Genomic DNA, 71,215 nt, shown 5'->3' with positions numbered 1-71,215 from the left:
ACCCAACCTAGCATCCAATTATCCCCTGCCTATTGCGTAGGATCCGCCGCACGACCCCATGGCCGGCAGCCCCAGAGGAGATCGCCAGGCAGACTAGCTGTCTGGCTCCTCGAGCCCGACACCGTTACTCCAGCACCAGACGGGGGCGGTGTTGCACGACGGATCCTTGTCCCCCCTTGGGAGCGGCCGCTCAATATGCCGCTCCCTGTGAGCCCCGGCCATATCCGGGTCTGGCGAGACCGGGATTCGATCCCAGTCCCCGGTGGGCAGCTTGCACTAGAGGCTAATGCTTAGACCGCTGCGCCACCGCGGGGCTAATTATTTGTATATTTTTAAGTACAATGTATTTGTTTATACTGCTGCTGCTGATGATGATGATGTTGATGATAGTTACGAACTCCCAGATCTTATGGCTCTACGTCTAGGGGGTGTAGGGGGAGCCGAAACATAAAGGTGTATGTTGCCACTTATTGTGGGAGGGAAAACGAATAAATGGCACAACACGAAAGAACTAAAGTGCAATTATTTAATACGAAAACGGTGGTGAGGTACAGACTATGAGCGGTACAATGAGGAATTAAACAGACGGGCAGCCCTCTGATTGGAGGATGGGCAGCCCTCTGACTGGACAGGATTGGAGTGATGAATGAGGGAACAGATTGGCCAATGATGACACCTGAATGTAGAATGACAGAGGAGGGTGCCCCGCGGTGGCGTAGCGGTCTAAGCACTAGCCACTAGTGCAAGCTGCCCACCGGGGACTGGGATCGAATCCCGGTCTCGCCAGATCCGGATATGGCCGAGGCACACAGGGAGCGGCATATTGAGCGGCCGCTCCAGAGGGCGGTATAGGACTATTTCCGGACAAGGATCCGTCGCGCAACAGCGCCCCCGGGGTGCCGGAATAACGGTGCAGGGCTCGAGGAGCCAGTCAGCCCTCTGGGGCTGCCGGCCACGGATCCTACGCAATAGGCAGGGGATAATTGGATGCTAGGTTGGGTTCAATTGGATACCAAATTGGGTGAAAAAGGGATAAAATCTGGAGAAAAAAAAAGAAGAAAAAAAAAGAAGAATGACAGAGGAGAACACAGAAGGGAAGGAAACACAACAAGGACACATGTGGACGTAACAATGATGATAATGATGATGATAAGGAGAACCAGCATTCAGGTTGTAAATAAAGCCTGCCCTTGTGTTTTGTCTCATGTCTTCGTTGTTGTGTCTGTTGCTCAGCCCTGGAGTCTGGGATGTCAGGACTGTTCCAGGGGTTATCGTCCCCTGTTGGAATGACACGGCGCACCTTCAGCTACGACGAAAACCTGGATGCCCACATGCAGTCCCCGCCGCCTGACATGAGCTTCAACACCCTATGGAAGGACCCTGTCCTCCCTAAGAGGAAGTTCAGGATCGGAGAGGTGAGGCTCCCTTTGACATCAGAACCGTGCTCCCTATTCTCGTTCCCAGACACTTTGCCCAAATGTGCGAAAGTTCTGGTTGGACCAGCGCATCAAACTTGGCCTTCATTAAGCCAATAGAAAGTGTTGAAAATGGACCGTGCGTAGCCATTAGCTTTACTTCACATCAATCGTCTCCCACAGCATTCACTGTTTGTTTGTTTTATTTGCCATGAAATCAACCTGTCAGTCAAATGTTGGAATTTGGTATGTTTTGCTCTAGGCACAGGGTCAGCCATAGTCAGCGACCCGGGACCAATTAGGGGTTAAGTGCCTTGCTCAAGGGCACATGTAGCTCCCTCCTGAGGCGGGGATCGAACCAGTGACCTTACGATTGCTAGCCGGCCTCTCTAACCTCTAGGCTACCGCCAGCCCCCTTTAATGTACAGTAAAGCCGGTTTTCTGTAACCTAGCCTACTGTTACTCTGCTGTATGTCATGGTGTCATACGTTGTTCATGATCTAATCCATGAATGCTCATGACCAGGAGGGGGACGGTGGGAAGCTGCTGACCCACCATGGAGTTCAGTTTGAGGGAGCAGCTGCCGCCACTGCCGCTGCCAAGCCTCCTGCCCATGTAGTCAAGTCCAAGGCCTCCTCTCTCATGAGCACACTCATGATCAGTAAGTACAACACATTCCAACCTTATTAACATTTCCATACAACATCATGGCGTTCATTTACAGAGCAATTCCAAGGGCATTAAAAAAAATAGCAATAACAGATTCAGAAATGATCAAAACGATTTCCATAACACTTTTATACAACGGTTAGCACATTTATCTATCAACATTTCACAAAAGAAAGACAATACAAACTTTTTATGAATGTATTTTAATGGAACTATGTTTTATTGTAAGTGTATTCATCCAAGGAACAGTTGTTTATCGGTTGCTAAGCAACGGTAATAATGTAACTTCGATAATGGTAATACAGTATATACAAACGCGGAGTAATGTGAAAAGATGTGTCAACATTCCATTTAGCCATGCGTATATCATGGATATTGGCACGGCTGGAACACAAACTGACCAATAGAGACAATGGACCGGATCTATCCGTTGTATAACGTGTGTTACATGGTATACTAACACCCTCCCTCACTTTGAAACCCATCCTTTAGAGCAGACCCAGGAGAGCCTCCAGAGGTTTGAGCACCAGGCTGGGTTGACTGACGCAGGCTACACCCCCCACAAGGGCCTCTCCGCAGAGGACCCCCGCTTCCACCTGCTGGTGGAGGGCCCCCTGCCTGTGAGTATGCAGGAATGGAGACCCCCGGGGGATACAGTAGACTGTTCCCTGTGGCCGTAGATCTAGGATCAGCTTACCTTCCTTGCTTAAATAAGAAGGAGTCATGCAGTAGGAAACATGAATGTACAGTATGCCAGCTATCTAACCGTCATTCACCCATATATGTAAAAACCGTTGCTGGTTAACAATGCAGTTACTCACTATTATTAGGTACCGTTTATTACTCGTGTGTGTGTGTGTGTGTGTGTGTGTGTGTGTGTGTGTGTGTGTGCGCGCGCGCGCGTGTGTGTATGATTAACCTATTTTATCAACCCCATGGCCCACCCCCTTCAGAGACCAATGAGGCTGTTCCAAGTTCATTGAACCTTTTGGGGCCCAAAGTCAAGGTTTGAAGCTGCTATGCAGTGGAATATCGACCCGTGTTCAAGAGGATAATTTGATTTGATTTACAGCAACAAGGAAAAATAAAGAAAAAGATGGTCGTTTTTCTGGTAGGGCACATATTATTAGTGGATAACCACATATCCTTGTGTGAAGGACTTATTAATAACAGTGCTTACTCAATGGATTTTTATTTTGTGAAACGACTATGTTAGATTTGTTTATGAATTGTCATCCACAGAGTAAAACCCTATGGTTATGTGTCTGGTTTGTTGTCAGGGGTCTATGTGCGTCAAAGGTAATATTGACTATAGAATTAGAATGGTAATATTGACTATAGAATTAGAATGGTATTGACTATAGAATTAGAATGGTATTGACTATAGAATTAGAATGGTATTGACTATAGAATTAGAATGGTATTGACACTTTGGTAAACAGATTACGTAATGATGGATGTTCTTGAGTGTTCTGTATGCTATGTTGCCAGGCAACGGCTTTAAATGAGACGAGCCCTCTTCTTTTCCCGAAAGAGCCAATCAACGAGCTTGTAACAAAGGAGATTTTTGGGGCCATATTGTTCGGTCTGTGACACATTAATCCGGGTTTCTTTTTGTCTAACTTGAGAAAAATAACGAACAATGGACAAAATGAAAGAGTGGATCGGACTGGAAAGTCAAAGAAATATTTTCATGAAAAGGTATTTCATCATGTATATTTGTATAATTTGTTTTTCGACAACAACAATATCCTGCTTTGGTCTAGGGAGGCCTTTCTCTGTTTAGCTAGCGAGCTAGCTGGTTTGTTATCGATGTGTTGATTAAGGTAGCCGTGTTCTACGTTTACCAGCGTTGTTAGTCGCGGTAATATTATCAACAAACAATAAACAATTGTGCGGGATCAATAGTCAGTGCTAGAAGACTATCAAACGGCGTGGCGATCTAGCTAAAGCTAGGCGCTGCGTTTCCTGCCAACTCCGGTGCCAACGTCAGCTGTTTCGGTGCTGCGGCCTTTAGCGGAGTTCTGTTGTTTACTGGAGTTGCACTATTTGTTGGAAATTGCCATTAACAATGACCATGTTTACGTTGTGCGTTGAACTATGGTCGACAGAGTGGCACATTGCACATTGGTAGTAAATGATTTACACTACAGCAAGATCGGGGGTGCTAGCTAGCAATACCTGGGCAATATAGAGGCTACGTTGAACAGTGGGTAACCGAACCTCTACCTAACGCACGTCATATTCTATAACTAATCAGCTGGTTTGAATGTCAGACGTGGATTCCACACCACACTGGCTCAGTTCGACCGTGATTTATGTTTGGGGTTCACGTCCAGAGCCAGGGAACTTTAGAGTCAAACGAGACCAAACCCAGGAGACACACAGTCGAGCCATGACTACCACAGAGAGCAGCAGGCTGAACCATCGAGTACTAGAGAGCATGGAGGAACACTCACACACAGGCGTGGGATATTCCCAGATGGAATGGAGAATGAACATAGAGAATGTCTTGCCTAAGATAGTCATTACCAAAATCAACAGAATCCGAAAGGTAAGCTTGGAGCTGAGCGTGATCTTATCTCAATTGCCTGTGGATTAGATTAGATTCGACTTTATTGTCATCGCAGAGTACCACAAGATAACGAAATGCAGTTTAGCACCTAAACATCTAACATCTAGCATCTAACCCGAAGTGCAAATAGTGATATAAACGTGATAGTGTACAGCAGGGGTCGGCAATTAGGTTTGGCCTCGGGCCAAATTTTTTTTGAGCCACTAGATGGCGGGCCCGAACGTTTTTTTTTTTCTTTTTCCTAACACCAGGGGAGCCACCCCTCCTAAATTTCGTTGTTTGGTACCTGTACTGTAGCAATGACAATAAAGACCATTCATTCATTCCATTCATTCATTCATTCATAAGTAATTGATTGTTAAAAAATGTGACACGTTCTAATGCTTTGACTTTTCTTTCGAAAAATGTACACATCGCTAGTCAACTAACACAGCTTGTTTTGTGAGCCTGCTAACAATGTAAAGTAGTGTTGTAGTTAACTAGGTAACAATGTAAAGTAGTGTTCTAGTTAACTAGATAACAATGTAAAGTAGTGTTGTAGTTAACTAGGTAACAATGTAAAGTAGTGTTGTAGTTAACTAGGTAACAATGTAAGGTAGTGTTCTAGTTAACTAGGTAACAATGTAAAGTAGTGTTCTAGTTAACTAGGTAACAATGTAAAGTAGTGTTGTAGTTAACTAGGTAACAATGTAAAGTAGTGTTGTAGTTAACTAGGTAACAATGTAAAGTAGTGTTGTAGTTAACTAGGTAACAATGTAAAGTAGTGTTGTAGTTAACTAGGTAACAATGTAAAGTAGTGTTGTAGTTAACTAGGTAACAATGTAAAGTAGTGTTGTAGCTAACTAGGTAGCAGTCCAATCCATTACGTTGCAGTATTTTGGCTTGACTAGCAAGTTTGTGTTGTGATTCTCAACAACGTTGAAACGTAGTTTCACCCTTTTCCATAGTTTTGAATAATAAATGTGTGGACTGACGATGTAGCGCAGCCTAGCCTATTCTAATAATTATTTAACATACTTTCATTCTGAATGATTCCCCCCTCCTCCCAGACAAGGTCACATTATTATTGGATTGGTTGTTTGCCTGCCGGGTGAAGTTAGCTAAACATTTAACCTGCTAACTAGCAAGAGAAACATCATGTCACTCTCCAAAGGTGTAAAGAGGAAAGTTGACGGTGAAAACAGGGCATTTAAAGAGGAATGGACAGCGAACTATAATGTTCATCCTACCTGGTTTCATCAACGCAAAGCCGTTGTGAGACTCACATCTTCCGTGCTCACAATGTTCCCTTTCTATACATGCGAGTCGTCCTTTTCCTCAATGAATGTGATAAAGACGCACGAGAGGAATCGATTGATGCAAAAAAAAACTTGAGAACTGCCTGCGGATTAAAGTGACGTCCATATAACCAGATATCAAGCAAATACTGACCGATGGGAGATGCCACTTTTCACATTAAGTGAGTACCAAGCCTGTCGTTATTGTATTTAATAACCTAATTGTATTTTTTATATTTTGAATGAATGGCTCATTGTAATTATTATCCCTAATAGCGTGTTTGCTCTGTCGTTTCAGGAGCATAGGCCTATGCACCACCACCCCTCGCATAAGCGGATTACTTTTCTTTCTTTTCTTTTTTTCACCGATTTTGTTGTCAATGTTTTTCAGAATATTAAACTGAATTTGCTTTGTTACTGTTCATATGTGTGTTGCAGTCACATATACGTAAACATTACGTTTGAATTATTTACTGAGCTGGTGTTATTTTTTTCAAACCACACACGGCTATTTCAGCACTACACGTTGTCCACCTACTTATGATTCACTATGAGGGGTTCAGCGTCAGTGCGCTTCGGTGCACCCCGCTGCCTGATTGTCTGTCCCTGTGTCATTCACTCTCAACATGGATAAAAGTACAATAAGCATTATTCAGGTGGAGGTAGATTCTCTATTCGGACATTATAGGCGCTATATGTGGGACTGTCGGTCCGATATTGTAAAAAAAAAAAAGAAAAAAAAAGAAAAAGTGGATTCTCAAAATATTCTGCTGGGCCAAATATTATTGGTGATGGGCCAGCAATGGCCCGCGGGCCGCCTATTGCCGACCCCTGGTGTACAGTATGGTATGTACAGGAGAGGATGGTAGTCAACTATATACAGTTAAGGTAGCTATGTACAGGTACACCAAGATCTACAGATGTAAATACAGGCTATAGAGGCAATATATATATACTATATATATATATGTAAATAGAGACTATATTAAAAAGAGGTAGGCCCTATGTGCAATGTGCAACGGTAGTATTTCTAAACAGCAGCAGTGCAAAGGGTAAATAAATAGGCTGTAGCATGTTGTATTAGAATTGTTAGGTGGGTGGATCTTGTTCAATTGCCTAGTTGCCCCAGACAGTTTGTGATATTAGCCAACTTTTATTGCTGACCTTGTCTGACAGTACAGTCTGGTGCAACCAGGAAAGGTCTTCCATCTATTGTTTTGGCTGTGAGGGAACACTCCATGTCACAGTACCTGGTGTTGTTATATAATAAAACACTTGACATGTAGTGGTCATCTAATATTAGGCTGATAAGAAGGGACACCTGCAGGCCAGACAGCCGTTATAAGGACACTGGTCAGGGCTCAGGTCCAGTGGACTTATCTTGGAGGTCAGCCAGAGAAGTGTCCCTTTGCTTCACCCTTTTACTGTGATCAAGAGCAACAGTACAAAGAGACAATGCCGGGGGTGGGGGGAGGGTTTACATGCTCCATTTAACGCCAGGTGTCACAATCACGACCTGTTTCTGTCAGTGCACGTGTGAGTTGGTGGGTTTGTCTATCCACTAGGGATGGACGGTTTCCAATTATTGAAACCGAAAAACCGTCAGAGAGTAAAACCGCGGTTTTCCGGTTAACCGAAAAATACAGTAAAAAAAAAAAAAAAAAAATTTTTTTTTTTTTTAAAGAGCGCCAATTTCAAATAATTGAGCCCTACTGCTACAATACACTCATGTCGAACACCATTAAAACACCGTAAGCACAGTCGCAACACATTTAGGCTACTTAGTTTCACAAATATAAGTGGAAAGGCAGACTTTTGTAAGCTACACCATACATGAAAACACATGAACACTTAACACACCAGCTCCGCTGATCCAGGGTGCACGCCTGCACGGAAGATCATCTCTTGGAACAGCGTCTTAATTGAATGAACTGCTTTCTCAATATCTTGGTTCTTAGACAAAGTTTCAGCTGCTGCTCAATGTATTTAAATATTTGAATACTGCTCAATAATCACTGAAATATTAGACTTAGAATTATGCAGTGAACATACTTAAAGCTTTTCATAAAAACCACATGCCGCGAGACTGACTCGTCCTGAACTGTCGTAAGTCAATCAACAAAGAATGCCCCATCAAAATAAAAGTGCCCATGGTAGAGCTGTCAAAATAGAGCTTTCAAAATAAATGTACTAATACAGATAGAGATAAATACAGAACTACCTTTGCGTCACTAAGTGACCGCGTATCTTCTGAGACATGCGTTCTGTCATCACTTTCAGTAGCGCCTTCACACACAGTGGCGCTGTGCACAAACACTCTTGATCCGTATAGCTCTTGTTTTATTATATTGTGGTTTAGTAAATACTGCACTTGGAGTTACATTCAATGCATGATTTGTGCTATAGAACATAAATAAAGTTTGATTGATTGATTGATATCAAATCAAATCACATTTTATTTCTATAGCGCATTTCTCACAAAAGTGACCCAATGCGCTTTACAGAGAGCAGCGAAAATGATCTTATTAAATGTAAGCGAGTAATTGTAAAAAACCTTTCCTATCTACCAATAACTGAAAGCAACTATCTTTCCCATAGAGTGATTCGTTACCCTTAAATATAATCCCAATTAGATATTAATCCTCAGTTATTCTTCACAACTGACCAAACCTCTCACTCATTGCGCGGCAGATTCAGACTGTATCATTGTTATTTTCACACACGACAAACATGTGACATGTTCCAGTTTTATTCTTATTCTATTTTATTCTTCTAAAAAAAAAAAAAAAAAAAAAAAAACGGTTTCAGACGGTTTTGATAAAAAACCGTTTCTATTTTTATAAACCCCGGTTTTCGGTTTAACCGAAAAACCGTCCATCCCTACTATCCACCAGTCTCAATAATAAACAACACCTTGCTAAGCCTGACTTGTGTTTACCTCTTTGTCTCTGCAGAAGTTGAGAATGCCAAGCGGGGACTTCAAGGAGGACAAGCTTACGACATCAGCTCAATCCACCCCTTGTGGCACCCCTTCCGTCACCCCCTGTGTCACCCCTTGCGTCACCCCTTGTGCCACCCCGTGCAGCAGTCCCCTCCCCTCCCCATCACTCAACCGCAGGTGAGCACCAAATGCTGAATGGCTGACGCTCATGAACAGGAACTGTTGTTCTGTGTTTACTCAAGCCCCTGGGCCTAGGTCTAAATGGGTAAATGTGGCTGATTGTCAATAAGTAATAAGCATTCATCCATACTGCAGATGCGCCCCACTTATGTTCATATGTTTTATGTTCAAGTTTATAACTTCAGTGTAACGTCTTTTAAGGTGGAGTATAAGTACCAGCCTCTAAGTCTCTACTGTTTGTTGTGTGAATACAGGAGCTGGTTCAACCCGAGTCCTGCACCCTTTCTCACCACCCCGGAACTCAGCAGTCCCAGCCCCATTCCAGATATGGGAGGAAACGAAGGAGGAGGAGGAGGAGGAGGAGGGGAGAGGTGGAGCTTCTTTGGAACACGCCCTGTAGTGCAGAAGTCCTCCACTGACCCGGGGTCAGAAACCAACACAGGTGAGAACAGCCGTTCCCTGGAGAAATCTCACAATTTGATATTGTGAGACTGAGTGAGCTTTGTTTTAAAAAAAGAAAAGTGACCCAGCCACAAATCCCCCCCCCCCCCCCCCCAAAAAAAATCGCCCTAGAACCTTGTCACATGACATCACATGTCATTGTCATGTTCTTCTTCTCTCCCACAATAGGCTTCACACTGCAGTCATACTTTGGCCTTCAGAAGTCCACCACCATGGAGGGCATCAAGACGCAGGTCAACCTCATGGCAGAGGACCCCGCCAACTTCAAATCCCCCAAGATTGAGATCAGCAGCGTAGAGGGCCAGAGAGCTCTCCAACGGCCACACAAACTCAAACCCAGAGACATGAATGTTCTGACGCCCTCTGGCTTCTGATACCCCCCCCAATCCCCACTCCCCCAGCTGGTAGCAGGTCTACTATCCCCCGTCTCCTCTGCCTCCTGGAACTCAGAGACGGAGAAGACGGAGGACGAACTACAGAATGAGCACATGTACCCCACTGATCCTGTTGTCTGACGTGAACCCCCCCCCACCCCAACCACTGACCCTGCATAGACCTTCCCACTGTAGTGCCACTGCCCCTCCATTCCTGGTCCAATTAAAGCACCAAACGGAGCGATTCCATTCAGCACACCTCGAGACGGTCTGCCTTTCTTCTCTTGGTGTATTGCTTTGGGTGCTATGTTATGTAATGCCCTGTTGTTGTTGTTGTTGTTGTTCCCTGGTCAGTGATGGCATCATGAGATTGAAGAGGCTTTCATGTCTCATGGGATCCCCTGCTGTGCATAATTGCTAGGTGGTTGAATTCAGCTTCCCTCTGGATAAAGGCCGATTTAAGCTTCTGCGTCGAATTTACGTGCGTAGCCTGCGTAGACTACGTAAGGGGTCTCACATTTTACACTTCTGCGTAGGTCGCTCTGCAATTACACCGTCACATCGCTAGGTGGCAGTGTGTTTTCTATGCCCCTGTGCTGTGCCTCTTCCGGTTAGGAACTCAACGGAGCTCAAAGCTCAAAGCGGCATAATAGCGATATTTTTGTTGTTATGCTTGTTGTAAATAAAAGTTCTATGATGCATTGAAATGACATTAAACTAAGATAATACGATGGTTATCATAATTTTTCAAATCTTTATTAATAAGTAATTACAGAAAAAGTAAATGACATTTCTGTCATGGCTTCTGCATTTTGGCCGACGAGAGAGTCGGAATCTTGTCGGAATCATGTGCTACCAAGCGGACCAATCACAGAGCTTACTGTTGCGTAGAAACGGACGCGTTCTTAAATTTTTGGAGATGTGCACGTCAACCCTCTCCGTAGGCAACGCAAGGCCACGCGGGCCACGCGTAGCCTACGGCGTCGATTTTACGCAGAAGTTTAAATCGGCCTTAACACCACTGTACAGCACCAGCCATTCACTATGCACTACTCAACCATCTCCTTGTTCACGTTTTAGGATTTATCTTACGCTCTTTATAGTTGGATAGTGTTTTGCTGTGTATGCTTTTATGTTTGTTTGTTTTTTTAAGGCAATGTGGTCTTACTGACATTGTTCCTAAGCTTGCAGCCAGTTTTCTATTGGCGTCTTTGCCTTCAGTTGACTTTTTGTATTTATTTGAAAGAATATCTTAATATTAGTTTTAGTTGAGTTAATCCATGGACGAAAGAGTGCTACTGGTATATTGGAATTAATGTTTTTATTTTTTTATTTCAATAATAACATCCATATTTCACATTGTTTTGCATCAAATGAATATTGCTTAGTATTTAGCAATATCGTAGGATAATTACCTATCCAATGTAATGCTTCAAGAATATATGGGGACAAAAAGGCAAAGGCATAAATAATGTGGTCCTTTGAAATGAGTTTTTTTTTATATACCATTATTTAGATTTTTTGTTCTCAAACTGGTTAAGAATTACAATAATGAATTGCACAAAGGATTCTGCTTTCCCATTGACTTCAGCTGTAAATAAACTTGACACTAATGAAAGCATCCCGGTGTGTGTTGTCTGAGTTCTTTTTTAAGAAACAAACAGCATCTACTTTTTGTTGTTGTCAGACATTGTTCTCAAATGTGGACCCCCAATTGGACCCCCATGTTTAGATGTACCATGTTTATCTTTATAGCATCATTAGGTCAGGGAGTTACACTAGTAATGTACCATGTTTTACAAGTGCATCCTATGACACATGCCTTATCATCTTGGACTATTTAGAAAATGGATGTGTATGGCAAAATTACAATCAATTAATTCCAATGGCCACAAGGTGGCGCACAAACCACTGTGCAACAGTTCCATTATGTCCTGTGTCTCAGCCATGATTTCAACCAGGAATGTACTTTCCAGAGTGAGCAGGTGGAGATCAATCAAAGACCCCATGCCCACAGTCCTGGTCAAGGACTGCCTACCCACCCTCTGCCCCTACATGGTGGACATTATTAATACCTCCCTGCTATCTGGCATAGTCCCCACCAGCTTCAAAACTGCCTCAGTCACAGCAGCCGCCGGCCAATTCCATCAGTACATGTCCAACCATGAGCTCTATGAGCCCCTACAATCTGACTTCAGATCACACCACAGCACGGAAACCGCCCTCATTAAAATCATCAATGATCTCTTCATTGCTGCTGACTCCGGCCGTTTGAGTATCCTTATCCTCCTGGACCTCTCTGCGGCCTTCGACACGGCCATACCATCCTCCTCAACCGCCTCTCCAACCACCTGGCACTTTTCCATTGACCAGACCGGTACGGCTCGGCCGGGAGCGAGCGGGGACAGTAGGAGGAGTTAAGTGTCATAAGAGCACTTCACTTTAATAAGTGCCGCTATACAGCTCAACAGGGGGAAATGCAATAAGAATTATGTCAAAATGCAGCACTATCCTTTTTCAGATATCTACAATTAAGAAGCTTCCTCACGAAACATAGAGAATGGAATAAAGTCTTGGAGCCCACTGAAATCGAAGGGTTCTTGATAAAGCTGCAAAAAGGAAACGAGAATAAGAAAATTATAGGTGACCTTTACCAAAGGTTTCTATCCATGGATTTTAATAATACACTACAGAGGAAAGAAAGATGGGAAACTGAAATGAACACTGACATATCATAGGACATAATGGGAGGAGGACATATGCACTGAAGCACATTTAGTGACCAATTCAAATACATGGAGGGAATTCAAATGGAAAGTGGTTATGAGATTCTTTAGAACTCCAGAAATAGTGGCTAAAATGGGCCCAACAAACTCAAATAAATGTTGGAGAAATTGCAGTACGCAAACACACCCACTTCTGGTCATGCCCCAAATTAAGAACATTTTGGGAAGAGGTGTTTGAGGCCCTTGAAGCAGTATTCCACCAAAAATGTACCAAAGATCCAAAGATGGCACTACTGGGAGTTATACCAGAAGGCATTGATGGAAGGGCACGAATATATCTATTACAAATATTACTAACGGCAGCACCTAAATGCATTACAATTAAGTGGTTAAAACCAGTATGGGAAATCTATCAGATGGAACAAATAACATACACATGAGACTCCAGAAACATCTATTTATTAAAAGATGGAGCCCTGTCATGTCCATATTAATACAGTGAACCCTTCCACACATCTTGACTCATATATTTCTGTATTCTAGACTCACCTCATATCACTACACATAGATATACGGCTGCATTGCATTCACACACACACACACACACACACACACACACACACACACACACACACACACACACACACACACACACACACACACACACACACACACACACACACATACACCCCCCCCCCCCCCCCCCAACCTGACACTACCCCCCCCTACCCTTTTTCTTTCTTTTCAAAATCTTTCAATCCGTCATTGACATCTCAATGTTTTTGTTGATCACCCTTTTTTGCTTTGTGTGTCTTGCTTTGAACCACATTCATGGACCATACGTGTACAGCTAAAATAATGGAGAAAATAGAAGACAAAACACAAGGACTTTTATTCCTTTATAAAATATTTTTTTAGGACTTTTATTCAGATTTCTTTTTTAGGACTTTTATTCTGAAACTTTTTTTTAGGACTTTTATTCTGAAACATATTTTTAAAAATACTTTTATTCTGAAACTTGTTTTTTTAGGACTTTTATTTTGAAACTTTTTTAGGACTTTTATTTGAAACTTTTTCTTTAGGACTTTTATTCAGAAACTTCTTTTTAGGACTTTTATTCTGAAACTTTTTTTTTGACTTTTATTCTGAAACTTTGGTGCACAGCGTGTGTGCACAGCGCCATCTGCTGTGTAAATTAATAAATAGTTTTTTCGTAGATCATCATGTCTCAGGCACAGTTGAAATCAGTTGTCAGGCATGCTATTCTATTTCTAGAGTAGACCATCTAGGCACAAAGGGTTTTAGGAAGCAGCTAGCTGAGTCAATCAAGACTTCAGCGCAGGGATCAAAGCCAGCAGCACAGCAGGCTTGTCGTGCCAGAATTGCTTCTGACATGTTGAAGTGTGTCTCTCGGGTGGTCAATCCATTTAAAACCAGCAATGAGCCTGTCTGCAGGATGCTTGGGGGGGGATAAAGATTGCCTACAACCCAGTGATCAATCTGATGATCCATCAGTGGAGCTGAATGAAGAAAACCTCAACAGCTCTGTGACAATGTTGATCAGCAATATTTTGGCGGAGGTCATGGGGCAAGTCATCATGAAGCTTCAACAGGTCCGCCCTAAAGCATTTGGAGTGGCCACTGCAAAGGCAAGCAAAACTGCCCTGGATGTAGTTACCAATATGCTGGAGGATGTGAAGGACCATGTAATGCAGGGCAACATGTCATATACAACAATAAAAGTAAAAATGTTTTCCAGTCTTGCTGATATTTGGTGATGTTAATATAATAATATATGCCATTTAGCTTGATGCTTTTATCCAAAGCGACTTACATTGCAATGAGTGCATACATTTCAGTATTGTCCCAGCAGGAATCAAACCCACAACCTAAGCGTTGTTAGCACCATGCTCTACCAGCTGAGCCACAGTGGACCAAGTTCTTACCATGTCTGTCTTGGTCTTTCTCACAGTTGTGTTTCTTCAGTGTACCCTGGACATTTAATAGACAGTTGCTCAGTTCACTTTACTTTGCAGACAGATGTGTCCTGTGTAAGGAACAGTGAAGCTGTTTTATTTGTTTGGCTCTATACTCCAACTATACTCTATACTCCATATATACTCTACTACGTATACGCCAGTTTGGATTTGAAATCAAACAACTACAATGAAGTGGAGATTATCTGCTTTTATTTGATGGCATTTGTGTCACAATTTAGAAATGACAACACTTTTTAAATATATAATTAATTTTTAATATATATCACTTTTTACACACTGTGTTCATCAGGTGTGTGTGTGTGTGTGTGTGTGTGTGTGTGTGTGTTTGTGTGTGTGTGTGTGTGTGTGTGTATGTGTGTGTGTGTGTGTGTGTGTGTGTGTGTGTACACTGGTTCGAGAACGATAGATCATTTGTCCTCCTGTATATAAACCCCTCAAAAAAAGTTCGGATTATTATTTTTATTTTGGTTGATTATTCCTCCCCTTTAATAATACCAATTGGTATTGTATTTTATATCGTTGGAAAGCCTGATTAGTCACCTTTACAATGAGGTACAACTTGTAAGGACCATGCATTCGTGGAATGAGCAACACAGCTACACGTGTGGGTAGCGGCCCAAAAATATTTGCCAAAATCCCCTATATTCTTCTGTTGGTATTCACTCTCGTTTTGAGTTGCTTGGTGGATTGGATGATTGCACTCTCCCACAGTAATAAGGAAAAAACAACACATATTGGCCATTTTTACACTTTATTAATTTTACACTGTCAGGGACCTCAGTAGCGTGTGGAAGATCCATACGCAGTCACAACAGCTTGGCACCTCCTCATGCAGGTCACCAGCCTGGTCACACACTGCTGTGGGACGGCATCCCATTTCTCAACTAGGATTTGCCGCAAGTCAGCCAACATGGTTGCGTTGGTCACTCTGGCACGTACAGCACCCAAGCTGATCCCACAAGTGTTCAATTGGGTTGAGGTCTGGACTCACGGCAGGCCATTCCACCCTCTCCACTCCCAAATACTGGAGGTGCTCTGTGATGATCCTGGCTCTGTGGGGGCGAGCGTTGTCCTCCTGGAGGATGGAGTTAGGTCCCATATTCTGTAGATATGGGATCGCCACTGGCTCCAGAATATAATTCCTGTCAATTAGGTGCCATTCAGGTGCCATTCACACACCTGTGACTGGCATACACCTGCCAGCACTTGAAGCTCAAAACGAGAGTGAATACCAACAGAAGAATATTGCAGGGGATTTTGGCAAAAAAATTTGGGCCGCTACCCACACGTTTAGCTGTGTTCCTCATTCCACGAATGCATGATCCTTACAAGTTGTACCTCGTTGTAAAGGTGACTAATCAGGCTTTCCAACGCTATAAAATACAATACCAATTGGTATTATTGAGGGGTTTATATACAACTATGACTCCTCTTTATGTATTATGGAAGGGATTGATGGATCATTTGTGACTACATTGCCTTCTTGTGGTTCAATAGCAAATACTGATATTTTCCAGGAAAAATAGACAAGAACAATGGTGCAGCAAGTAGTTTTTCAACCAGTAACACCAAATGGCCACAACTATATTTTCCTGCACATTGTTTATCTGTCAAAATAGTTGAGTTAGAGCATGGACTAGTTAGAGCAGGGACTTGGATAGAGGGAAGGAGGCTATGCCAGTTGCACAGTACACTTCCTAAGAATCTAAGGCCTATCGATCAATACTGTTTATTTTTTTACCCCTGCTTTATCTTAGTTGTACTGTTGTGATTCTCTGTCATCATTACCTTAAATTAGATGACCAGAAGTGGATTTTCCCTGTAGTCAATTTCAGTTTGTTTGAGAAGACTTCAGCTGGGGAGATGTGGGGTAATGACTATAAAGCCAATGCAAAACCTTATTGGACGAATGTTATATAGAGTCTAAGGTTCATGAAGATAACCCTAAAGCTTACATAACAGTCATGTTGGATTAGCAAAGAGAGACATGTATGAAAATACCAGTGATACAATACTACGTGTCCAACTGCAACTGTAGGCTACTTCTGAAAGTAATTCAAGTGTCTCTTGGGTAAAAATGGGTAAGAAGACAGAAATCGATTTCCTTTTGTTGATCTGTATGATGGCAGTGATTGTACACTCTTCCGGAGCAGCGTATTGGACGGCATACATGAAACATTTCACACACGACAACGGCACAGATTACAACAACGAGACCAGCCGCTTCTACGAGAGCGGTGTCTACGGACAGGACTCCCCTCTCGATGGGGCCTCGGGACGGGTCCAGCTGCCCACGAAGGACCTCCGTGGCTGCGGCCCCCACCCGGTCTTCAACGTCACCCAGCGACCCTGGGTTGCTCTGATTAAGAGAGGGAAATGTACGTTCAGTGAGAAAATCAATGCTGCCAAAAGACAGGGGGCATCAGGGGTGGTGATCTACAACGTAGGCGGCAGTGGTGACTGGGCAGGCAGCATGGACCATGAAGGTAAGACATTGGAAATCTGGGTCATCAACAAGATCCTAGTAAAACAACTGACATGGATAGCTGATTTGCACTGTAACTGTATGTGACTGTAAGTTGTGCCTATAGGGAAACCTGAGAATAATGGATAGTCCTTCCTCATTCATTTCATTATAACTTTGTTCCATGGTCTATTTAACCCTTCAGTTACTTGCACAATATCCTGAAAATATGAGCCTTTTCTATTACCACAGCTGAGGCTAGATATTTCCTTTTTTTTCTTCTTTTATTTAAAAGGGACAATGGACAGTCATTGACTCTCCCATTAGCTGGGTAGCTACATTACATCAGCAGCCCCTGGGCAGGTAAATCCACTGGGGAAATACGGCCTCAGATGTTATAAGCCATTTAAAACAGAATTACAGGACATAGTAAAATCACATAAAACAGAACTACAGGAAATAATAACATTACACTTTACACTCAAGAAAACATTACATCATAAACAAATCATAATAAATTAAAAAGTTTGGGTCTATGTGGTCAGTGGTCACATGATTGGTTATCTATCAGCCATCATTTTTACATTTTTACATTTTTATTTGAAGCCTGTCAGAGTGGAACATTGTTTGATAGAGCTGGGTATTAAGTTCCAGAAATGTACAGCGCTGATGGAAAAAAAAATATTTAGGCAGATATTTATGTTAATGTTAAGAGTGTTCTCATCCTATGAGCCTGCTGTCTCACAGATGCCAAGGGCATTGTGGCCATCTCGATGGGCAACAACAAGGCCATGCTTGTGGTCAACCTGATCCAGCGTGGCAAGGCAGTTGAGATGACCATCAAGAAGGGCAAGTACTACGGTCAGTGGATAGAGGGCCCTCTGCTCTACGTCATGGCCACTATGTTCGTAGTGGTGACGGCGGGCGCTAGCTGCTACTACCTCCTCACAGCGACCTTCTTCCTTCTGCGCCAGCATTTGCAGAATGAAAGAGAAGTAAGTGCCCTAAAACGGATTTAAGGATTTAAGTACTGATATTCCAATATTAACTTATATGAAGACTGAATTAAATCATACTATTGTACGCTCACCGAACACTTTATTTGGAACACCTGTACACCTTCTCATTCATTCAGGTGGTTTGATGGTGTGGGGCCTGTTAAACCAATCAATCGTTGCTTGAATGAACAGCCTATTTGAGTATGTTGCTGACCATGTGCATCCCTTGATGGCCTCAATGTACCCATCTTCTAATGGCTACTTCCAGCATGATAATGCACCATGTCACAAAGCAAGAGTCGTCTCAAACTGGTTTATGATCAGAATCATGGTGTGTCAGGGCCTTTCTGACACACCAGCCGCTGTAGATGTCCTGGATGGAGGGAAGCACACAACCGCTGATCTTCTCGGCTGTCCGCACTACCCTTTGCAGCGCTTTGGGGTTTAGGGTAGTGCAATTCCCGTACCAGGCAGTGATACAACCTGTCAGGATGCTTTCGGTTGTGTCTTTGAAGAAGGCCCCCAGTATCTTAGGCCCTAAACATGACAATGAGTTCCGTGTTCTTCAGTGGCCTTCCCAGTCACCGGATCTGAATCCAATAGAACAACTTTGGGATGTGGTAGAACGGCAGATTCACAGCTTAAAAGTGCACCTGAAGAATCTGTAGGAATTGCGTGATGCAATCATGTCATCATGGACCAGAATCTCAAAGGAGTGTTTTGAGAGCAAAGGGAGGCCCTACCCAGTATTAGTATAGTGTTCCTAATAACGTGTTCAGTGAGTGTATATGGATATGTTATGTAAGAACTTATACAATCTCCTCTTTCTCATCAGAGACAACACAAAAAAAAGGCCATCAGCAATCTAAAGGTTCGCAAATTGAAGAAAGGCGACAAGGTACAGTACTGTCTTATTTCATCATCAAGAGAGCAGAGCTACTGTAGCCTGGGTGCCAGTATATACAGTATATATATACTGTATATATATATATATATATATATATATATATATATATATATATATATATATATATATATATGTCATTCTCTTGTGACATAACTATGTGGAACTTTAACCTGGGCTCCAGATTGTTGATGTTAGTTATTTCGCAAGAGAATGACCTATATATATATATATCATATTATGATAATATGCCTACTATCACTTTTTATCACTCTTTATTCCTACAACCCTGCACAGATAACAGGAATGCTCTAGAACAACATGTCTATGTGTGATGTTTCAGGAGACAGGCTCAGATGCTGACGCCTGTGCTATCTGTATCGATCTGTACAAGCCCGGTGATCAGGTGACCACTTTGATATGCAGGTAACTAGATATCAGCCCTTGAACATCACACAGCTTAGTGCTTTGCTCTTGACCTTGAGTCTTCTCCTGTTCCCTTCCCAGTGTGGAAGTGTACTATTATGTCATAATGTTTATTGTATAATTCTTATATTGCCTATAACATAAAAGAATATTACCCTCTCAAGTTAGTTTCTCCTGACAGATTTTTACAGCTTTCAGCAACACGACAGTTGTTGTCTTTACCATATAGTCGGGCAAAACAAGCAGCTATTTGGCTAAAAAGCCGAAACAGATTGGCGGTGGAACCTAGGCAACTTCCTCATTGAAGTCCTTCCTTTCTCTCCCTCTCTCTAGCCATCTCTTCCACAGGCACTGTATTGAGCCGTGGCTGCTGGAAAACAGAACCTGCCCCATGTGTAAACAGGACATCCTGGAGCGCCCTGGGGTCAAGGTGAGACACCTTACAAGGACCACGTGTTCATCCATTTCAATGAAGACAAGAATGGATATTATTTTCCTTGTTTTAGGGCTCAGCTTTCTCTTTTGTCTTACTAGTTGCATCCCAACTCCATTCACATTCCCTGCCTCCATGTTTTCTCTATCAGCAGGAGGAGGATTTCCACTCCCCCGCGTCACCACCAGATGGCAGCAGTGCTGTCACGGAGAGACATGATGTCCACGAGTTGCCCTCATCAGATGCAGCAGGTAAAAGGACCGTATTACCAAAGACAAAGCATTCTCAACATAAGTTGTGAGAAAGGGCGTTAGAATAGAGAATCAGTATTCAGACAGGAGCTCCGTCTCAAAGGTACCTGCAAACAACACATCCCTGCTGTATGATGACTGATCATACCTTTCCTTGTAATGTGAGTGTGATATACTGTATGTCTTGTCACATGTGTTCTGTATAGTGACTCAGGTCACTGCTGTTTATACTGACTAATGCTGTTGATATTGTTGATGGCCCTGTGTTTCCTGCTCAGATGTCCATCAGGAGCTGAGTGACCTGGAGAGAGGTCTTGAGCCAATGAAGATCCCAGAGAGAGAAACACCAATGCTCCGCAGCTATGACAACCAAGCCTTCCAGGGAGACTCGCAGGTCCAGGGCAATACAGCACAGGACCAATCAGATGATAACCAGATACAGATAGTCATACACCCAACATCTCACTCCTGTTCCATTAGCGTGGAATATACAGCCCACACCTGATGTCATATCGTGTTGCAGATTTAGACTTTTTAAATCACTCTGGCTATCTGAAGTTCTCCTATTTAAAGCATGAATGCTATTTATTGTTTATAACATGGCTGGACTGAAATAAAAAAGTTACATTTACTTTATAATATATAGTAATATTTATTTACTGAATAACAACATGTGTGGTTGACATCACACTGAATATCTTTTCTGAAGAGATTTATTTTTATTTATTTTTTCTAAAAATCGAATTAGCCCTTTCCGAATTAGTGAAATGGGCACACGATTGTCTAGGTTGATTGCACGTTTCTATTTCATTTATATCACTGTTCAAAACATTATACAGATTCTATGTACTGTCTGTCAGCAGTTCTGTCAAATAAATAATAATATTTGTAATATAATAATTGCTGTGAGTGATCACAGATTCCTCATTCATTCCATAAAGTTCCAGGTATTTCTGCATTGACTGAAACACTCCATGAGGATTACAAAAATAAACCTCCTGTAAACCACATGGATTCCTTCCCCTGGGTGCCACCCCACTATGCTATGGATGTGGAGAAGTTGTGGTATGTGAAGTAGTCAAGCATCAGAGGGCATATGCATAACATGTTTATTTCTGGTCAAGCACTCACATCTGTAACATGTTTCAATGTTTAAATGTAAACTCATTTCTGCTACCTATGCAGATTCCTTCTAGCCCTAGTTATAGTACAGTTCATCTCTGCACCTGGTAATAGAAAGGTGCAGGACATGCATTTATTTGGCAACTCTACAGGCCATAACAATTTAGCCTGAGCCTTACCCTGGATGAATTACTAGCATGTGACTGGTTGTCCAGTGTGTTGTAAGGCACAGTTTAGCACACCCCAAGTCAATGCAGAGGGAACCGCAAAAGGGTTAAGGAAGTTAAATTTAACTATTTGGGCTATCTGGTTTCAGGTCAGGAATACTCAGTGTACGACATACATCTTTGCAAGATATTCTGTTACATAAAAACAAAAAACATCCCTAGTGGACAATTCATTGGATGATTTTGTGTATTATGTATTTTCCTTTCCTTCATCTTTAGTAGTTGTAGTTGATATTCCTTTAATTAATACCTTTAATTAATGTCAAGTATGTTTAACTCAATGTGCATCCAGGGTTATTCTCTGAATTGTAGAAAAAAATTAAAGATGGAATTGCAAGAAATGTTCAGTGACACATGTAAGATCCTCTATTGGTGTATCTTATACTGGACCTCAGTCTTATTACATAATCGAAGTGATTTGAAATACATAATGAATGCTCCATGAATGCTCTGTCTAATCAAATAAATATCAACACAAAAAACAAAATATCAATACACACAAACATACAAAATATATATATTTTAAAAACATACACAAAAAGATTGCCATTGCTTGAAAAAAAAGCATCCGAAAGTACCATAATAACTTTACTGTCATTATTTAACATTTACTTATTAAAAGTAAAATACATCCACTTGACACAGGATGTCAAAGTATGAAATGCACAGGAAATGTCCCCTTCATTTGTTCTTCTATTTGGTGGATAATGTCCTTATGTCTCAAAAGGGACAAGGAGGATACTAAAACATAACTAAGATCAGGGATATCATCAGGAAACCATATCATTCACAAATCACAAATAGTATTTTACAACAGTACAGGTATTTGTGTCGCCTACAAATGAAAATCCCATACATGTTTTAATGACTCAAACTTCAACCAGGGGAGGGGGGGGGGGTTACGGTTGGGCTACGGTCGGACACATCTGAATGCCTCAGAGCAACCTAAGACTCCTAAGAGCAACTTAAGACCCCTAGGAGGAACACATCCCTTCTCCTCAGATCTTCAGATCGTCTATTCTGGTCTTGTTGTTGCTGTGTTTGGCGTGACGGCCGGCCCTGGCCTGGCTTGGCGACCCGGGGGCCGATTCTGCTGCCTTCTTCCCTTTCGGATCACATTCCTGTGGCTTGCTGCTGCTGCTCCTCTCCACCGCCATGTTGTCCTTGTTCTGCTTGTAGGCCGCCTTGCTGTGGTAGGGATGGTAGGAGGACTCTGCGTCGTCTGTGGGATTGTACCCGGGCACGGGCGGGTATGTCGCCTGGCCCTGGTGATGCTCGCTGAAGTAGTCTTCGTAGCTGGGCGCGTACGGCACGGCCGCCTCGCTAGGCTCCTTGGAGACGGTCTCCGAGGAGAGCTGCTCCCTCCTGTACTTGATGCCTTGGCGACACTTGGTGAAGCCCAGGTGGTATACCTCTATGAGGTTGAGGAGCAGGGAGAGGCTGGACACTCCTAACATGAAGATGATAAAGATGGTCTTCTCCGTGGGACGGGAGATGTAGCAGTTCACCGTGTTAGGGCACGGGGACCGGTCGCATGTATACATGGGCTTCAACTCAAAGCCGTACAGGAAGTACTGAGCGAGAATGAAGCCCACCTCAAACAGGGTCTTGAAGATGATATTAAAGACGTAGGTGCGTAGGAGCTCCCCCTGCAGGTGGACGCGGCCCCTGTCGTCCCTCAACGGGGCCTTCTTGAATTTCGCCTCCACGATGAGTGGTTGTTTATCGCCGTGCTGAGCCGAGTCCTTCTCCCTTTGTTTATGCTTCTCTTCCATACGTACCAGGTGGAGGATATGCCCCAGGTAGATCAGCGTGGGCGTGGACACGAAGATGATCTGCAGCACCCAGAAGCGGACGTGCGAGATGGGGAAGGTGATGTCATAGCAGACGTTCTCACAACCAGGCTGCTTGGTGTCGCAGGTGAAGCCTGACTGCTCATCGCCCCACACCTTCTCTGCGGCGGCGCTCAAGACCAGGATGCGGAAGATGAAGAGGACAGTGAGCCAGACCTTGCCGACCACAGTGGAGTGCTCCTGGGCTTTCTCCAACAACTTCCCCAGCAGGTTCCAGTCTCCCATGCCAGCGCAAGATCAGACCTGTGGCTGTGAGGAGAGTGGGACAGTTAAAACAGTTCAGTAGCTTTTGTCTACAGTGCTTCAGTCGTATGTCTCGAGGCCTGGTATATAGTATAACGTTAATATCCACATACAATTATTTGATTAAAAATAAAAATGTATTAAGTTAAAACAGCACAGTGCATTGAACATTTTGATGATTTCATGTGTGAATGTTGTAATTGTATCTATCCTTCCACGTAAACTACGAAAAAAACTAAAATACATAGCTGACTGGTGTGAAAACAGATGAGTCAGACAACTACTTCCAAATTAGCCTCTTACCCAGGAGAGGTATGATCATATGAGTATCGAGAGTTATGATCATATGCGTATCCAGAGAACCACGCTGCTGTCTGTGTGTGCCTTCACACCTCCCAAATGGCTGGACTGACTGAGCAGGGACCGTGAACCCCTCCACATGGACACATCCAGGATTATATTTACTTTAGGAGGGTATATATTTTGGTATGTGTGGACAGCAGGATGGCAGGTTCGTTCAAGTCACTGACAGTAAATTGAGTGGCCTTCATACCAGAAGCCAGTAATGTGATCCACATAGGAGGTGAGGTAATACACTGGACTGACGCGGTGGAAGTGGGAAGTAGAAGAACTCAAATGATGACAGGATGTTAAGCCTGTCTAACACATTGTATTGTAATGTGTGTATCACATGACTTGTCGTATGCTTGTACTGTAACGAGTCATGGACAGAATATAGGATGTACTGTACGTGTACAATAGGATGTTGAAATATGACTGAAATCTGGCTGTACTCTGAAATACAGTGATCACAAAAAGACAGTACCGTAACAAAAAGGTTATGTCTGTAAGTCTATAACCTTAGGTAGTTGTGAATTTCAAAATCTTACAAACTGGATGAGTCTTATAATGGTTCTTTGTGTAAACTCTTTAAAGACAAACAACAAATATTTGTGTGAATAAACACCATTGATGCTGCTGTTGTGGTTGCCTTGGCAAAATGCTAGCCACCTGAACTTTTAACTTTAGCTTGGGAACTAAGCCATCTTCCTCCGTCTATATACAAATACTCTGAAATCCAAACAGGAAGACACAGACACGTATTAAAGGGGGAACCCACCTTGTCAGCTTACACATCCCCAGTAGCGGAGCTCTCCGTGTCTCTGTGGGTTCATGTGGTCTCTCTGTAACAGGCCTCAGTAGGAGGCCACTCTCTGGGCCCCCTGCAATGCCCTTGAATGGACAGGAAAAGTGGACTACTGCTGGCCACAACACTGTTCCACACTACCGAACACTCGGACTCCGTCCTCTGTCTTCCGTCGCGGCTTATCCGGGGGCCTTGGGTCTTCTTCGTCTGCCACAACGATCCTGACCTGCAGGACACACTGCAAGCAAGAGCGGCTCCCCTCCCTCCACCCACCCACCCAGGGTTAAATTTGGCCCAGGGCACACTCTCTAATGTAAACTTGTAAAGCCTCACAACTCGCTTGTTACAGTGAGTGATGGGGCAGCTGGCCAATAAGGTCTTCTACTAAGTCTGTCTGGCCACAAGTGCTAGTCTAAATATAGTGTGAGGGTCTCTCCTATCGCGGGGGGGCATGACTTGGAGAAGAACAGCCATTTGGGTCCTGAAGCAACCAATGGCAGGGGTAGAACAGAGAGAGCCCAATGAAGAGGAACAGACAGCAACAAGAAGATCTGGTGTCCATGTTTGTAAGCATACAGTACATTCTACATACAAACACTCTATGAGCATATATAATTACCAAGCTTCCCCATTCCGGGACATCACACTTCATTCTCTTCCTATAAACACAATACAGTTATACATCTGAAATAAATTACATAATATCTACAGTATGAATTCACATCTTAATAGAATGTGATGTTATTGTTGTCAAAACCCATGAGACATTAAATCATAAGTTAATCAGTCAAATGATTATGAATTTTATTTCTTAATATACAATAATATACATATATACACTTCTGTCTCAGTTTCAGATTTGAACTGGATTGTTTATCTAGATACGAATTAATACTCAAACTTCACACATCTACATAGCCCATTTATAGAACTTCAGACAAGTGAACAGGTTAAATTCAAAGCAGCATGTCTTGTAATATTACAAGTTAACCTATCTAGCCATAATTACACCTACACATAGGATTATATTCTCACTGGCAAACAGCTGGGAACTAGACAGGGACAGAGGAGGTGACAGATGAATCACCTGATGACAGATACAGTACAAAACAAACCTTCCTGCAGACACTGTGACCATTCAGCACCATTCAAAACCACAGGCACCTCAAACAGACTCTTCATCCTTGATATATACAATAAAGTATGGATAGATTAATACATTAATTGCAGATAGGCTATCAAACACTGTGGCTTATTTACTATGGATATCATAACGTTAGGTGTAACAAAAGTCTATTTTAAGGGGAAAGTAAAGTTTGATTTGAAATAATAAAAACAACTAAAAAGTTAAACAGGTAAAATTGCAATGACAACGCAATCAAGCAATCGGTGGTTATTAGTAAGCAATGCTCATTCAGTTGGCAACGCCCAAGCAGACAAGTCAGCCTGTAGAAAGGATCCGAATGAATTCTTTCTAATCGTGCCTATTCATAGGTTGCCCGTCACGTGACATCTCTAACAATGCCACCATTTTTGTGACTGAAATAGGCCACAGAGAAATCCAGAATCATGAAAGGTTCACACAGAGTACATTAAAATCCCCATAAACAGAACCTCAAGACGCCTTTGATCTAATTTAAATACGAAGACAAAGAAATACTATCAGCGACCACGTTTAGTGATGGAGGAACAATCTTGTTAAGAACTAAAAAGGATTGCATCCATCCACTATCAAACATCTTGCGTTGTGTCTTTGTTAAAATGACAGGTTGTTTTTGTAGTGAAGGATTTTTTTTGCAAAAACAGTCATGATGCTTAAGAGAGTGCTTGATATTTAACATTTACAGATCTTCTCTTGGTTAACAGTTATTCTATATGGACTTTTATCAGTATGCCATGTAAGGACTTAAAGAACATGACGCGGCTAACCTCCTGATAGTATTGTAAACAACGTGGTAACATCCCTCTTTCGTTGTGTATCATTAAAGCTATTTTACAGTTTTGTTCAATATGTTGAGCAATCCATCCACACTGTAGGAATAATTTCCATGCTGTCAATGTACAGTATTCCACAATCCGGCAACTCAATAAGCTCCAATACAATGGCTTTCTCACAGTGCATGTACATATGCCATGAAAGCCATTTGCACAAACGTTCCTTTATCTTCTCCGCTTTGCACCGGTTCCTGCCTCCATCAGTCAATGTTGTGAAACAAAATGGTGACCTTTTCGAGCACCATAACAAGGTCCTCCCTCCCATCCAGCATTTCAGAGTCTGTAACTCTCTGTTTCCTGCACTTGTTCTCCACACCTTTAGACATGCTCACATATAAGTAATGCCTAGCACCAATCAGTAGAATGAGTTAATCGATGAATGAGTAAATGAATGAAAGTTATGAGGTACCGTATGATGACCTATGCTCTGGCTAAGCTGGCTACGGCTCATTAGTTTGAAGCTTATGGGAGGACAATGTCTCAAAAAGCAGAACACCGGCTCTCTCCCTTCTCTGCAGGGTTCTTTCTGGTCACAGTGAATTTGGACTTGAGAGGATGGTCTGCGATAAGCTGATTGATCTCATTCTGCTTATACGAGGACACTTTCTGAGTAAACCAGGCCACTTTGGACTCTTCATCCGGCCCGTGAAAGCACCTCAGGCAGGCTCGGCCTATGAGGTACGCCACCTCAGCCAGGTTGAGCACGACACACACCCCGGACACTGACAGCATGAAGACGGTGAAGATCGTCTTCTCTGTGGGTCGTGAGACGAAGCAGTCCACTGTGTTGGGGCATGGGTACGAGTCACACTTCACCAGACGCACCATCTTGAAGTCTGGGTAGAGTATGTAGAATATGTACAAGAAAGCCACCTCGAAGACGATTCTTACAATAACACTGATCATATATGTCCACCAAAGAGCTCCGATGACCTTGAACTTCTTATTCTTGAGCTGTTCCAGCTCCTTTGGACTGGCTCGTCCAGCCTTCTTGAGAAGCTTCTTGTCAATGTGGCGTCGATGGGCCACATGCATGGCCACCAGCAGAGCTGGAGTGGAGACCAGGATGAGCTGTAGAGCCCACAGGCGGATGTGGGAGATGGGGAAGAACTGGTCGTAGCAGACGCTGTTGCAACCAGGTTGCTGGGTGTTGCAAGTGAAGCCCGACTTCTCGTCTCCCCACACACTCTCGGCAGCCACCACAAGCACCAGGATGCGGAAGATGAAGATGACAGAGAGCCAAATGCGACCAATGCCGGTGGAATGCCTGTTTACACCGCTGATCACGGCATAAAAGGATCCCCAGTTCATTTTCGCTTCCAGGTCTGGGGAGGTAAAGGTTCAAAGTTAAGCTGACATACTGTACACGAAACACTCATTTGAGGAATATGGGATATAAGTGCACAGAGTATTGATTCAATGGTTTCAAAGTTTTAATTCTGAGCCAACTGCTAATAAAGGCAGTTCAAGCCAACCCGCACAACGGAAACATTTTTGAGGATGCTGAGACAGCATAAAGAGCGCTGGTGCTATTCAGGTGCTTGTCCAAGTTATGCTTCAATAAATCTATAATACCAGCTATATTGATGTCAAAAACCAAAATCACAATATAATTCAACTGATAATTAAACAAATCAAAACAATAAAAAAAGATGTCCTTGCCATGGAATCATTCCCTAGGTGGTTTAGCAGGCTCAGCCGGCGGTGTACGCGGCATAAGCAGCACCAGGTCCGAAAACGACCACCTTCAGGTATAGCCTGGACATCGAGTTGGGTCGGTCAGGTAGCGAAGCCAAACAAGAGCTGCCCAATCACTCGTCTGTCGCTTAAGAGCCTGGGCGATGGCCTAACACCACGCACCGTCACACGACGCAAAAACACCGAAGCCAATGGCGAAACGTTAACCGAGCCACGTGACATATTTACCACATATTAATACAACACTCCCAAACTGACCTTCAGTTCAGTAACAGACGGACAAACAGACCCAGCATGCAAACCCATATCCTCCAAGCAACAGCCAGGACATCCATTTAATTAGAAGCATTACTACTGACTTGACTGTTCATCAGAAAGACTGCAGATTTGAAATCAACCAAGATAAAGTCATTGTTCTGAACAGCAGTTTCATGCCAATACTTGCCCTTTCTGTATAGAGCTATTCACAAAGAAATGAGGAACACCGTTCTGAATTTTACCATAACACCATAATCACAAAGCATAATGAGAGATAATTCATGTTTACCTTCAGCTGAGGTGGTACACAAAATGTGTACATAAATGGGTGAATATTAATTCAAATATAGTGTTTTTTTTATCAAATCAACTACTGGGTTTGAGAACACCATGCGTTTGGAAAATGCTAATCATTCCTCCGCCACTAGCCACTACCCTGCACCGTAGCAGTCATATGCTCTTATATAAACTATTTACATACAATGGGATCCTTTATTGGGCTCCAACAAGACTCTTTAGAATTCAGATCAAACGCCTCGACTTCCGCCTACCCCAAGCAAAAGAAAGAATCTGTGTGGACACAAAAGCAGCCACATTATTTATTGTGCTTGGCGAGGCAGGCAGGAAAGTGAAGGGTGCTTTTGACCTGAACCACTGGTCAAAGAGAGGAGCAGCGAGTCAGTTACTGTACTGTAGATGTTTGTAGAATCATTCAAGAAATACAGTATTTGCTGAACAATTTAGACAAATACTGTAAATGGTACTAATCTAAACTAAATCATACTGGCCAATCAACAGTGAAGTCTTTGTATTCAAAATATGGTACTTTTCTAATGATTCCCCCTCTAATGATTTGCTTTTCAAAGATCAGAAGGGACCTGCTTTCTTTATTACTTTGGTCAACAGTCCAGTTGAAACATCCAGTAGGCATCTTATAATGTAACGGTTATAAGAACAAAGTCATTTGGGGGAATAGGGGCCCTAGTAGTCGTCGTCCAGATGTAGTAAAACACCACAGGGCTGCTTTTGACCTCCAAAGTATGTTGTCTCACAGGAGAAATCATACACATTCTGAACACATTCTGAACATGATGGACGGACACAAGCACTTTCCCTCAGACCTGCATGACCACACAAGAGTCGGCTGCCGTCACGGGTCCTCCCAGTACTGTCAGCTTGCCTTTCAGAGTTTATTCAGCTCAAACTCCCACATCTGATTGGGAGACAAACACAAAGATTTACAGTATGGAAACGCAACTGGAACTGCTTGGAAAACAATACAGCCGTTTGTGGTGTGTGTTAACAGATGGCCTAATGCAGTTAACTGTATTGTGACTGTTTCCGCGTCAGTTTTGACAAAGCAGTGGGAGGAGTTGGGTGGTCTGGTCATTCTTTGAATGAAATGAATCATTGGTATTCTCCCATTGCAGTACTCTACTAATACAGTACAACAATCAGGAGAGTCCAAGTTTGATGCTTTTTCAGCAATACTGCTATTGAAATGCATAACATTTGTTCTCCAAATTGGGTCAATATACAGTAGGCTACTGTATGTTCATTTGAAAACCGAAAAACTTAAATATTATTAAGAGTGTGATAGGTCATATGTGTGAATAACTATTACTAGATATACAATGACAAGAAAATAATACCAATGCAATTTAAATGGCTAGCTGTTTATCAACCATCAATTGTGAAAAGCATCCACAAGACAGAGAAAATGAAGAACTTTCTGCTATTGTAAACTCAGTAGGAATAAAAGTACTGGAAATCATGCCACAACAATTTATGCAGGCCAGCTACAACAATGTACACCCACAGCTACAACACAGGCCAGCTACAACAATGTACACCCAGTCACCCACAGCTACAGCAAAATATAACCTCAACCAACCCAGAGTAGTCTTCTGAAGTTGGCAATGTCACTATAATTTAACTATTTCATTGCTTTAAATAACAAGAAATCATACTCACTGTTTAACATGCAAATCATTCCAGACCATTCCAGGCAGGAGCAATAATTCAGCCTGCTTGGCTGTTCACTCACAGTTTACCAGACTAATAATGGGAACATAAAGACTAGGTTGGGAAAAAAACGAATGTTAATGTTAGGTATGTATGACATTGACACCATCCATTCATGAACAGAACCCCCCGCCCAAAACACAAACAAACCAAGAAACAACTAGATAAAATAAATATTCCCAAAAAAGATTAACTTCGCACACGGAGACCACACCGCTTCTGGATGCACTATTGGAGTATTCTAACAGAGTGTGTCTCCCCAAACCAATCAACAGATGGGAAAGACTTGAGAAATATCGCTTGGAGCTTAGCATCTCAAATGGGACCAGTTTCTACTTGAGACAGAGGGTAAAACACGCATTCGTGGACACTTGCATGCAGCTGCATGCAGTCAGTGTGTAGTAGGCCTGTAACATGTCTAATGGCGATTATTTGACGTGATCGCGTTTTCTTCTGAACCGCATCAAAGCATTATTTTAATTTGTATTATTGTTATGTTTCATTTTATATTCATGGTCCTACTTTTGTTTGCATAAATCAAACACGTTTCCAATGGCTGCATGCGCCCTGTAGTGAGACAGGACAGTAACTCTCCTATCAGAGGACCCCCCCCGGCCGCGCGCATTGATTTACAGTTGATGTACATCAAGTCGGCTTTCGAGCGGTAAAAGTCCACACCGGCCTCGGCAGACAGACAGTAGCCTACACGGTAGAGAGATGGAGCTTGTTGCTAAACATAACACGACTGCACCGGTATGGGATCATTTTGGATTCAAGCCAAACCAGAGGGGAGAACTTGCAAATTTGGAAGAGCCGGTTTGCTGGGATCTGTAAGAAAACAGTCGCTGTCAAAAATGCAAACACAACCAATTTAAAACAACACCTCAGAAGTCACCATCCCACCCAGTTTGCAGTCATAAACAAATCGCTGCAGTGGCTGGTTCCTCCCGGCAACTGGGTCTTGGTGAGTCATTAAGCCGACGGACGAAATAGCGAGACAGTTCTAAATGGTGCACGCTCACAGACAAAGTGACGTGTTACATCGCAAAAGAGATGCGGCCATTCAATACAGTGGAGAATCCCGCATCTAAGGTCATGCTGTACTCTTTTGATGGCCAATACTAGTTGCCTAGCTAAACTTACAGTACCAGTCAAAAGTTTGTCCCATTCAATCTCCAATACCTTTTATGATAATAAAGATTTACTTCATAGGATGCTGTGTTATTACATCTGGGTCACATAACATTGAAACAATTAAATGGTAAATGGACTGACTTATTCCAAAGAGCTTTACAATAGCCTCTCATGCACCCATTCACAATGGCGCCAAGCTACCATGCTTGGCGCCATTGCTGTGAATCCCAAATTGCTCCCAATGAGCGGGCTGGCAAGGAATGTTGGAATTGTTACAGGCCCATCAGTGTGGATGAAATGATTGAATAGAATGGGAGAGCGTTATGAGAACAAGCTTCCCACTGCTGTCAGAACTGCAGAATCACTCCCCATCTTTCGCCGGAGACTGAAGACCCATCTCTTCAGGCTTCACCTTAACTGTCCCTCCTGAGACATCTACGGTTAGACACCCCTGTACTGTTTCTCCTGTGTAATAATAATAATAACAAATAAAATAAAAATCCTTCTTCCAGCACAACGACTGCCAATGACCTCTGGCCTGAGCATAGATTACTTTTTCCTGCTATGACTGGTGGATAGATGATTAGCTAAATACCAAAAAGATTGATTGTTAATTAATTTTACAACGTTCGCATGACGTTGCTGGTGTGGTTTCCGTGTAAATTATTAATTGACAAACATTTAAACCAAAATGTCATTGATAAGAATGGAGTGGAATTGAATCCTAATCATTGCTTCCTTGTAAAACATTATACACAAGACTACACAATAGTTTTTTTATTTTGGGTATAGCATGTAATGAGATACTTCTCCCAGACAGACTCCCGTTTTCTGGTTCATTCCTGGGCACTACCTGAAGGGAGGATCAAATGAGTGTTCTAGTTTCTTTTATTAAAGTTAAAGAAGTTACATTTATTAAACATTTACAGGAAAACAAAACCACCAATATTTTTTTATCTACAGATGAACACTAACATGCAATCACAGTGATTCCGAAAACAACTACCTCATTGCTCCGATCTTTCCTCTCTCCAAGAACAGCTCGACCATGACTTTGTCTGCCTGTGGGTACAGCCTGGCATAAAGAGTCCTGTTGTCCACCATGTCTCTGAACCAACCTACTGCTCCCTGGGACCAGTCCTTACCGTCCACCGGAGTCACCTGGGGGGGGGGGGGGGGAGATCATGCCGGCATTGTGATACCATTATTGAATTATCAACCCTCTTCAAAGAAAACTGTACCCTTCCCCCCGTGTGACTAATCATACGGAAATATGCTGAACGTATCCGGATTAGTCTCATTGAGATAAAAAAAACAACTAATCTTTGTCCAAGAGACCCTTGAGAAAACACATTAACCGTTGACTTCATTTATGGTTACAGTTTTGAAAAGGTTGGGGCATAGCTTACAGTATGACAGGTACAGCAACAACAACAACAACATGTTCTGCCACTACAGAGCTACTCACTTTGACCAGAGAGACCTGTATGGCCTGGAGAGGAAGGGTGGTCATCTCTGTGCTGAGCTCCTTGACATTCCAGAGAGATACAGGCAATGTCTCCATAGTCCAGCCTCCTCACCTCCACCACAATGTTAGCCACGCTATCACTACTGTCAGAGGTGTTGTTGTCTTAGCGATAAGAGAGAAACATATCCTTCATACATTTTATTTGAGCAGAGGGGAAGTAGAGAGTTTCAGTAGGTATAATAACATAAGCATTACAGCTGTTTTAAGAGGCCTACAATGTACAATCATTCTCAATGTCCAGGGCTATTGTCAATGCTAATCATTATGATATACTACCATCTAGTGGGTACAATTAGTGGGAGCATTGTTGAATGTAAAAACAAACAAAATATTTTTTGTAAAAAAAAAAATCACCTCCACTCATCCCACATATCTTGACCACTTGGGCACGGCAGCATTGCTTTTGTTTGGGAAACCAGCTCATCACGAGGGTCCCAATGTGAGCTATGCTCTTCAGCATAATAAATCCTTCCTTTCCAGCTTCTATATGAGACAATCAACCACATTCTGAAAGGAGCCACTGGGGGAGACAAATGTATTTGTTTGGTAATCATGTAATCTATGACTTACTCTGTGATGAGTGCCTGCGGCTGCGGGTTGGAGTCTGCATTCTGGATGTAGAAGTTCCCAGGACTGGTCATGTGGGTCACCACTACTGGCATTCCTTCAAACTTCCGGATCTGGAACACCGGAATACTAACATGCATGTTTGATAGATGTAATGAAGATGTCCCCAGCATTCCATAGCTCAGTCTTGGTGGCAATCATACAGCTGTAGATTAGGGAACCTTGACTTGCTTTAACTTCAAGACAGGGGATTGATTATCCATTTCTGTGAACAGCTCCTTCTTTAAACGATGTGTCGGTGCACAACTCTGATCCTTGGTTGCATCTTCATCTTTGTTTTCGTGGTGTTGAGTGCTACTGTCGGGGCAGAACTGCTGGTGTACTGTATGTAGTTTCTCCTCTCAAACAAGGTGACCTCCTTGACACAACCCTTCTTACCATTTTCTCTGAGGAACTGTGAGCTGAGAGGAGGTTTGCTTTCGGTGTAGCACTTGTATATCACTTCCAAGTTCTGGACTCAGAGAGAGTGGAGACATTGGTGTTTTCCTGGGGATAGGGTTACTTATCACTTTTTGAGCCAGATTTTCTGTGTTGTTTTGTTGAGGCTTCACCACTGTATTTTGCTATGTTTTCTCCTCACAAATAACATGATTTGCTTCCTTGTTCTTGGTCATATCCTGACAGGATGAGCTGGGTGCCTCCAAGACTGTATTTTGGCTGGATTAGATGTTGCAGATGAAAACATCATTTTGGAAAACGTCATCTTGTGAGGTAACCAAAAGCTTCAGTTGATGAAGGGACAGCGTTGATCCAACCATCTGCACTGCTTTTGTTATGGATCCAGTCATAGGAACATTCTGTAATATGGGCCCACATTTCAGAACATCTGATGTCATGACACTTTCCTCTCTGGACAGTTCTGGCTGAATTGTGGGTTTTGTGGCCTCTGCAGGGTTTCTGACACAGTTATGTGGATCTGCAAATACTATTGAGGAAAGAGAAAAGCATTCACCATATACAATGGAATGCCATCATGCACAAGTTAATACACTTGGCTACACACACACACACACACACAAAACAAACGCTCTTACCAGTCATTAGGTTTGTTGCATTTTGCCTCTACGGCTCTCAGAATGATGTCACAATCCTGTACGTTGGCACCTCCACATTTGCCTGCAGTACAGAAGAAAAAGTAACAGGTAGAAAAGCCAATGCATGACAGATGACAGTTTGTGTGCACCATAAAGTTACGTTTTGCTAATATACCTAGTTGGTTATAACAGACACTCATTAGGTAGCCAACTAGGCAAGCCATTTCTGTTAGGCAACCATTCCTGGTGCATACATTGAACAGATAGCTTTTTGCTAACGATCCAACTGCTGCAGCTACTGGCTAGCCCACCAGATTGCCATGCTTGCAAAAATATTATGTGACGCTTTTGGGAGCGTTTTTTTTTTTTAGCCCTAACCTACCCTTTCAGAGAGTTCCCGAAGCTGTCTTTCCAGTGTGTTCCTGGCATTCTCCAAGAGGATCAAACTTGTTTCTGTCTTCTTACTATCATGCAAGTCGGTTTTGTTATCATTCAAAGCTGGGGAAACAAACGTCTAAATTATTGTACTCCTTGCACAGGTTGCAGTTCCTGATCTCTACAATGCAGACACATAAAGTCACTACTGATTTAGGCTACATGTAGTTTGCTGTTACTACCACGCCTAAAACAAGTGTAACACTGCTGTTACTGATGAAAAAGAGATTGGATAAGTCTACTGGTGCAGTAAGCCACTGTTAAACATTTTATGTTTGTTCCTTTCTATAAACATATGGACAACTGTTTCAACATGTATTTCCATGCTGTGACTGATGTTCATCAGTTCTATTGCACAGATAGGTTTTGACTTTCGTAGGCAAGAAAATGAAGGTTCTGCCTCACAGCTTCCGACAGGAAGAGCAGAGCCAACACAGCCTCAACAGAGTGCAGATACTTGGAAAGATGTGTTTGTCAGTATGCTCAAGGCGTTCTGTCAGGTTTAGTGAGGCCACAGACTTTTCTGGCTCTCTGGCCCTCCAGGAGTGCTGCCATTCTTTTCACTTCAGCTCTCAGTGAGGAGGCATTTGGCATGTCTAGCTCCCAGAACATCAATCCTTCCACAACATGTTGGACACTACATGACTCTGTAATCGCTCCAGGAAGGAGGGAAAATATTCCTCCACCTTTTCTGTTTTCTCGGGGTTTAAGTGATTTTGGAATTCCATGGACAGGTGGTCGCAAAAAAGAATTGCCACATACCGGTAATATAAGTAATATTCCCTCAGAGACGTGCTTGGGGCATTGGCTCTGTTCAGCTGCATGCCTGCGTTGGCAACCCTCGGGGTTGAGATAGGTGTGCCTAGATGTGTCACCAAAAGATTTGAGTCTTCAAACCACACACCATACTCCTCATCTGTAAGTTTGTTACACATTTGTTTATCATAGTTTCTAATTACCTTCTTTCTGGGCTTCTTTGTAATACCAAACGCCATTTGCCTTTGTGAAGGTGCAGAACGATCCATTTGTCTTTTTCTGCCGCCATGCTCACAACGTAGCCTTCGGTTTCGAACTGCTTAATGCTAATCTAGCGTTCAAAATTGTGCAGTTTACGGCCCTATTATTTTAGCGAGTTAGGGAAGCTTATATCTACGTCTATTTCTCTGAATGTTCAGTTGCTCAGTTTCTTTTTTCTGCCCAAAAAAGGGAGGGTCCGGACCCCCTGGATCCGCCATTGGGATGAAAGAACACAAGTACGGCCTGGGGTGGTCCAGTGGTCTAGCACCGCAGTCTACAGTGCACACATAATATGACCATGCATATGACCGGCATGGGTTAGAATCTGGCCCATGCCCTGCCCTGCTGACATGCCCTCTCTCCCTTCTTCACCTTACTTTCTTGTCTGTCTTCACTGTGTCTGTGTATAAAATGAAAAATAAGAGTGGGACTGCCCCACTCAGAAAAAAAACTGTGATTCTGCGCCAGAACCCAGGTGTCACACACTCAGTTGTGGTGACCAGTGCTGGGGTATTCATCAACAATATGACACACATATTTGATATAAGCTATACTTTTTATTTGCTAGTGGCAAGACATACCATGTTACATGAAAAAAAACTGTGGAACTATGGTGACTCGTGTGTATCAACGAACACTTTTATTATTGTATTATTTCTGTGATTTGATGAATGCATACACTACATATATATTGAATAGCTTTGCACCCATAAGTAACACGATACCATCATTGTACATGTGTAACAGAGCTCTTCACACTATAAAAGAGGATCCTTTGCAACATATTACAATGCTCCTCACAAATACAATTAATGTTATCGATACTGTAATCATAAACAGAATGATAATTACTACTTGCCCAAGGCTCAGTTCTGTTGTCTTTGCATTAAGATCAAATAAACAGTGCATTGAAGGGTTTTGCAAAAAGTCTGTCAAAAGAGTACCACCGTTGACACTCGTGGTACACTCAGCTCTCTTAAGGTCTGGAACTTTACTAGCTTCCTTAAGGATCTTCAGCCAGCTGGTGTTACAGCAGTTGAAAGAGTTGCCACTGATGTACAAGACATCAAGATCTACAGACAAATGATCAAGCAAATAATCATCTAAAGACACAAAACCATTATTTCTAATATCAAGATCCCTCAAAGAAGAACAGCTGATGAAGTCATGGAGGACATTCAGATTGTTATTGGACACATTCAATTGATTCAATGCAGTCAAACAAAGCAAGGACAAGTCTGAGTTAGTCATGTTATTGCCACTGATGCTCAGTGACTGTAGACTGGTTTGCAAGCCCTCTAGAGCACCTGTTTCCATGACCATATCTACATTTCCTGCCAAGTTAAGATAGACTAAAGGGGTTTGCTCAAATGTGTTAGCATGCAGCATTGTTATGCCATTTTCTTGGAGGTCTAGATGTCTCAGGGTCTTTATTTGCCTGAAGGAAACACAGGGGGTGTTCGGACTTATATTTTGTTGAACTGTTTCAGATGGCCCCATTTGAGGATCCAGGATAGCACAAGGCCTCACCGAATTATCCTGGAGGTTTAATGTCTCTATTTTCGGAAGGGCCTTAAGAAAGACAGGGGACAAATGTTGAATGTCATTGTTTTGCAGGTTAAAGAAGCGGAGTGAGAGAAATAAAGGTTGGGGATGGATTTGACCCTCCTTTGTGGCATTATAGCTGATATCCAGCAGGCAGTTTTTACTGAAATTCAGGGTTTCTAAGGATGTCAGATCGCTCAATGTTTCCAATGGGAATGACCTGAAGTGATTACTACTCAAATCCATATAGACCAATGGCATCAGCCTCCAGTTTGAGTATATGTTATTATTTTCTATCGCATTATCCTCCTCACTTGTTATGTCTTTGTATAGAGAGTTGGCCTCTGCTATCATGGTGTCAGGGTCTGTATTTAAGGCACCTAACATGTTGTTTTGTAAGTGGAAGTATTTCAAACTGTTGGTCTTAGGAACCATTGGGAAATAAAGCAGATTATTGTAGCTCAGATCTAAGATTTCAAGCTTGTACAACTTTCCATCCTCATGGGTGACAAAGAACTCTATCGAATTTCGGCTCAAATTCAAAACTTTCACTTGATGAAGTTTAAAATCACAAATATAGACTAGATTATTTCTGGCCAAGTTCAATGTTTCAAGTTTTTTCAAGGGTTCAAATGTCCCCTGTTCTATATCTGTTATCAGATTGTTCTCGATGTGAATGGTTCTCAAGCTGTCGGTCCCTGTGAACAGCTTTGATGTAAGTTTAGTCAGACCGTTGCCTGTAAGTTCAAGATGTTCAAGAGAGGATTTGATGCGAAGGTAGAGTCCCACTGCATCATCATTCAAGCCGTTCAGGGACATGTCCAAACTCTTCAGGCCGTGGAGGGACTGGAGGGCTCTACTGTTACTATCAACGTTGTTGTTCAATGTGTTTCTTGCCAGATTCAATTCTTGAAGTTGGGCCATGTTTTTGAAAGCCCCTTCAGAGATGAGATCCAGCTGGTTGTAGCTCAGGTCCAGCCTCTGCAGGTATGGCAGACCCAGCGTGTTTACATGTCTGATGAAATTATTGGACAAATTAAGTCCTTTTAACCTCGGGTCCAGTCCCACTGGAACAGACGAGAGGTTCTGGTTACACCATGATTGCTCCTTGAAATGATACAATTTGAAATGAGAAAAACGTGTGGGAATATGAGCAAAATAAATATTAAAATTAAATAAATAATACAGTGTATTAACATATGCACATACTGTATAGAATGTTAATATATGAAAAACAAACATGGCAGTTGTTTCTTTTTATGTCTACTGTGCATGCACCATTATATCAGCCAATACACACACCTGACCTTTCTACAATATACATATCAAAGGTGATGATCTTCATATCTTTAGCAGTACTTTATTGTTCGAAATGACATTATTTTCTCATGCGATCCTACCTTTTGGTCCTGATATTGCATTCCAGTGACAGTGTAGAGGCTGCTGGATGACCACAGGAGTAGGAGTGAGTTGATGAATGTCTGTCCGATCATTCTCCTGCTGTTGATGTGACAACGCTACATGACTCTGCATCACAGCTCACATGCATGCACATCCATTTATATCTGGCTTTCATAAAAAAAAAAAAGAGGAGAGGAAAAAAGCCTGTGGACACCAGATACGCTTTGTTGACTCTTTATTCACTCAGCAAACACATTAGTCATGACAAGCCATTTCAATAAATAGATAAATATCTTAAAGAGCGCAGAGCAGGAACATTTAATCGTGTTGCTTTGAAGGGGCAATCTGGGATAGGTACATCCATTTTTGGACTTTTAAATTCATGGTATACAGTATAGTCTTTGACTGTTGAAGAATCACTTATAAATACTTCATGAGCTTCGTTCAACTGTCTTACCCATTATGATGCAAACTACTGTATACGCTTGTTTTACTCCATTGTTTATAAACAATGTAATTGCAAACAAACACTATAGCTTCAACACATTAAAAACAATTAAAACAATAATTCTGATCTCATGGATGGTCAGTCCTCGCAGCCATAGCTCCTTCTATGACCTTGAGAGTAGTTATATTTCCCCAGGCCCATCCGTCTGTTTACCAAGAAATGTGGCAGGGAGCCCGCTTTGTAATTGTTTGAATCTCAGATTCCCAGATTGACCCTTTCATATGCTCATATTTTTATTGTAGCTATAAAATGACCTTTTACAAGATAAAGACAGGAAATTCAATAAAACGATAACCAAAATACATATGGGAATGAGTTATTTCAAATATGCAGAATCTGAAATGTATTATCATTAGAATTACCATGTGTCATGTTAGATTCAGGGATATTATGTCAACTGGAAAATACATCTCCTCCAAGCTAGGTAAATGTATCCCTTGTTTGTTCCTGCTATAGACCTGGGAAAGCGGAAGCCTTTCTAGAATAGAAAGGAAGAACAAATAAACACAGTGTGTAGGCAGGGGAAGCCCTTAGAAAGGTATAAACAGACACACGGAAATAGCATGTGATGAAAGAATGTGGCACAGCAAACAAACAAAAACAGGGAGACAAGGACGTGCATAGTACCTGCACACAATAGTGACAAGTGATTCATTATTTCATGTTACAGATAAGAACATTACTAACAGTATACACTCAAAGTTGAAGGAAAGTATGGAAGGATGAATGGCACATTACAGAAGTTGGGAAGCTGTTATAATTTCTAAGGGTTATTCAGCCACTCTTAAATGAGAACATTGGGTGCTATTATTATGCCTGGGTCCGTTGTTACAATATTTCAGTTAGCCACAATGCCTTATCTTACAATTGGATGACATTCACCAATAGAAATGTCTTTCCTGCTGTCACTATCAGTGTCCCCCAGTGAACAGAGTCCACAGGGCATCAGCCTCCCACATCCTGCTGATAAACATGCTTGTCTTTTGGATGTAAAGAACATTTTACTCCCATTCACTGACAGTTTCAGACAGGGGAAAAAATCCTATACAAGATGAGACAGCTCATATTGACAGCATTCCTGTGTAAGATATTTACAATACAGATAAATAACATGTAATATACAGTAATAAATCCAGTAACAATCAAACAGATTGGACATGACAATTGACATCTATGTTTGCTTCAGGCTGAATCAACATTGAACAATAGGGTCTTCCCCTTCTCCTCATTGCATCAATTCAGCTGTATTATACCAAAAAATGTGGAGTCTGCATGCATAGAGATCTGAGCCTGGGGTCGATGTGGAATCACCAGCTCTAACTCATCCTGCTGGTCCAGATTCACTAGGCCTTTAACAAGAGAGATATGGATATCAGTCAAACACAGCAGCAAGGAGATATAACAAACCAAACATTCTTACAGTTCTGTAATTAAAGCTATTGAGTATAGTCAACGTAGGTAGAGTAGGTAGACTTAGGTAGAACATATTTATGCCTTGTTGGAAATTGGGAACACACTTGGGATAAACAGCAGCATATGCAGGTGAAGGGCAATTATTCTAGCATAATTACACTACGCAGTGTAAGAAGTGTAGCTTATTGGGGGCTCACCTGCAGCGTAGCAGGTGTTGGCACTGTTATTCTGGGGCATCTCCTGCAGGCAGCGAAGGAGTTCTGTGGGTCTTTGCTTTGTCCCTGACATACTGGACCCCTTACTTCTGACTATATATCCCATAATGGTGCCCGGGCTTTTGAACCAAACCTGGGAATTGTTGAAATATATACAGTAATATGTATCATCGACAATATTTGTAGCAAAAACTAAACATTAGGTGTATTGTTGTTCAAGAAAAGATCACTTGTATGGTAGACGGTACCTGGCCAAAAACTACGTAATAGCCATCCTGGTGGACAATGATTTTGTTTCCTTTTGATGAGATGGCCTCCCCTTGGCATAAAGCAATGGTCCAAGGAATGATGGTCACATTACCTTGGGGGAAAAAACAATAACTAATGGATTATGAAAGTTACAATCAGAAGTCATAGTCAAATGAGTGAAGTAGTACCTCTTCCAAATGGCTGTTCTGCAGGGTTGGCTGATAGTTGCAGAAATGACGGTTGAGCTAATGATAAAAACAACAACATACAATACAAGCTTATGAAACATTTCTGAGGATTTGACACATGCTGCCCAATTTTACATTTTGTTTTGAATGTACCCCTCACTATTTTCTTTAACTCATACCCACTTCTACAGCTTTCCTGTTCTCGTTTCATTCTTTGAAAGGAGGAGTTCAGTGAACCCTTCGTTTGCATGTGCCGCAAGTTTGGTGTAATTGGCCGTGGTTCCTGAATGAAAACAGTGTAGTCAAAACAAATTGGCTCTCATTATGATACAGTACCATGCTAAGAGCTCAAGACAATGATGTAAATGTTAAACAGCATAACCACTTACATACCTTCCATGCTTTGCAGGGCCCAGTAAACACCCCATCATTGTATTGCTGTGAATATGGCTGGTTTAACTGGAGGAAAAAGTCTCCTTTAAGTTTCTTTATATCATCCTTTAGGAGACTGACTTTATATACCAGGAAAAAGCTGAGACATACAGCCAATGCTGATGCCAATAATACAACACTGGTCAGCATTGTAAGGCTTGCCGTTCTGAATGCGCAGGGTGGAGTCACACTTCAGTTACCCAGGAACTCGGATATGTTCAGTTTCAAAATTAGTTTGTAAATGAGGAACTATCTTTGACACAGTCCCCAGCTCTCTGGGCTGCAGCTCATTTTGAAGATGGAACTCATTTAGATTGTGTTATAAGATTGCGGATGATTTTACATAACATTGTGAAACCTCCCTCACATAACTACTCACAGCAGCACGCGATCAATTTGAATACGGACAATGGCTTCATTCAAAAGAACATAATTTGTTCCCGCCAGTCTCTGTGAGACTGTGCCAATGTAGTCAGATATAAAAGGAGGACTTATAACCTTTTAAATCAATACCACAGGTCGAAAAAAAAACATGCCAACAGAAGACTAATGCTTTTAGACAGAAAAACAACTTTATTTCATCAATCAAAAATCCCTGTACAAAAAGTATATCCCATTTTATATACATATGTACAGTACAGTGATTTATAAACATGAATATCATTTTTCAATGAGAATCCATTCACACGGTAACTAAGAACTGTGAATAATAACATCAGCATTGTAACAAAAAATAGTACTTTGTTATTCTGCAGGGGTGCTGTAGTGCAAATGTGTGCAAATACATAGGTATAAACAGTATGTCAGCGCAGTGTCCTTCCAGGTTATAAAAGAGGTGTTTATGTTCCAGAGTAGATGAACAATGCTATGCATAGATATGACATTTTAATGCCAAGAACAGGAGATTTAGACCCATTTTGTATTGACCTAATATGTCCAACATTGACATAAAAAGACGTGTCAACAGACTCAAACAGCCTTCATCTATTGTCACCATTTCTCTCATGACCACAGATCTGGGACGTCAGGAGAGATGAGCGCAAGCCACCGACCTGCCTCCTCCATGTTACTCTCTCCCGTTAGTCCGGTCTTAGTAGCTCCGAGCAGGTGAACGACATGTGAAGTCAAAAAGGCCATGAAGTCTAGACTGATCTGACTGGACAGGTAAAAGCATTTATAGTAGAGACCTTGTTCAGATCCATAACATTTCCTAACATATTGACGTATTGGGGGAAGGACGTCTTTTCTTCTATTCTATCTTCTATATTTCAAACAGGGCCCTGAGACACATCCATTGTTGTGGGGCCCAGGGGCGGGATAAGGGTCAGACACTGATCTCAGGTCAGTTTTTTGCATCACATCTTATGGCGTGTTAAGTACATGGGGTGGGTAAGCTGATCCTAAATCTTGGCCTATTGACACCTCCTACGTGCACTGAGGGCCAGGTTGGTGGTGTGGTAGTACTCAGTGGTGGCCAGAAGGTGGAGCCTCTCCCAGTCTCACACTACCCAGGAACGTGGTGTGGTTTGTCATGCTGATGAGCGTGTCCTCATACACCATGCGTATGAAGATCCTCTGGCCCGCACGCAGTAGGCTCACTCCCGCTGTGTAGCAGGTGTTGAACTTGCGCTGGCCTGTCTCGATGCTACAAGTGCACCGCAGGAACGGACTGGAGTCCACCATCACCTCATAGCTGGCAATGTCTGTGAAGTTGAGGTAGTACACCTGTTCAGAAGGGAGAACAAGAGCAGCAGTTAGATACATACATTTTTTTCATGGTTGACATGAAAAGTTGAAAAGCTCTCACATGTGAGTAAGAGAGAAAAGGGAAAAGGGACAGGGTGGAAAAGAGCTTGTTTCTCAAACATCGTTACAATGGTTTACGACTTGGCAAAACATGCAGGGCTTTGTAGTGAATATGTCAAACAGAACTAGAGCTTCTAAGGTCAGGCGCTTTAGAATTATGAGTAAGGTCAGGGACTAGAGTATAACAGAGTTAGGTCAGGGACTAGAGTATAACATAGTTAGGTCAGGGACTAGAGTATAACAGAGTTAGGTCAGTGACTAGAGTATAACAGAGTTAGGTCAGGGACTAGAGTATAACAGAGTAAGGTCAGGGACTAGAGTATAAGAGTTAGGTCAGGGACTAGAGTATAAGAGAGTTAGGTCAGGGACTAGAGTATAACAGAGTTAGGTCAGGGACTAGAGTTTAACAGAGTTAGGTCAGGGACTAGAGTTTAACAGAGTTAGGTCAGGGACTAGAGTATAACAGGGTTAGGTCAGGGACTAGAGTATAACAGGGTTAGGTCAGGGACTAGAGTATAACAGGGTTAGGTCAGGGACTAGAGTATAACAGGGTTAGGTCAGGGACTAGAGTATAACAGAGTTAGGTCAGGGACTAGAGTATAACAGAGTACGGTCAGGGACTAGAGTTTAACAGAGTTAGGTCAGGGACTAGAGTATAACAGAGTTAGGTCAGGGACTAGAGTATAACAGGGTTAGGTTAGGGACTAGAGTATAACAGAGTTAGGTCAGGGACTAGAGTATAACAGAGTTAGGTCAGGGACTAGAGTATAACAGAGTTAGGTCAGGGACTAGAGTATAACAGAGTTAGGTCAGGGACTATAGTTTAACAGAGTTAGGTCAGGGACTAGAGTATAACAGAGTTAGGTCAGGGACTAGAGTAAAACAGAGTTAGGTCAGGGACTAGAGTTTAACAGAGTTAGGTCAGGGACTAGAGTATAACAGAGTACGGTCAGGGACTAGAGTATAACAGAGTTAGGTCAGGGACTAGAGTATAACAGAGTTAGGTCAGGGACTAGAGTTTAACAGAGTTAGGTCAGGGACTAGAGTTTAACAGAGTTAGGTCAGGGACTAGAGTTTAACAGAGTTAGGTCAGGGACTAGAGTTTAACAGAGTTAGGTCAGGGACTAGAGTTTAACAGAGTTAGGTCAGGGACTAGAGTTTAACAGAGTTAGGTCAGGGACTAGAGTTTAACAGAGTTAGGTCAGGGACTAGAGTTTAACAGAGTTAGGTCAGGGACTAGAGTATAACAGAGTTAGGTCAGGGACTAGAGTATAACAGAGTTAGGTCAGGGACTAGAGTATAACAGAGTTAGGTCAGGGACTAGAGTTTAACAGAGCTAGGTCAGGGACTAGAGTTTAACAGAGTTAGGTCAGGGACTAGAGTTTAACAGAGTTAGGTCAGGGACTAGAGTTTAACAGAGTTAGGTCAGGGACTAGAGTTTAACAGAGTTAGGTCAGGGACTAGAGTTTAACAGAGTTAGGTCAGGGACTAGAGTATAACAGAGTTAGGTCAGGGACTAGAGTTTAACAGAGTTAGGTCAGGGACTAGAGTTTAACAGAGTTAGGTCAGGGACTAGAGTTTAACAGAGTTAGGTCAGGGACTAGAGTTTAACAGAGTTAGGTCAGGGACTAGAGTTTAACAGAGTTAGGTCAGGGACTAGAGTATAACAGGGTTAGGTCAGGGACTAGAGTATAACAGGGTTAGGTCAGGGACTAGAGTATAACAGAGTTAGGTCAGGGACTAGAGTTTAACAGAGTTAGGTCAGGGACTAGAGTATAACAGAGTTAGGTCAGGGACTAGAGTATAAGAGAGTTAGGTCAGGGACTAGAGTATAACAGAGTTAGGTCAGGGACTAGAGTATAACAGAGTTAGGTCAGGGACTAGAGTATAATAGAGTTAGGTCAGGGACTAGAGTTTAACAGAGTTAGGTCAGGGACTAGAGTATAACCGAGTTAGGTCAGGGACGAGACTATAACAGAGTTAGGTCAGGGACTAGAGTATAACAGAGTTAGGTCAGGGACTAGAGTTTAACAGAGTTAAGTCAGGGACTAGAGTTTAACAGAGTTAGGTCAGGGACTAGAGTTTAACAGAGTACGGTCAGGGACTAGAGTATAACAGAGTTAGGTCAGGGACTAGAGTTTAACAGAGTTAGGTCAGGGACTAGAGTATAACAGAGTTAGGTCAGGGACTAGAGTTTAACAGAGTTAGGTCAGGGACTAGAGTTTAACAGAGTTAGGTCAGGGACTAGAGTATAAGAGTTAGGTCAGGGACTAGAGTATAACAGAGTTAGGTCAGGGACTAGAGTATAACAGAGTACGGTCAGGGACTAGAGTTTAACAGAGTTAGGTCAGGGACTAGAGTATAACAGAGTTAAGTCAGGGACTAGAGTATAACAGAGTTAGGTCAGGGACTAGAGTTTAACAGAGTTAGGTCAGGGACTAGAGTATAAGAGTTAGGTCAGGGACTAGAGTATAACAGAGTTAGGTCAGGGACTAGAGTATAACAGAGTTAGGTCAGGGACTAGAGTATAACAGAGTTAGGTCAGGGACTAGAGTATAACAGAGTTAGGTCAGGGACTAGAGTATAACAGAGTTAGGTCAGGGACTAGAGTATAACAGAGTTAGGTCAGGGACTAGAGTTTAACAGAGTTAGGTCAGGGACTAGAGTATAAGAGTTAGGTCAGGGACTAGAGTATAAGAGTTAGGTCAGGGACTAGAGTATAACAGAGTTAGGTCAGGGACTAGAGTTTAACAGAGTTAGGTCAGGGACTAGAGTATAACAGAGTTAGGTCAGGGACTAGAGTATAACAAAGTTAGGTCAGGGACTAGAGTATAACAGAGTTAGGTCAGGGACTAGAGTTTAACAGAGTTAGGTCAGGGACTAGAGTTTAACAGAGTTAGGTCAGGGACTAGAGTATAACAGAGTTAGGTCAGGGACTAGAGTTTAACAGAGTTAGGTCAGGGACTAGAGTATAAGAGTTAGGTCAGGGACTAGAGTATAACAGAGTTAGGTCAGGGACTAGAGTATAACAGAGTTAGGTCAGGGACTAGAGTTTAACAGAGTTAGGTCAGGGACTAGAGTATAACAGAGTTAGGTCAGGGACTAGAGTATAAGAGTTAGGTCAGGGACTAGAGTATAACAGGGTTAGGTCAGGGACTTGAGTATAAGAGTTAGGTCAGGGACTAGAGTTTAGCAAAGTTAGGTCAGGGACTAGAGTATAAGAGTTAGGTCAGGGACTAGAGTATAACAGGGTTAGGTCAGGGACTTGAGTATAAGAGTTAGGTCAGGGACTAGAGTATAACAGAGTTAGGTCAGGGACTAGAGTATAAGAGAGTTAGGTCAGGGACTAGAGTATAAGAGTTAGGTCAGGGACTAGAGTATAACAGAGTTAGGTCAGGGACTAGAGTATAACAGAGTTAGGTCAGGGACTAGAGTATAACAGAGTTAGGTCAGGGACTAGAGTTTAACAGAGTTAGGTCAGGGACTAGAGTATAACAGGGTTAGGTCAGGGACTAGAGTATAAGAGTTAGGTCAGGGACTAGAGTATAACAGAGTTAGGTCAGGGACTAGAGTATAACAGAGTTAGGTCAGGGACTAGAGTATAACAGGGTTAGGTCAGGGACTAGAGTATAAGAGTTAGGTCAGGGACTAGAGTATAACAGAGTTAGGTCAGGGACTAGAGTATAACAGAGTTAGGTCAGGGACTAGAGTTTAACAGAGTTAGGTCAGGGACTAGAGTATAACAGAGTTAGGTCAGGGACTAGAGTATAACAGAGTTAGGTCAGGGACTAGAGTTTAACAGAGTTAGGTCAGGGACTAGAGTATAAGAGTTAGGTCAGGGACTAGAGTATAAGAGTTAGGTCAGGGACTAGAGTATAACAGAGTTAGGTCAGGGACTAGAGTATAACAGAGTTAGGTCAGGGACTAGAGTATAACATAGTTAGGTCAGGGACTCGAGTTTAACAGAGTTAGGTCAGGGACTAGAGTATGACAGAGTTAGGACTAGAGTATAACAGTTAGGTCAGGGACTAGAGTATAACAGAGTTAGGTCAGGGACTAGAGTATAACAGAGTTAGGTCAGGGACTTGAGTATAAGAGAGTTAGGTCAGGGACTAGAGTTTAACAGAGTTAGGTCAGGGACTAGAGTATAAGAGTTAGGTCAGGGACTAGAGTATAACAGAGTTAGGTCAGGGACTAGAGTATAACAGAGTTAGGTCAGGGACTTGAGTATAAGAGTTAGGTCAGGGACTAGAGTTTAGCAAAGTTAGGTCATAGACTAGAGTATAACAGAGTTAGGTCAGGGACTAGAGTATAAGAGTTAGGTCAGGGACTAGAGTATAACAGAGTTAGGTCAGGGACTAGAGTATAACAGAGTTAGGTCAGGGACTAGAGTATAACAGAGTTAGGTCAGGGACTAGAGTTTAACAGAGTTAGGTCAGGGACTAGAGTATAACAGAGTTAGGTCAGGGACTAGAGTTTAACAGAGTTAGGTCAGGGACTAGAGTTTAACAGAGTTAGGTCAGGGACTAGAGTATAAGAGTTAGGTCAGGGACTAGAGTATAAGAGTTAGGTCAGGGACTAGAGTATAACAGAGTTAGGTCAGGGACTTGAGTATAAGAGTTAGGTCAGGGACTAGAGTTTAGCAAAGTTAGGTCAGGGACTAGAGTATAACAGAGTCAGGGACTAGAGTATAAGAGTTAGGTCAGGGACTAGAGTATAACAGAGTTAGGTCAGGGACTAGAGTATAAGAGTTAGGTCAGGGACTAGAGTATAACAGAGTTAGGTCAGGGACTAGAGTATAACAGAGTTAGGTCAGGGACTAGAGTATAACATAGTTAGGTCAGGGACTCGAGTTTAACAGAGTTAGGTCAGGGACTAGAGTATAACAGAGTTAGGTCAGGGACTAGAGTATAACAGAGTTAGGACTAGAGTATAACAGTTAGGTCAGGGACTAGAGTATAACAGAGTTAGGTCAGGGACTAGAGTATAACAGAGTTAGGTCAGGGACTTGAGTATAAGAGAGTTAGGTCAGGGACTAGAGTTTAACAGAGTTAGGTCAGGGACTAGAGTATAAGAGTTAGGTCAGGGACTAGAGTATAACAGAGTTAGGTCAGGGACTAGAGTATAACAGAGTTAGGTCAGGGACTTGAGTATAAGAGTTAGGTCAGGGACTAGAGTTTAGCAAAGTTAGGTCATAGACTAGAGTATAACAGAGTTAGGTCAGGGACTAGAGTATAAGAGTTAGGTCAGGGACTAGAGTATAACAGAGTTAGGTCAGGGACTAGAGTATAACAGAGTTAGGTCAGGGACTAGAGTATAACATAGTTAGGTCAGGGACTAGAGTTTAACAGAGTTAGGTCAGGGACTAGAGTATAACAGAGTTAGGTCAGGGACTAGAGTTTAACAGAGTTAGGTCAGGGACTAGAGTTTAACAGAGTTAGGTCAGGGACTAGAGTTTAACAGAGTTAGGTCAGGGACTAGAGTTTAACAGAGTTAGGTCAGGGACTAGAGTTTAACAGAGTTAGGTCAGGGACTAGAGTATAACAGAGTTAGGTCAGGGACTAGAGTATAACAGAGTTAGGTCAGGGACTAGAGTATAACAGAGTTAGGTCAGGGACTAGAGTATAACAGAGTTAGGTCAGGGACTAGAGTATAACAGAGTTAGGTCAGGGACTAGAGTATAACAGAGTTAGGACTAGAGTATAACAGTTAGGTCAGGGACTAGAGTATAACAGAGTTAGGTCAGGGACTAGAGTATAACAGAGTTAGGTCAGGGACTTGAGTATAAGAGAGTTAGGTCAGGGACTAGAGTTTAACAGAGTTAGGTCAGGGACTAGAGTATAAGAGTTAGGTCAGGGACTAGAGTATAACAGAGTTAGGTCAGGGACTAGAGTATAACAGAGTTAGGTCAGGGACTTGAGTATAAGAGTTAGGTCAGGGACTAGAGTTTAGCAAAGTTAGGTCATAGACTAGAGTATAACAGAGTTAGGTCAGGGACTAGAGTATAAGAGTTAGGTCAGGGACTAGAGTATAACAGAGTTAGGTCAGGGACTAGAGTATAACAGAGTTAGGTCAGGGACTAGAGTATAACATAGTTAGGTCAGGGACTAGAGTTTAACAGAGTTAGGTCAGGGACTAGAGTATAACAGAGTTAGGTCAGGGACTAGAGTTTAACAGAGTTAGGTCAGGGACTAGAGTTTAACAGAGTTAGGTCAGGGACCAGAGTTTAACAGAGTTAGGTCAGGGACTAGAGTTTAACAGAGTTAGGTCAGGGACTAGAGTTTAACAGAGTTAGGTCAGGGACTAGAGTATAACAGAGTTAGGTCAGGGACTAGAGTATAACAGAGTTAGGTCAGGGACTAGAGTATAACAGAGTTAGGTCAGGGACTAGAGTATAACAGAGTTAGGTCAGGGACTAGAGTATAACAGAGTTAGGTCAGGGACTAGAGTATAACAGAGTTAGGTCAGGGACTAGAGTATAACAGAGTTAGGTCAGGGACTAGAGTATAACAGAGTTAGGTCAGGGACCATACTCACTTCTACCTGACTATAGATGAAGTAGATGCCGTCCACCAGGACCTCCAGCTCCCCAGAGCGGGAGTGCATCCTAAACACCCGGTGGTGGATGGACACCATTTTCCAGTTCCTCAAGACGCCCTCCGACAGATCTACAACATGACAGAAAGGCCAGTAAGTCCACACAATGACAGTGACACCCAAGGTCTATAGCTCTGTATGTCGGCTATAATAAGCCTGGCTAGTGAGGCTAGCCATGCATCGGATAGAACAACGGCAGAGCCATTGTAACGGGCCAAATCTCGGCCCAAGCCTGTGGCATTCAGGCCCGGCCCTACCCTACCCGACGAGCTAAGCATTTACCGAGCCGTACCCGGGCCAGAAGCCTATTGATTTTTTACATTATTGATTTTTACGTCGGAAACGCTACGTGTGTCTGCTTCAAAGAGCCCAGCCCGAACTCTATCTATACCAAATAAAATCGTCCCGAGCCCGGCCCCAATCTGTTCATGGCATCGGGCCCCGTCGGGCTTGCAGACCTCTAATCATTAACCCTGAACAGGTTGCCTGTCTGTTCAGCGTGCCAAGTAAAGAGGCAACACTTACCTTCCCTCACTTGAATTGTTGTTTCCTGTCCTTGCAAATGTACCACAGCAGGCTGAAAAACACACAGAGGGGTACACAGTATCTACAATTAATGTTTTTGGATCCCATTACACCTCCAACCGTGAATGTTGTTTGTACAAGAACTGCTTTATGTATGTGGGTAACCCTGTTCTGAGCTGTGATGTCGTGTACCTGGAATTCTACTCTTCTTTTGGTTTTATCCACAACTCCTGAAAGAGAGCAAGAGACACATATGATCAAGTCCTGGCCGGCTACAAAGCTGAAGAACAAAGGAGACATGAAAACCCAAACAAAGCAGACAATGGCATAGTTTAGAGATGCATCACAGCCATCCCACACAATGTTTGACATTATGTTGCAACATTGCTAAATGTGAGAGCCTCATGTCCAACAACTTAAACCACCTGTTCTCAACTGCGGTGTGAAGGAGAGTTCGACGATGGGATCTTTTGGAAACAATGTACTGTAGTGTGTTCCCAGCACAGGGCCGAATCCTCAACAGTGAAATCCGTCCGTATAACTTAAAACTCTCATGCAAATCTCCCATGGGTTCTGAAGGCTTTTTAGACTAAGAAGCCAGGTACACATTACACCATCGGTCCCATCTACTTTCGTTAAATCACACAGTATCTCTGGAGAGGTAGTAGTAGTGTGGCCAGGAGATTTTTAAAAGCCATGTTAACGCGTGCTGGCTTGATGAGCCGAGTGGTATACCTGCTGGTCCTTGCAGGCCGGGAGTTCCTTGCGGGCCGGTGGGCCCAGGGGGTCCGGCTGGGCCCACAGCATTGCTCCCAGGAATGCCGGGGATCCCAGGAATACCCGGAGGCCCCTGAGGCCCCGGAGCACCGGGGGGGCCTGCGGGGCCCTGCGTGCCGGGAGACCTCTTCCTACCTGGAGAGGGAAAACATGACCAAGATGGTTGGCACTCAAAATAGGAAAGGGACTCTGAAGTGATCATCTTTTCTCATTGGATTTTCAGCTGGGGGAAAAACAGGGACAGACATCTCGGCTGTAGGCCTACATCTTTCCTTAGCGTGCCCTAGAGGATGAAAAACATAGAAATGTGCCATGGTCTGATGAGGACTTGGACAACAAAGCCAAAACATGTCAGGGAATATGGCCACATAAAAATGAAAATGTTTTGACTTTCCTAAAACAATTTGGAGAGCCGCGCCTTCCTCATCATCCGTTTTTTGGACTATGAGAGTGCAAAGGGTAGAAATATGTTCTTTGGAAAGATCTTGACTTAAGAGTCGTAAATCAAATTGATGCCGGGGAGTCCGAGTGGTAATACATGAAAAGGAATTAGTTGTACAAATGATATCACCTTTTTTTCTTTCTTTCCTTCTTCCAGTTGATGCTGAAAGAAACAAAAACAAAGTGTGATTAAGACTGAAGCAATCTTGGCGAGCATTTCATAATAGGGTCTACTATCTAATTTAGTGGAGGCTCATTGAATACGATAATGTAACAAATCAAAATGGACAGAAAACTAGGTGATCAGTGAAGGTACGTCAGTCTGCAGTATCTTCCAGTGTAGCAATTTGTAAGTGTGGTTTCACCTCCTCTGTATGAACAAGTGCCTTAAGCATTCACAGGCAGTGGAACTGGAGAAGATCATTAGAGAGATACTTTATCCTGCCAAAATCCTTTCTTTTGAATTAGGCCCAGATGGGGAATGTAGATGAAAGTGTATGTTTGTCTGTGTGTATGCACATGTGTGTCTGTGTCTGTATGCAAGAGAGTGCGCGCGCGCGTGTGTGTGTGTGTGTATACATGCTAGTGCGGTATCGTGGTCATTGCTTGTAAGACGAGCTAACCACACATACACACACACACACAGACACACACAGACACACACACACGTGTGCATACAGCTGAGGAATCCCTTTCAAACAGCCGTCTCGCTATTCCTGTGTTTACCATGTCATTACAACTACAAAGGCCATTTAACCTTAAAACCTCACAGTTTGAGTCCCCCTCAGACATGTGGCCAGTTATTCTCCTCTGGCTAAATGACTGGATGCATCCGCATGGATTTCTCTTAACGAGCAGCCCTATCTGGAATCTGGTGCCCGTTAGGACTGCGAGCATCTGACACACACACACACACACACACACACACACACACACACACGCACGCGCACACACACACACATACACAGGCGCACACACAGGCAGACACACACACAGGCGCACACACACACAGGCGCGCACACACATACACACACACAGATCTGAGGCTGAGATTACAAAAACCTTTGTCTGTGTTTTCAGAGCAGAGAGGAGAGGGGACCTGGGAATGATTAGTGTTTAGAGGCTCAGGGATTTTTACTGATTTATGTAGTACTCAAAGGTGAGTTTTTTTCTTCTGATTTAAACACAATCACTAAACTTCCCGAGAGTATTGTGTGTCACGCCACAGACGTCGGAATGTCTTGTGATCAAGCTGCACTTGTTGCACTCAGACATGGAACTTCAAAGACGCCACTTTTATTTGCATAGCGCACACTCAAAACAAAACTACAAACGCAAATTCAAGCATATTGACCATGTGGCGTTCTGCTGAAGATATTGATTGCAATAAATCAGTGAAATGAATGAAATCCTTCGTGGCTTAGGCTAGATCTCATGGCTGATTGTAGACTGTATTGCCACCTGGTAGTTAGCTAAAAATGACTGGATGTGGATGACTATTACTTTGGATACCTAGGCTACATATTCTGATTGCTTAAGGATTAACAGAGTTCAGTAACAGAGTTCTACCATGAGTTCTACAACTGAGCAGGCCCAAAACTCCTCAGGTATCAGTTTAGGAACTCCGAAATAATTGTAGAGACAGCAGAATCGAACACAAGCTATGCTGTCTGTTTCAAATTGGTGAAATCCTCCCTAACCCTTGTTTTCCTTGTTTGCCATCCAAGTAATAATCAATCCCACTCCGTTAAATCCTTGAGTCTATAAACTCTGGAACATTAGCCCTATGTGGTGGGGCTGCTTTGTTAAATAAGCAGTAAAAACACAATTCTACAAAATGTGAGAAAACCATTAACAAACTGTTAGGAGAAACAGTAAATATTTAAGTGCTTTAAAGCCACCATAAGGCTGTCATTACACAGTGTATCAAATCCCCATTCAATGGAGATTCAGGCAGCACAATTGAGCCGAGGAAACTCCATTCGGGTGGAGCTGTTCCTCAAAAGCTGGAGCATTTGAGGAACAGAAGGACCAGAACCTACACAACAAAGGGCGTTGCAGAGAATCAGAACCGAGGAAGGACAATGTTTGAACAAGAACACTGCCGCCCCTGGTCGTACGAAGGCGGTTGAGCTGATGCCCATACATACCAGAGTCTGCTTGCTTACTTGGACTCCTTTTCCCCCGCTGAGTGATGCTCCTGCTGTCTTCTATGGCGTGGGAATCAGTATGTCTATGTGGTAACATCACCTGTTGAAAGATTGAGGTATTAGGCTAGCGACGGTAACCACTGTATAAAACATACACCACAATTCACAAAACAACAAAACACAAAAGTGGACCAAGGTCACAAAAGTGGATAACATGAACAAACAAACAAACAAAATACCTTTAACATTACCCTCATATGTAACACAAAGAAACACCTTTGGTGGAAAAGAAAGAAAGTAGGGACATATGTTACAAGTGCCCTCTTTCTATTCTTGTGTGTCTACACAAAGACAACTTGGGCTACAAGCAGCTGCCAGCCAACACGCACATTTGAGGACAACTTCGGCCATTGTCTGGGCCACGGCTGCTGTAACCCATCCTGTAACTCAAGTCACTTTTGTCTGCGTCCTCACCGTTTGAGACAGTCACCTGGGCACGGCTGCTCTGTAATTCACCTTTTCATACAAAGGCAGGACATGAATTGTGGCTAATTTGAGAGCAATACCCCATTCATCGGGCGCTGGTTTCAGCCCTATTCAGAAGTGGCAGGAGTAACTGAATAAACGGACAGGAAGAAAGGTTCTCATGTAGCTCACTCCCTGAGCTCATCTCTGAAAACAGGACAGATGAAGCTACATCAGACGATGGTTATTTTTCCCATGGGTGACTGCGGGGACAAACCGCATGCGTTTATGTGACTTTTTTTTGCAGCCCCTCAGTTCTTTGACAACCTACATTAATTTTAATTAATTTTGCCATTTAGCAGACGCTTTTAATCCAAAGCGATTTACAATTACGAATTACAGGGACATTCCCCCTGGAGTAACTGAAGGCTAAGTGCCTTACTCAAGGGCACACTAGTAGTGGTGAGGTTTCAGGCGGGATTTGAACTCGCAACCTTCCGATCACAAGTCCAACTCACTATCCACTAGACTAGACCACCACTACCCCCCTACATTCACTTGAACTACGGGATATGACCTATGACCTGTAGCTAGCATTCCGTGAGCGGAACACTCCACTGGTACTCTCCTCAGGATTAAGAGTTCCATCTCAATAATCAGAGTTCCATCTTTCATTGTGGCATACCATTTGGGAATATGAACACATCTTTGGAGGGCTCCCAGGATGAGACAGATAGAGACAGAAATCCAGAAATCCAGTTACACAAGAAGACCACCCAAAGGCTCCTCTTTGTCGAGCCTCGTAATCTAAAAGATCGTTCTCAGGCAAGACTTTGGAGTGTCAGGATAAATGATAGCGTGAAGTGCAGACATAAGACATATGGCAAAATAGACAAATATGACTTGTTATTGGGCATCTGCAAGGAATTTGTGTGACTGACATCGCTTGAGCAATAGCCTGTCTTTGGCATGTGTCAATACGATATTGCTTGACAATAAATCATCAATGGTGGTATCTTGTTGCCCTTATATTTAAATACTATAAATCATTAAGTAGCCACAAAGAAACTGACTAACCCCAACCCTATTACAATGACATGGGCTACATGATATAGCCTAGCTCATAGAAGTACAATGACCTTTCTATGCGCCTTACTTTGGTTTCAGGCAGGCAAGCCCGCAGACCCAATGAGGAACCATCGAAAGTCAGACCGGAAACTTTTATGTTTTGGGTCTTTCCTCTACCTCGACTCAGATGTGGAACCCCACAGAGAGGGATGAGCTGTATCATGTCGAACACCCTAGGCAGTGTCAGGCAAGCTGAAAACAGTTAAGGTCCATATCCCTGACCAGCCGCCAACCAGTTCTGACCTCATAAGCATGGGAATTCCAGCCTGATGGAGAACTATGTGCTTGACTGGTTCGTTGGCACACAGGCCTCCAGATGGTCCTGCAAGCCACAGCGTTCGCTGTTCATTTGGTGTGCAGGTGTCTCCACATCGCGGCCCCAGCTGTTGGCATATAGGGGGCTTTCACCCCTCAAAGGATTCTGGGTGCACACACAGACATATGGCTTTACACTTTCGTCTGTTGATACAGCCAAACACGATTCCAACAGCCAATTTTCAGAGCCCATGATTGAGCGATGTCATAAAAGAAAAACTAAAACCTAAGAACTTCTGATAGGCTACAGCAAAACTGGGCAGTGGTCAGAAATGCATGACAATGGATAAACACACTCGAACGTGGGAAGGATCAAGTATTTATCCTCTTCCATGGTCACCTCTGGTTTAGGTTCTCCTCATGTGCTTCATACCCCTCAGCTCTTTACTGCCTTCATTCCCTACAAAGGCACGCAGAGTTACTGTAAATCTTCATAGGATGTCAACGTGTTGGTATGTATGCCAAGTGCCAACTAGCGGAACAACCTTTCATTTCTAGCAAATGGCTAGAAGAAAAAAAAAAGCTATTAATTAGCGGCCTTTTAAATCTTCAAAGCTAAAGTGTCTCAAAGCTAACAAGTGTGGCCGCTCCATCCAAATGCCACATGCTCCTGTTTCTCCAACTATGTAAACTGTGGGATGTGTAATCAGGGTTGTTTAACGCAGGCATCTGGATGGGACAGCATCGCAGGCCTGTTAAATATTTACAGCTGGGCCACAGTTTTTCACCTCACGGAGCATCACCATCTGGGCTAGCCTAAATACCAGGCCCATTTCACAGAGGGTTTTACTGGAAAAATACCCCCCCCCCCCCCCCCCCCCACCAAAAAAGGTAAAGAAGGTACACAAAAGAATAGGATCACAAAGCACAGGGACATCAGTTACCTGATGATTCAGAGCTATGGACAAGGTATGTAACTGGAGATTGAACTCTGTTTTGAAGGGCTATGGGTATTCACATAGGCTAGGCCTAAATATGATCTTAATTTCAACACACTTACATTTGCGCCCATGGCCACTTAACATTGATTAAAAAAAAACTAAACTAACTAAAGAAACTAAAAACACATTTATAATCCCGGACTGAACAAGGTGCGTAGAAATCATGATAATGCCAACATGCAAAGAATTGCATTCAATATTCAGGCCTAAATCACTTGGAATAGGTGACTATTTGAAAACGAAGTATGACGGCAGTGCAAAAGTTAGGAGTTAGGGGTTCCTTGCATTTCTGAATTAGGTGACTGACAACAGCTCATAAATGTCTCAGACTCTCAATGAACATTCTAGCACCCCCTTGGAGAGCAGAAAAGCCACAAATAAAGTGTGACGGGAACAGATTTGGCTTTAAACCTTTGGCTTTAAACCTGCTGGCAATTTGGCACGCTCTTTACACCTGCTACGTCATGTTCACCCCCTCTTTCTGTGCATCAAGCAAACTGTGTGTGAAGCCTGTCAGACAGCGCTGGTTTCACGAACGCAGATTAAGACTAATCCTAGACTAAAATCTATGGAGATTTTCCATTGCAAGAATTATAAATCATCCTGGTATAGTCTTAAACCTTGTCTGTGAAACCGGCCGATAATCTGTGATTTGTAGACAGAATCCTGACTTTTAGCCAACACATTTGCCACCACTTCTAATGTTACATCCACAACACTGCATAAATGAATGTGCCAAGGCCTGCCACCTCATCCTACAAAGAAGAGTAGCCTTCATGAGCATCGCACAATAAACTGCCCCCTCCTTTTTTTTTTCTTACATATTTCATTGCCTTTACATACTGTATTTTATTGTAATGCCAATGGTATTTGTTATGTAATAGTTCAAGTGTAATAGTACTTGAATGTACGTTTTTAATTTGTATTGCTATGAATTGTATTGTGACTCACAACTCCATGTGAGTAGTCCTCAACTTTTTAATGCACATTTTGTTGCTGTTCTTTATACCATACCTGTTTGTTGAGGAGTGACACATAAATAAAGATATATCTATCTATCTATCTATCTATCTATCTATCTATCTATCTATCTATCTATCTATCTATCTATCCATGTCACCCACTATCGTACCCATTGATTTTTGAGTTGGGACTAGATTGAACTTCATTCCCCTAGTTATTCTAGTGTTGCCTCCTCAATGAGATTGTATGACCAGCAAACCAATGTTGAATGTTTAGGGTCAGTTTTGTTTTTGACCTAGTATGATACTGGTCATACTGGGTCCCTTTGTCACCCGATTCTAAGATCTCGCCTTAATTCCAAGGGGTGTTTATATATTTGACAAAAAATGACAGGTGTCCAACTCTTTCGTTGTCGGGCTTCATGGACCAGTTTCACAGACAAGGCTTAAGCCTAGTTCAGGATTAGAGCACACTTGTTTTGCCATGGAAAATCTCCATTGAGGATGATTTTTAGTCTAGGATTAGTCTAGTCTTAATCTGCATCCATGAAAGCAGCCCAATGTGAGGTGATGAGAAGCCAGCCTGGTGTATTAATGTCCTCAGCAGAGACCTCCCCTGATAAACGTCACGAGCATCATCCACATGGCACTGTGTGAATGGTCAGTGTGCAAGAGGTCACTTTACAACATATTAAAACTGTATTTCAAAGCAATAATAACTGCCATGACTAGCCACTTTTGGGTTCAAAACCTGTAAGACAGACAGTGCTAATATGGGATTTACTGAGTCTAGAACAGAAACTAAATAAATGTGCATAACATAAGATTAAGCCTAAAAAAAACCTGGTTGCTATGGTTTCCGTGCTTGGCTGTTTTGTATTGTTTACCTCGGGACCTTCTGCGCGGCCGCCGGTGTCCCCCCACTGGGAGCCGGGAGAGAACGTCGGGTCGTTCAGATCGGTTCCACCGAGGGTCAACAACATTGCGTCCCTTTTCTGATGGGAAATCTCCCGTTTCACTTCAGAGCGGAGGTCCAGGTAGCAGACGAGTGTTATCACATGCAGAGAGAGAGACAACAGAAAGAACCCCAGGAACACCGTACTGCCACTGCTGCTGCCGCTGTTGGTGCACTTCTTGTTACACGTGCATGGAGGTGGCCGGGGCATCACTTTGTCCGGAATATCGTCAGTCGAACCATCGCATGCCATTATCTGATAGAAAGCCAGACAGTTGCATTTATCTCGGCATAATCAGGTCCTGTGTCGCATTTGGTCCACGGTTATTCATTAAGCTAGAGCTGTATGCCAACATCAGAACAACGGGACAGGTCGGCGCTACACTTAGCGCATCGTAGCAGCAATAAAAAATCCGGGGTCTGAAGAAACGCCCCTGACGTCTCTGATTGGTTCCCGCTTACAACCCTGACTCCCCCCACCTGTTGGCAGAAAGCACTTATAGACACTGTTCTACGATCAGTTTGGCATTTCCCGCAAAAAAGGGGACATTACAATTGGGCTTGGAAAGCTGATGTTAGACCTGTGCCGTCCTGTGCCACATTTGGAGGGTCGATATGCTTTTATTCCGGTGTTCACGGGACACAAACACATTCGGTCAGCACATTCCAATGTTAAAATATCGCTTGAGCCGAAAAACTAAACAAAAACATTTTCAAAATTAGAGATGGTTTGTTGAAAAAAAAATCACTGTTGTTTACACAAATGTAAGTTAAACAACGTTATCTAGTTTGCGTTATGATATACCGCTGTAAGTGTATTAAGATAAATTGAAATGATCATTGAACAGCAGAATCAAACACCAGATTGAGGTTGAGGATAAATAACTTTATTCGGTGAAAATTATGTACAAACATGTACAGTATTTTAGCGACACCTGCTGGACATAGGCTTTTCTACAACTGATGCAGGGAATGGTAGCAAAACAAGAGATTATAGACTAGGTTTTGGTCAGATTTTGATTGATTCATTATTAGCTCGATAGATCGATAGATAGATAAAAACGCTATTAGATAACAACAGCTATTCGGAAACAGCTAGCTGGAAAAAAAACGTTCACTTCAACAGTAACGGTGTAAACAGGGCAGTATAAAGCCTTCATATTATTAGACTTTTCAGCCTCTTTATCAAACCTAAAGGCCTCAAATAGAAAAGCCTCCAAAAATAACAACATTGTCAAATGGTTTGACAATGAATGTAAAAAACCTCAGAAAGAAATTAAGGAACCTTCAAACCAAAAGCATAGAGACCCAGATAACCAGAACACGTCTTCACTATGGTGAAACATTAAATGGGTATACAAATACAGTAAAGAAAAAAAGGGACCAACATGTTAGAAACCAGCTACATGCTGTTGAGGAATTCATAAAAACAGCAAAAACACATATAAGATAAACTACAAAGTTTAAAGTCAATCATAAAAGACAACCCGCTAGACTCCCCAATTACACTAAAAGAAGTACAGGACAAAATAAAATCACTTGAAACCAAGAAGCCTGTGGTATTGACGGCATCCTAAATGAAATGATCAAATTCAATAAATGTCAAATTCCAATTGGCTATATTAAAACTCTTCATCATTGTCTATAGCTCCTGGATCTTCCCCGATATTTGGAACCAAGGACTGATAACGCCGCTCCACAAAAGTGGAGGTAAGAGTCAAAATGGACCCAAATAACTACCTGTGTCAACAGCAACCTTGGGAAATCCTCTGTATGATCATCAACCACAGACACCTACATTTCTTCACTGAAAACAATGCTCTCAGCAAATCCCAAATTGGCTTTTTCCCAAAGTATCATACAACAGACCATATTTGCATCCTCAGCACCCTAATTGACAACCAAATAAAGAAAAACAAAAGTGAACTATTCGCCTGTTTCATTGATTTAAAAAAAGGTGATGGCCTTGTGTTGTCTTGCAGGCTATCCTCCATCTTCCACCTGTAGGTGTCCCTGCTCTCCTTCAGCTTCTCCTTGAGCTTCCTCTGCACCCGCTTCAGTTCCTCCTTGTCACCAGACCTGAATGCTCTCTCCTTGTCGTTGAGGAGGGCCTTTAGGTCAGGTTATCCAATCCAAAGCTTGTTGTTGGGAAAACACTGCATCCTCCTAGTTAGGTACAGGGTTCTCCACACAAAAGTTAATGTAGTCTGAGATAAATGGATGCTTACTGATGCTGTGGCAGAGGTGTTGGAGATGTCTGTATGTTCTTTTACCTGTGCTGGAAATGCTTGGATGTGTGCCGCTGTCTGTCATGTGTGTTCTTTTGTTTTTAACATGTAACCTGATTTCTTTTCAGCCCCCCCCCCCCCAAGAGGCTTTTGTCTTTTGCCAGGCTGCCAATAAGGATTTGTTTTTATTGGCCTGCCTGGTTCAATAAAGGTAAAATTAAATCAATAAATAAAATGGACTGCACTTATATAGCTATGCCTTATTCCAAAGGGCTTTACAATGGCCTCTCATTCACCTATTCACACACACATTCACACACTAGTAGCGGCAAGCTACCAAGCCACATTTGGAGCAATTTGGGGTTCAGTGTCTTGCCCAAGGACATCTTGACACGTTGAGGAGGAGGAGCTGAGGATCGAGCCACTGACCTTACAATCATTAGGCGCCCTGCTCCACCTCCTGAGCCACAGCTGCCCCATGCCCCATGCCCCATTCCAATGTCCTCCCCAATGTCCTCCCCAATGTGGCTCACAAAGAACTTCCCAGTCTGTTGTCTCAAAACTGTCCTGCAGAGCCTCATCAGCGTCCTGTGTCCATCTCCTGACAGTCCAAGTGGTCACAGACTGCTGCTGGACTAGAGGCTCATACATGGGCTTGAGGTAGACTAGGTTGTGGCCCGATCTGCCGATCTCCGATCTTGTCTGACACTAATCATGTTTGTGTTGTCATAATCTGTAAACACTGTGAAAAAAACGTTTGTTTGTGTATGTAAAAAGCATAATATTAATCCCAGACTACCATAGACTGACACTATATGACTTTCAAACACTGCAGGACATTTAGTTTTACCTGGTCAAATTCCAACTTGCTAGCATGCCCTGAATCCAAGCCAAACTCATAGCCCCTATCCCCTACCCCCCTAGACAGCTATGTAAAAAAAAAAAGTGATTACCATATTCGTTAACTATTCAATCCAGTGAGAAGAACATTAGGGGAATTGCAATCTGTAGAGATGAAGGCTTGATTTGGGCACCAGGACAGCAGTGTCTGTTACAGTAGGCCTCTATAAATTACCTGGTTTTTAGATCCACTTGATCAATATAGATTGTTATATCATGACCATATGACAAAAGAGATCCTGCCCGGGCAGGTTTCTTTCCAATAAATGTAAATTTACATTATAAAACTAAAAGCAATTTTGAACTTTCAAAGCAGACCATAAATGTGTTCCTTTCAGATGGCCACTTTGATCTTTAAAGCAGAGAACCGCGGTAGAGCTTAGATTGTTCTGTCACTGTGACAAGAATGATTCAACCTTAGTACACTAAGCAGAGCTGAAACCCAGACCCAGACCTGATGGATCACTCTCTTAGTTTAGTTTTCAGAGTGCAGCCACAACACATTCAGTCTATATTGTTGGCTGAACTTCTGACATTAATCTATACTTGACCTATAGAGAGGCACTCTCTCATGATGTCCAGCTGATTGAACACTTCTTTAATTATCGATGATTGAACCACCACCAGACATGCACAATAGGATGATGCCATTCAGGGCGTCTGGAAATGCGTCCCAAGGTGACTTTCAGGGATACTGTATGACATCAGATGTTTTCTCTACTGGACTACATGGTTGAAAAAAGGCTTATTCTCCTCACTGCAGTCTACTCCATCACCACTACGGGGCAGCATTTGCATACAACAAATCAATGGGGATATGATAGACTCAATTGCTGGGTCTCTTGCCCTGGAAAATTGAAGTTAGTGTAGTTGGCGACATTCAAGGTATATCCTTTTATTACAAGCCTCTTCTGATGCAGCTCCCTTAGATATTTAGATGTTTGGATCTCAAAATGGCTCACAGTATACTACAGTATGTCTCTGTGAAGCGGAAAGTGGAAACATACAGTGTATACAGTGTTCTCCTGGGATTCTGTATCTATAATTAGATGTGAAATAGTCAAGCCAAGAAAAGTCAGACATTCAAAGTAAGTCACCCTCATAGGCCTGTGACAGAGGGCTCAACCTAAGCATGTTTGCCACGGTCTTCATCCAAGCAGCAAACACACAATGATTTTGAGAAGCAGACAGCTTATAATGGAATGCCTGAAATAGTCAGCCATACATTTCCTCTAATTTGATCCATTTTTGCAGTACTTATGTTTGAGTTGGTGTACTCCAGGGGAATATCTCCTGGCTATTTACTGTATCAAGTTTGATGGCGTAACACATTTTTTATTCATGTTTGTGGAAGAGGTCAGATAGCCCTAAGGTCAACACTAAGGGAGTGAGTCACCTCTATAAACAATCGTGTTTTGGACAATGAAAACAAGAGCAGCTTCAAAATCAGTCAAGTTGACCCACTATTGTTATGATTATTTTTCGCATTGAAGGATGGAGGTATAATTCTTTAAAACTTCCCCAAGCTCTAATGCACCGTTCATAAATGGTGTGCGGCTCTATCCTCTCTGAGCTTATAACAAGATTTAGAAGCTTTTCTTACCAGATGATAGAGTTTTCAGAGGGAAGGAGAGAACCATTATGGTTTACCATGGAGGGGCTGACTTGTAAGATGCTACTTGCTCATTTCATCACCGAAATATACTGAGACCATCTCGATTAAAAAAGAAAATCAAGCAAGTCACCAAGGTGACTGAGCAAGAGAGCATGATGTCATTTGGGTACAACCAAGAAGTATGTTTGTCTCAAACATGTGCTGTTATGTCTTTCTTTCCCATAGTATTGTGACTGCCTCTTTAATATTGCAGAGCTTAGCTTCAGAGAGAGAAAACTATGTTCTACTGTGTAATTTGGCTTCCTTCCTCATTCCCCTGTAAATGAAAAGCACGTTCCCTGTCTCCCCTGACAATGATTAATTCAATGCCATTGTGTAGATCTGTTTTAAGTTCTTATCAAGATTGGAGAGTGTTCTCTCTCTCTCTCTCTCTCTCTCTCTCTCTCTCTCTCTCTCTCTCTCTCTCTCTCTCTCTCTCTGTACTTTGCTGCTGTAGCTGTTGTCATCCCTTGTTCCCGCCCCTCTCTCCCGCTGAGGGCTGTGTTAAGTGTTGTGCACAATTGCTTTGGGTAGAGTTAATTGGTTTTTTGTCCACACAGAATTGATTATGTAGACAAATTCTCTAGTTGGCAAAACTTTTGCATATGTTTTGCTCTGCTCTCAGAGGGTCACCAAAAGCATGTTTGGTAATAAAGCCTGTCTTTTTCAAGTTCTGACAATGTTAATTTGTTTGTTTTTGTTGATTCAAATGTGCTCTGTCACACTTAGGGTATTCTCTCCCTTCTCCTCTCCTCTTTGTTGAAGGTTAAAGGCACATTCTGGGGGCGCTTGGAGGTGTAATGCACTATTGGTATTGTTCCTGGCCAAATGAGGTTGATTCCAGAGTAACTTTTATTACTTTCAAATATACAAATGTATGCCATGGCCATCCTATTGTTTTTCATTTCCCAGATCAGACAATAGAATTTCTGGTACTTTTGCTGACATAGTGCCTATCCCAGCCAGGGCACGAGCAGAGAATGTGGCCAGCATGGAAAACTAATAGAGACAGCTGCAACTAGTACCATACATTATATTAGTATATCCAGTATCGGTTCTAACTTGCTACTGCAAGATCATGCAAGATGGTAATGTAGCCTAATAAACATTTTTGCAATGATGAAGGATTATTGTAATGTCATGAAGTTCTAAAATTACAACTTTATGATGATGATGAACTGAGTTGTCCAACTATAATACAAAATGTAATATTTCTAATGACATGTCGAAGGACAGCTTCAATCGATGGCTGATAGAAGCTATTTAAGGCCTTGCTTGAGGCCCTTGGCAAAATCGAGGCTTTTTGGACCATTAAACTGTGGATTACTTTATTATGATAATAAGGCTATATACAATATTTATGCAATTTTCTACAATGTAGTCTAACCTTTACCATTCTCTTGCGATCGATGTGTTGGATCAATCAAACACGCTCTATGGTATCTGAAAACGGGTATTCCATTTCCCACATTTCCATACTAAATTATGCCACTAACAATGGAACTAATATTGTTCTCTCACAAAATGACATTGGATCAAGTGAGGGGCACTTTCAGGAAAGGGTCAGTTGAGATCAACAATAATGTCAATTATAGCTAGTGAAGGACGATAATACCGTTTTTCTCTACCGCTTTAACACATCCGAACCTCAAACACACACACACATTTCTTGCTTATCACTCATTTTGCACACAGTTATCAAAACACTAAATACAATTATCTACATTTGGCACACTCTTCCTTGATAAAATCTCTTGCGTTCACATGGAAAACATTACCATATGGTGGTAATCTTCATAATGGGCAAACACCTATTGCTTTTCAATTAGCAATCATAGCTTTAGCAATAAAAGGGCCAAAGGTGAGCTGTCCTGTGTTTAAATATCTGAAGTATATCAGGGCTGGATTCGTCATGCCAGGCGATACTTTCCCCTCTGCCTGGCCAGGGAGAACATTGCCTGTGATGTCCTTGTGGCCTTTGTGTAGAGTATATACAGTATTATGCTTATTTTTATTATTATTATTGTTTGTTCTGTATGAAGAACACTTTACAAATCCAACTGTCATTGCTGAGATGTGTATTTCAGAATAATAATAAAAAACATCCTATTCTTGTATTTGTGTGTTTTATATTTGAGTATGAAAACATAACAGTTTATAACAGGTTTTGTAACACTGAAAAAGCAAAAGGCCTACTGCTAATCTTATCATAGTACTGTTTTCCGCTGATCATAGTGTTTTCCATTGTGCACATCCATTGTGCACATCGATTCCTGGGACACAACATGCGGGATGACCTGGCCTGGAAGGACAACACAAAAGGCACCATCAAGAGGGCACAACAGCGGCTATAGTATACACCCTGAGATGCCTCAGGAAAGAACACAACAAGCAGGAGATACTGGTGGCCTTCTACCACGGCGCAGTGGAGAGCATCCTCACCTTCGGCATCTCCAACTGGTTCCACAGCTGCACAACAGCGGAGAGAAACGCGCTACAGAGAGTCGTGAGAACAGCACAGAAGATCACCGGCGCCCCCCTCCCCTCTCTGGAGGAGCTGTACAACACACGCTGTCTCAGGAGGGCCTCCAAGATCTCCAGGGACCCGACCCACCATGGGCACGTACACTTCGTCAAGCTGCCCTCGAACAGGAGGTACAGGACCCCGGCCGCTAAGACAAACAGACTGAAGGACTGCTTCTACCACAGGGCCGTCAAGGCCCTGAACACAAAAAAGGCCTAAGTTCTGGGCCCAGGACAGTCCGGACGGATTGTATGGCAGCTAGTGCTGAGGCACAAACATGTACATTTTCAAGCCTGCAAACTGTGACACTTTAAAATAATGTGAAAAAAAATACTCTTTGTGCAATATGACAACCCTAGTTGACTATCTGTGCAGTATAGTACAGTGGATAGTGTACATAGCCTTTATTGATGTAAACCAGCTCCTTACCTTCTTGTGATTTTATGCTTTTATGCTTTTTCTAAAATGTTTTTTTTTTTTCCTTTCCTAACACCAGGGGAGCCACCCCTCCTAAATTTCGTTGTTTGGTACCTGTACTGTAGCAATGACAAATAAAGTCCATTCCATTCCATTCCATCAGTGTTCAATTGGTTGTTACAAGTGTCTATTCATTTGATAGTGTGTGTTCGTCATTTGATGACAACATTTAATTTTGAGAAGACATAACATTATTTTGAATGCAGTGTTTGCTTTTGCAAGAGATTTGTGGAGTTTAGGGTTTTGTGTGTGAGTTTTTGGATTTGTGTTAAGAGTTAAGAGAAAATGAGCTATGCTTTGAGAAAACATGTTAAAGCGATAGAGAAAAACTGTAAGAAGGCCTATTTGGCGGTTAAAACATCTGTGATATTCGGACCATGTTTTCTATGCGATGCTAATTTACTTTGGATGATGATATCAAGTGGATCATCACTGTACACATTGTTAAGGTTTTTATGATATGATGCAACTTTTACTGATCGATATGCTTTGTGTCAAACCGTGTTAATTAATTTCTCAAATCATTACCATTGAAGTCAACTTGGAATGCAGTAGTCTTGGTTTCATACCGTACCTCTCCTATGCTTTTATGAGTAGACTACGTTGATAATAACATCAGATATAGTAGGCAAGGCAAGGCAAGTTTATTTGTATAGCTCATTTGATACAACAGAGGCAATTCAAAATGCTTTATATAGAGCATAAAAAAGTGGAGAAGTGTAAGAAAATAAAAGTCATAAAAATAGATCATAAACAAGATAAAGCAAGACATAGATAAAAGTGTTCAATCATAACTACTGCAGAACATAAAGTTTTTTAGCCTAGTTTTAAATATATTTAGAGTTTGGGCCTATTTGATTTCTTCAGGGAGTTTGTTCCAGGAGCACGCAGCGGAGTGACTGAAAGCTGCTTCACCATGTTTTGTTTTTACTCTTGAAATGATTAGTAGGCTAACTGGGATTGACTGGTATGTTTTGAAGAGCTATGCAGATTAGGAGTGTCATAAACAATAATAATAATTTTAACAAAGCCGACTTCTTTAGCAGGTATTGTTGTTATTATCAGCTGAATAATGTGTTGTGTCTGTATTGCCAAAGCCTCTTTTAAGGGGTATACTGTATATAATATATACAGTATATATATCATCTCTGGTATTGCTCTATGCCGGCATTAGATGTTGTCTGAGGGCTGAGGCGCATTCCTGTGTGCTTCTGGTCTGGGTAACCCAGCGCACCTGGCCGATTGGCAGAGACCTGCCTGGGGCTACCAGGTGCTTCCTTAGGCTCACACATTATAGATGAGAGCGAATACTGAGCACCTTCAATACTGAGCACCTTCAGTGGGCAGACAGACCAAAATGGTGACCAGGAAGTCTGGCTGGTCTTGGCTGATTAGCATCGCAAGCTCCTACTATTGAAATGTATGTCCTGATGTCAGACTTCAATGTGTCCATATTTTACAGTCGTTGCTTCAAGCAAGCATTCATTTGAGCTTTTCTCAGCTTTACTGTTGGGTACATTGTTGCCTGCAGCTCTGTGTGGTCCTCTGTGAGCCCCACGACTAGAGACATGAGTCTGTAATTGTATTTATTAATGAACAGCAGCGGACTTAAGCGGCAAGTCTGAGGGCTCTCTGGAGACATGGAACACTGCTGCCCAGCCATATCAACTATAATGATGAAATGAAAAGAATCCATACTGTGTTAAAAAAATATGTTATAAAACAAGATTAAAAGATTATATCTAGAGAGAGAGAGAGAGTGTGTGTGTGTGTCTGTGTGTGGTGTATGTGTGTGTGTGTGTGTGTGTGTGTGTGTGTGTGTGTGTGTGTGTGTCAATTATGTTGTTCTCCCACTCATCACTCAGCAAGGACTGGCAGTGAAGGATAGCTGGGAGGAAATGTGCTGATGTTTGAACAGCCGCAACGGTGCAGAACACCTTTTCAACACAAGCCCACACACACATGCACACACACACACACACACGCACACACACACATGCACGCACGCACGCACGCATGCACCACACACACACACACACACATACACCTACACACACACACACACACACACAGACACACACACACACGCGCACACGCACACACACACACGCACACACACACACACACACACACACACACACACACACACACACACAGAATCACACTCACATACAAACATCCACACCTGTCAATCTGTCATGGTTCAACATGCCAAGGAATTAGACACATCCAGTTATTAACTCTTCCAAGGCTTCCTTCACTCTGCCTTGAGTCAGATAATCATGCATAATGTATACCCTGCAGACCTTATCCCACAGTTAACCACCTGGTGTATCCTTGTAATTGATAGATTTATTTGGAATGTGTACTCATAGCCAGTTGTATCTTGGATGTGTTATATGGCTGAGACCTATAAAGCAGTGAAATATGAGAGAGCTGCATGTTTTTTATGAGCCTTTATATGTGCTGGTGTGGTGCTTTATGATTCCTCCGTTCCCAGGATGCCTTGCTGCTGCACTGCGTACTGAACCTGGTGGGTCAGGGGGGCCTGCTTTGACAGAGTAGACCCCCTCCCACAGACCGACTCTCCTCCTTCATCTCCATGGTCATAGAACACAACCTCGACCCCTCTACACCTGTACAGCACTGGAGGCTGGGGGAGGTGGGTGGACGTACACTGCACAAAGTCAGCTCTCACAAACAAGAAATAAAAGCAATAAAATGAAGCGAATTCTTACTTCAAATAAGCAATATTATCTGCCAACAGAACAGGAAAATGTCACTTGCCAAGATGATGTAAAACAAGTAAAACATATCTTTAAACTAGTAAAAGAAAAACCAGCATAATATGCCTTGATTTAAAATATTTCATCTTACTTAGATTTACTTTTTGCAGTGTAGAAAGTGGCTCATTGTAATGCACGCAATGTAACGAGGAATAGTTTCAAACGCAGATTTCTGCCTCCGCCAGCAGCTCGGGCACAATCTCTCTTCTCCTGCCCATCGATTTACCCCCAGTGGAAGCAGCATTTCAAAGCAAACTTGGCTTCTCAGAGGTGTGTTACTGTAAATAGTTGTGTGTGTGTTTCTAGTCATTAGTCAGTAAATGCTATTAAAGAGGGCTGCTGTTAGAGCGGAACGCCACTCCTTCCCTCACCCTAGTAGCCTCACTACAGGGCTGGAGGGAACTGGTTTTCACCGTAGGGCAACACTTCCCTGAAAAGTGATTTAGTTTATTATTGAAGCGTGTGTGAGTGTATGTATGTGTGTGTGTGTGTGTGTGTGTGTGTGTGTGAGTGTATGTGTGTGTCTGTGTGCACGTGTGTGTGCGTGTGTCTGTGTGCATGTGTGTGTGTGTGTCTGTGTGCGTGTGTGTGTGTGTGTGTGTTTGTGTGTGAACTGTGCATATTTGATTAGGGTTTTTAATGAACTGGCGGACTCCTGCTGGAGATCGCTGTGTCAGGGTGTAGTCTGCTTTTTAAGTGCCTCTGAATAAATGATGATATTTGGAGAGATAATGAGATGGGTGAGATGGCGGAGGAGGATGTGGAAGGGGGTGAGGCCATCAGCAGTAAAGTCCTGAGAGAAAGTGACAGCGGGGGGGGGGGGGGGGGGGGCTGGGCGGGGGTTCAGGAACTGCGCCTGGCCTGAGAGATTTCAAGAAGGATCCCGAGGTCGATGAAAACAACATTCCCCCTCCTCCTCTGTGGGAAAAGTGCCTCTCAAGTGACGCAGTGACGCATGATGACACAAACACTGACGACACTCTACAATCATGACACGCATTTGATAGCCATGTTGTATGGGGATGAGTGAGAGGGGTGAAGAGAAAGGGCGATTGATGACAATGTGTGCAGTGTAAAATGATCTGTGGCGGGGGGTGGAGAGTGGGTGTGAGGTTAGGGAGTTGAGATGAGGGTGGTCATGTGTGAAGGTATATCAGGGGGGTAAGTGAAGAGGTAGAGAGGAGGGGGTGACAGG

General features: G+C 42.6%; 7 protein-coding genes across 9 annotated transcripts in view; 2 read left to right on the top strand and 5 right to left on the bottom strand.

The window, feature by feature from the left end:
* Positions 1 to 11,507, top strand: part of LOC308154603 (putative monooxygenase p33MONOX) — a 13,126-nt gene extending 1,619 nt beyond the window's left edge. Inside the window, exons 3-8 of one of the 2 annotated variants that reach the window (XM_080527767.1) lie at positions 1,234 to 1,415; positions 1,941 to 2,076; positions 2,577 to 2,704; positions 8,891 to 9,054; positions 9,312 to 9,499; positions 9,688 to 11,507. In XM_080527767.1, the coding sequence (XP_080383893.1) occupies positions 1,234 to 1,415; positions 1,941 to 2,076; positions 2,577 to 2,704; positions 8,891 to 9,054; positions 9,312 to 9,499; positions 9,688 to 9,893 (1,004 nt within the window). In that variant the 3' untranslated portion in view covers positions 9,894 to 11,507. Of the gene's footprint in view, positions 1 to 1,233; positions 1,416 to 1,940; positions 2,077 to 2,576; positions 2,705 to 3,992; positions 4,639 to 8,890; positions 9,055 to 9,311; positions 9,500 to 9,687 lie in introns of those variants that run through there. The other variant, XM_080527768.1, reaches the window with a different exon arrangement.
* A 5,182-nt stretch (positions 11,508 to 16,689) lies between these two features.
* On the top strand, positions 16,690 to 20,878 carry LOC308152574 (RING finger protein 148-like). 2 transcript variants are annotated; one of them, XM_080525581.1, is made up of 7 exons: positions 16,690 to 17,105; positions 17,831 to 18,078; positions 18,917 to 18,979; positions 19,329 to 19,411; positions 19,745 to 19,841; positions 19,999 to 20,095; positions 20,374 to 20,878. In XM_080525581.1, exons 1-7 carry the CDS (start codon positions 16,697 to 16,699, stop codon positions 20,598 to 20,600), a joined length of 1,224 nt encoding a protein of 407 aa, XP_080381707.1. In that variant the 5' UTR covers positions 16,690 to 16,696; the 3' UTR covers positions 20,601 to 20,878. The 2 variants fall into 2 exon arrangements, with proteins under 2 accessions (XP_080381707.1, XP_080381706.1); XM_080525580.1 differs by having other exon boundaries at positions 19,996 to 20,095.
* Positions 20,879 to 22,442: 1,564 nt separating this feature from the next.
* Positions 22,443 to 23,522, bottom strand: LOC308153601 (gap junction alpha-3 protein-like; the record flags this gene model as incomplete). Its single annotated transcript, XM_080526780.1, has 1 exon — positions 22,443 to 23,522. One exon carries the CDS (start codon positions 23,520 to 23,522, stop codon positions 22,443 to 22,445), a length of 1,080 nt encoding a protein of 359 aa, XP_080382906.1.
* Positions 23,523 to 27,162: 3,640 nt separating this feature from the next.
* Positions 27,163 to 28,008, bottom strand: LOC308153602 (gap junction beta-1 protein-like; the record flags this gene model as incomplete). The annotated part of the gene is made up of 1 exon (XM_080526781.1): positions 27,163 to 28,008. The coding sequence occupies exon 1, from the start codon at positions 27,991 to 27,993 to the stop codon at positions 27,163 to 27,165; it is 831 nt and encodes a 276-aa protein (XP_080382907.1). The 5' UTR covers positions 27,994 to 28,008.
* Positions 28,009 to 37,100: 9,092 nt separating this feature from the next.
* Positions 37,101 to 39,490, bottom strand: LOC308153447 (transforming growth factor beta activator LRRC32-like). The gene is made up of 2 exons (XM_080526599.1): positions 39,384 to 39,490; positions 37,101 to 39,090 (listed from the first exon to the last, which is right to left on the bottom strand). The coding sequence occupies exons 1-2, from the start codon at positions 39,474 to 39,476 to the stop codon at positions 37,192 to 37,194; spliced, it is 1,992 nt and encodes a 663-aa protein (XP_080382725.1). The 5' UTR covers positions 39,477 to 39,490; the 3' UTR covers positions 37,101 to 37,191.
* Positions 39,491 to 41,125: 1,635 nt separating this feature from the next.
* On the bottom strand, positions 41,126 to 42,217 carry LOC308153470 (tumor necrosis factor ligand superfamily member 13B-like; the record flags this gene model as incomplete). Its single annotated transcript, XM_080526625.1, has 5 exons — positions 42,141 to 42,217; positions 41,958 to 42,014; positions 41,769 to 41,881; positions 41,503 to 41,653; positions 41,126 to 41,241 (listed from the first exon to the last, which is right to left on the bottom strand). Exons 1-5 carry the CDS (start codon positions 42,205 to 42,207, stop codon positions 41,126 to 41,128), a joined length of 504 nt encoding a protein of 167 aa, XP_080382751.1. The 5' UTR covers positions 42,208 to 42,217.
* Positions 42,218 to 42,953: 736 nt separating this feature from the next.
* LOC308152340 (ectodysplasin-A-like) lies at positions 42,954 to 59,755 on the bottom strand. Its single transcript, XM_080525300.1, has 8 exons — positions 59,384 to 59,755; positions 54,686 to 54,785; positions 52,666 to 52,698; positions 52,053 to 52,229; positions 51,510 to 51,547; positions 51,318 to 51,369; positions 50,733 to 50,863; positions 42,954 to 44,114 (listed from the first exon to the last, which is right to left on the bottom strand). Exons 1-8 carry the CDS (start codon positions 59,702 to 59,704, stop codon positions 43,854 to 43,856), a joined length of 1,113 nt encoding a protein of 370 aa, XP_080381426.1. The 5' UTR covers positions 59,705 to 59,755; the 3' UTR covers positions 42,954 to 43,853.
* Positions 59,756 to 71,215: the final 11,460 nt, after the last annotated feature.

This window comes from Nansenia antarctica (assembly GCF_963989245.1).
Source record: "Nansenia antarctica genome assembly, chromosome: 3".
Lineage (NCBI taxonomy): Eukaryota > Metazoa > Chordata > Actinopteri > Argentiniformes > Microstomatidae > Nansenia > Nansenia antarctica.
This window is presented reverse-complemented; position numbering and strand designations above follow the sequence as displayed.

Excerpts from the sequence above, each read along its gene's own strand:
- LOC308152574 (XM_080525580.1), top strand. The coding sequence starts at position 16,697 with ATGGGTAAGAAGACAGAAATCGATTTCCTTTTGTTGATCTGTATGATG. Across the intron at positions 19,412-19,744 it reads GTGACCACTTTGATATGCAG|CCATCTCTTCCACAGGCACT; the intron begins GTAACTAGATAT and ends CCCTCTCTCTAG. Across the intron at positions 19,842-19,995 it reads TGGAGCGCCCTGGGGTCAAG|CAGGAGGAGGATTTCCACTC; the intron begins GTGAGACACCTT and ends TTTCTCTATCAG.
- LOC308153447 (XM_080526599.1), bottom strand. The coding sequence starts at position 39,476 with ATGATCGGACAGACATTCATCAACTCACTCCTACTCCTGTGGTCATCC. Across the intron at positions 39,091-39,383 it reads TGCAATATCAGGACCAAAAG|GAGCAATCATGGTGTAACCA; the intron begins GTAGGATCGCAT and ends TATCATTTCAAG.
- LOC308152340 (XM_080525300.1), bottom strand. The coding sequence starts at position 59,704 with ATGGCATGCGATGGTTCGACTGACGATATTCCGGACAAAGTGATGCCC. Across the intron at positions 52,699-54,685 it reads AAGTAAGCAAGCAGACTCTG|CATCAACTGGAAGAAGGAAA; the intron begins GTATGTATGGGC and ends TGTTTCTTTCAG. Across the intron at positions 50,864-51,317 it reads AACAATTCAAGTGAGGGAAG|ATCTGTCGGAGGGCGTCTTG; the intron begins GTAAGTGTTGCC and ends GTCATGTTGTAG.